General features: G+C 45.7%; 1 protein-coding gene across 1 annotated transcript; it reads right to left on the bottom strand.

The window, feature by feature from the left end:
* Positions 1–19,590: 19,590 nt before the first annotated feature.
* Positions 19,591–65,283, bottom strand: det1 (DET1 partner of COP1 E3 ubiquitin ligase). Its single transcript, XM_084317765.1, has 9 exons — positions 65,032–65,283; positions 62,977–63,389; positions 62,052–62,318; positions 40,859–41,071; positions 29,374–29,597; positions 23,718–23,847; positions 22,988–23,178; positions 21,216–21,407; positions 19,591–20,347 (listed from the first exon to the last, which is right to left on the bottom strand). The coding sequence occupies exons 2-9, from the start codon at positions 63,298–63,300 to the stop codon at positions 20,158–20,160; spliced, it is 1,731 nt and encodes a 576-aa protein (XP_084173891.1). The 5' UTR covers positions 63,301–63,389; positions 65,032–65,283; the 3' UTR covers positions 19,591–20,157.
* Between the last annotated feature and the right edge of the window lie 6,806 nt (positions 65,284–72,089).

The raw sequence follows: 72,089 nt of genomic DNA, 5'->3' as shown, positions 1-72,089 counted from the left end.
CCCTTTGCGAGCTCAGACCCATTCCCAATGATAACATCAGGCTGGATGGATGAAAAATGAATGGATACAGGCGGCTAGGTGGTGCAGTAGGCAAGGCGCTCACCACCAATGCAGGAGACGCTGGGTTCGAGCCCAGGTGCATTGCTATCAGCTTGGCTGGTCATTCATACTAATACAATTGGCAGTATTAGGGGGTGGGAAGCTGATGGGTGGGGATCGGACGTTGTGGACAGCGACTCCTACAGGTCGGTTGGTGCGCCTGCGCAGCAGAATCAGGAAGCGACGGGGGCAGCGTGCCCTCCAAACGCAGACCCCCGATTGCTGATGACACAGTAGTGGTGGGCCTGATCTCTGCCAACGACGAAAGGGCCTACCTGGAAGAGGTAGAGAACCTGTCACAGTGGTGTCAGGAGAACTGCCTCTCCCTGAACGTCAGCAAAACAAAAGAGATGATTGTGGACTTCAGGAGGTCGGGGGTCAAGGACTACAGCCCCCTCAGCATCGACGGGGCACCAGTTGAGAGAGTGAACAGTTTCAAGTACCTCGGAGCCCACATATCCGAGGACTTGACATGGACCACACACATTGACAGTGTTGTGAAGAAGGCACGACAACGCCTCTACTTCCTCAGGCGCCTAAGGAAGTTCCAAGTCAGTCAGAAGATCCTTAGGAACTTCTACTCATGTACAATAGAGAGCATCCTGACCGGCAACATCACCTCCTGGTTTGGGAATAGCACTGCACAAGACCGTAGCAGACTACAAAGAGTGACACGTTCAGCCGAACGCACAATTAGAGGGGGGCTTCCCACCCTCCAGAACATTTACAACAAGCGGTGCAAGGGGAAGGCTAAGAGAATTATTAAGGACTCGAGCCACCCGAACAACTGCCTCTTTGAACTGCTGCCGTCAGGCAAGCGATACCGGAGTCTTATGGCGAGCACAGAAAGACTCAGAAGGAGCTTCTATCCCCAGGCCATCAGGCTGCTAAACGAACAATAATCGCTAAACGAACAATAATCACTATGCAACAACCATCAAATGCACACAGCACACACACCCACACGCACACACTCACTCAAACAAACAACACACTGCAGCACCCACTCTCCACACTTTAGATCACACAAACACACTTACACTTTATATTTATTGATAAAGGATTTGCACTACAACTCGTACACCTACTGTGAATTGTACCTAAACTGCACCTCGTCCATTTATGCCTTGCACTATATAGTATAGTATTGTATATTAGTACACTGCACAATATTGTATATTGTATGGTAACTACGTCTACGAACATTGTACATATGTCTAAACTGAACACTGTGACCTCTTTTTTTACTTCTAATTTTTACTATGTTTTTATTTCATACTTATCTTGTCATGCACAGTCTCTGGAGCGCAACAGTAAGAAGCATTTTGTACAAAAGTATTCTGTACTTCTGTATGACAACTATTAAAGAAACTTGAACTTGAAACTTGAGAGATCGCGCTGTGCAGGTGAAAAGATGCGACTGCTGCTTCCTTGAGTACCGGAGGGGACACGTGATGTAAGGCTTAGTCCACATTGCAGCCGGCTTGTGGGAGGCATGGCCTAACAGCGTTCGAGACAGGGGAGGGTAGAATTGGACGATACAAAATTGGGATGGGAGAAAAATGGGAGAAAAAGTAGATAAAAAGAATTAAAATGAATGGATATCGCTAATAAAAGAAATAACGATTAAAACCTGACTATTACTCGTGATTGGCACTCAAGCGATGGCGAGTTAACCCGACTATACTCGTGGTTGGCACTGAATGGGTTAAGACTTGTCATCATCATACATGATGATACATACATCATGATACAGAATAAGTTGTCTGTTAATAAAGCCAATTAGTGATGTTAAAATGAAACCCTTAATAAAATAAGTAAATTATTATTATTTTTGTATATACTTTCTCTTTTTCCCCCTTTCTTTTTTCCGTTTTTCTCCCATCCCAATGTTAGTCGTTATGCCAATTCCCAATCCCCTACCTGGTCGTTTTGTGCTCTGCCCCCTACCGTCGGTCTGGGAGGGCGGAGACTATCACATGCTTCCTCCGACACATGTGTAGCCAATCCCCATTTATTTTCAACTGGCAGCGCGGACTCTCACTGGGGGAGTGTAACGTGTGGACACTACCTCCCCCAGGATCCGACCTCGCTGTGCAGGCGCCCCGACCGATCTGTAGGAGTCGCTGTTTTCCCACCCTCTAACACTGCCAATTGTGTTAGTATGGACGGTCGGCCAACCCGGAAGCACCACAGCTGGATTCGATCCCACTGTCTCTGTGGTGGTGGGCAGACGCTTAGACCGCTGCGCCACCCGGCCGCCAAGTACACTTTATATATTGTATTGTATATTATTAAGATAACGGCAATGAAAGTAAAAATCTGTATTTTTCCATTTATACTTTTTTTTTTCATAACAAAAACGTCTTGACCACCATCCTGAAAACTGTCCCAAAACTAATTTTCTGACTCGACTAAGTAACGCTTCAATCTGCACAGCACCAAGAGTAGAACGAAAGCTGTCTGAAAGGCAATCACAGCTATAATCAAAGAAACGGCATCTTCTTCATCACAAAAGGAAACAGCTGGTAATCAACCGACATCGTTGTCATTGTCCAAATGAAACAATGCCTGCATTTGAGTCACTCTGTTTTTCTACTTCAAAGCTTTCACACACAAACACACTTATTTAGACAAAGGGCTATTCTCATCAGTAGACAGATTACAATGTTCTGCTTCTGGCTGACAACCGATGTACGAGATTGCAGTATCCAAAAGAGACTGGAGACAAAACTATGTCTACTTATGCTGTTATGTCGTACCAAAGTATTTCCTGTGTAGCCTCATGCTGTTATGTCGTACCAAAGTATTTCCTGTGTAACCTCATGCTATTATGTCGTACCAAAGTATTTCCTGTGTAACCTCATGCTATTATGTCATACCAAAGTATTTTTTGTGTAACCTCATGCTATTATGTCGTACCAAAGTATTTCCTGTGTAGCCTCATGCTAAACTCTAGTGCAGTGCTAACAACAGTATGGGACAGTCCCTACATGACTGAGTACTTATAGAAGAGTACTGTATATGACCTTCCCTACATGACTGAGTACATATAGCAGATTATATTACCTTCCTACATGACTGGGTACTTATAGCAGAGTATAATGACCTTCCCTACATGACTGAGTGTAGGAGCTGCATTTAAGTTTATTTTGTTTTGATTCATTCGGAACCTTTATTAATACATGTTTCTGTTTCAGTGAGTAGGGCGCGTTGCTCAGGTGAAGGGGGCGGGGCTAACGCTATAAGTGACAGGTGCGGCGTGTGACGGCAGGGCAGCAGGCAGCAGCAATACCGTCAGACGCAAGACCGTCAGACGCAGACGCAACCTTATGTTCACCAGATTATTAGGATCTCCTGTTTATTTCTATGTTTAATATTGTTGTCATATTTTGTTCTTTCTGGACATTAAACAAGCAAAAAGAGCAACAAAAACATCCAGTGGTTTTCTGTTCTGCGACTGCGAGTCTGACACTGCTTCCCAGCCCTACAAGTGGCCAAGAAAGGAACATTGAAATATAGTTATAGGACAGACTTGTTTGGATTTTGGCCACTACACTGAGTACATATAGCAGAGTATATGACCTTCCCTACACAAGTAAGTACATACTGTATAGCAGAGTATATGACCTTCCCTACATGACTGAGTACTTATGAGTATATTACTTTCCCTACATGATGAGTACATACTGTATCAGAATATGACTTATTTACATGACTGAGTACATATAGCAGAGTATATTACCTTCCCTACATGACTCACTGAGTACATATAGCAGAGTATATGACCTTCCCTACATGACTCACTGAGTACATATAGCAGAGTATATGACCTTCTCTACATGACTGAGTACATATAGCAGAGTATATGACCTCCCCTGTATGACTGAGTACATATAGCAGACTATACATTCCCTGTATCACTGAATACATATCAGAGTATGACCTTCCCTACATGACTGAGTACATATAGCAGAGTGTATGAATGTCCCTGTATGACTTAGTACATATAGCAGAGTGTATGACCTTCCATACATGACTGAGTACTTATAGCAGAGTATATGACCTTCCCTGTATCATATACTTCCCCATATACGAACCGTTTGTATTTGTATTGTATTTGGATCGGTCAGATTATCTTCTCTTTGTCAAAATGCATAAAAAAAAGTGTATCTCTCTGGCACATAAAGGCTGGCTGGCAGTGTGCATAGAATAAGGCATAGATTATTGAAATTAGTTTTCTCTAACGAATGCATCTATTTATTTTCTTATCGTTTCTCGATCTACTCCAGTGCGCTCCGCAGATTCGGCCGTCAGACACGCGCTGCTCGCGCATAGAGGACAGACGTATAATGAGTCCTTTTCGAAGGGTTGCATGCCCCCCACTATGTCTGAGGCCTCGATCTCTCTCCTGCTCAAGAAAGACAAGGACCCTCTTCTATGTGGCAGCTATAGACCCATTCACTTTTAAATGTAGACTTAAAAATTCTATCCAAAATCCTAGCCCAACGTTTACAACAGGTTTGACCAAGTTTAATTTCAATCGACCAAACAGGATTCATGCTGGGTAGACACTCCTTTCATAACACTAGAAGGCTCCCTAATATTCTCAATTCCCCTAATTCTTTTTTTTTTATCCACTTTTTCTCCTCTTTTTCTATTTTTCTCCCATCCCAATTCGACTGTGCCAATTCTTCTCTCCCCTGTCTTGAACGTTGCTTGCATATGCCTCCCACTGGCCGGTTGTAGGGAGGATAGAAGCCTTGCATCACGTGTCCCCTCCGATACACGAGGAGGCAGCCTGTCACATCTTTTCACCTGCCAGCGCGGACTCTCATTGGCGAGGTGTAACGTGTGGGAGGCTCACACTACTCCCGCCATTTCCTGTCTCTGCTGTGCAGGCGTCCCCAACCGACCTGTAGGAGTCGCTGTCCACAACGTCCAGATTACCACCCATCGACTTCCACCCGCTAACTCTGCTAATTGAGTTAGTATGACGACTGGCCCAAGCCGGAGGCAACGCCGACAGCCGGAGTCGAACCCGGTGTCTCTTGCGTTGGTGATGAGCGTAATGTCCGCTGCGCCACCCAGCCGCCCTCAATTCCCCCATCGAGGCACCAGACAGGGCTTCCCCCTTTCCCCCCTTCTGTTTGCCATAGCCATCGAACCACTGGCCATCTGGTTAAGACAGGAAGAGAGGTTTGAAGGCATCACACGGGTCGGAAAAATTCATAAACTGTCCCTATATGCAGACAACCACCTTCTGTATATGTCTAACCCGACCGCCTCTCTCCCTATAATTCTTAATATACTGGACAAGTTCGGGTCCTACTCTGGCTATAAGTTAAACCTTCATAAAAGCGAACTCTTTCCAATCAACACCTCAGCCAAAAAAATACCCCGGACTTTCTTCCCCTTTAAGTATACAACAGATGGATTTAGATATCTAGGGGTTAACATCACCAACTCAATCCAAACAATGTTCTCGAAAAACTTCTCACCTCTTCTTGAAAAGTGCAAACTAGACTTCAACAGGTGGACATGTCTTCCACTGTCTCTAGTGGGCAGAGTCAATTTAATCAAAATGGTAGTGCTACCAAAGTTTTTATATCTCTTCACCCATATCCCAGTCCTCATTAAGAAGTCGTTCTTTAAGACACTCGATCGATTAATAAGCTCCTTCCTCTGGGGCAATAAGATCCCACAGATGAGGAGATCAATACTTCAACTCCCCAAAGAGCTAGGGGGACTGGCACTGCCTAATTTCCAGCACTACTACTGGTCATGTAACATACACAAACTTTTATATTGGATGAGGGGCACGACACACAACTTATGCCCGGTGTGGGTCGACATGGAACTCTCTTCCTCTAGATACTCTCTTCGCTCTCTGCTGTGATCCCAACTCCCTATCTCGATTACTGGACTTTCTGCAAACCCAATGGTGGTCGACTCCACTAAAATTTGGATTCAAATCAGGAAAAGCCTCGGCCTCCATAGGGCCTCTGACCTCTCCCCCACTTTTAACAATAATTTATTCCTGCCCTCTTGCACTGATTCTTCCTTTCAAATCTGGTTTGACAAAGCGATAACCACTTTTAACGATCTCTACCACCAAGGGACTTTCATGTCTTTTGCAGACCTCGTAAAGAAATTCGACCTTCCCAAACCCCACCTGTTTCGTTTCTTCCAAATTAGGCACTTCACACAGAACCAGAACCCCAAATTCCCTAGTCGGCCCCCTGAAACCCTTATAGACTCACTAATGGTTCTCAACGCGGAAAAAAAACTGCTAATCTCCAACATCTACAATCTTATTAACTCCGCTACGGATACCCCAGGACTCTGTCCACTCATCTTCCATCTGTGCGAGACACAGCCTAACACAGTGCTGTACACAAAGTCCACTATACAAACTCGAGACTCTCTCGAATGTACCCCAACATCTCTGACGCATGTAATAGATGCAAACAATCCCCTGCCGATCACACCCACATGTTCTGGTCCTGCCCCAGCCTTGCCACATTCTGGTCTGAAATTTTGGAAACTATCGGCACAGCCTACAACCTTACTATCACCCCTGATCCTCTCGTGGCCTTGTTCGGTGTTCCTCTGCAGCCTCTTCCCTCTGAAATATCACATCCTGTTCTTGCCTTCTCCACTTTATTGGCCAGGCAACTTATTCTCTTCAAATGGAAACACAAACAACCTCCATCTCACAATAGGTGGGTTAAAGAATTACTTTTATCCATAAACCTTGAAAAACTCAGATTCTCACCCAAAGGCCCTAATGGCTAATTTGGCTAATTGAGAAAAACTGGAGACCCCCTTTTTTGTATTATTATTATTTTTTACTTTCTCTTTTTCCCCCTTTCTTTTTCCGTTTTTCTCCCATCCCAATGTTAGTCGTTATGCCAATTCCCAATCCCCTACCTGGTCGTTGCGTGCTCTGCCCCCTACCGTCGGTCTGGGAGGGCGGAGACTATCACATGCTTCCTCCGACACATGTGTAGCCAATCCCCACTTCTTTTCACCTGGCAGCGCGGACTCTCACTGGGGGAGTGTAACGTATGGAGGACACTACCTCCCCCAGGATCCGACCTCGCTGTGCAGGCGCCCCGACCGATCTGTAGGAGTCACTGTTTTACAACGACCAGGACCCTCCCTCGCCGGGTTTTTTCCCACCCTCTAACACTGCCAATTGTTTTAGTATGGACGGTCGGACAACCCGGAAGCACCACAGCTGGATTTGATCCAACTGTCTCTGTGGTGGTGGGCAGACGCTTAGACCGCTGCACCACCCGGCCGCCGGAGACCCCTTTTAAAGCACATAGAATCCTTGACTACCCTGCCAGACTGTGATGACTGAGCCTCCATCCCCTCCCCTCTGTTTTAATTTATTTATTTTTTTGTATTATATATATGTCTGTTATCACTCTCCGTAGATGGGATGGGGAGGGGCTAGGCAGTGATTCCCAACCTGGGGTCCGCGGACCCCCTGGGGGCCCGCCAGGGGGCGCAGGGGGTCCGCAGCGTCCGCCAGACCACAGATGATTTGAGGTCATTTTTTTTCTTTTTTTCTTTTCAGATAAATATTTAATTAGCATATTTTTATCATCAGAAGCATGAATAGTCTCTCCACTACAATACAAAATTAAGATAAATAAATAAACATCTAGACATGATTTTTGAACGTTAACAGTAGGCTACCGGGTAGCCGCTAAAACGCGAATCAGTTGACTGTATCACTTTCAGTAGCTAGCCTAGCATGATAGTTAACTTTCTCGGCTCGTCTGCAGTCAGCCGCCAGAGGCGAAAATGTGTGACAAACGAAAAGGAGATGACGGCAGCTCATCTGCAAAAAAAGTTAGGACCTACAGCAATCGCGAAAATTACATCACCATGGGCTTCACTGAGGGACCAGACAAACGACCTGAGTGTGTGATTTGTGGAGAAAAGTTGGCAAACTCGAGCCTGAAGCCCAGCAAGCTGAAGAGACATCAGGCGTCTAAGCACCCAGAAACCGTTGGGAAGGATCCGGACTTTTTTCGGAGGAAAGAACAGTCTCTCAAGGCGAACAAGCCCGTTGATGTTAGAGTAGCGTGGAGCAGAGGTGGCAGTGATTTACAGAAGGCTACCGAAGCCTCCTTTGAGTGTTCGCTTTTAATTGCAAAAGCAAAGAAACCGCACAATATTGGCGAGCAGCTCATCAAACCAGCCTGCATCAAAATGGTTTAGAAACTGTGCGGCCCACAGGTGGCGGATAAACTAAAATCAGTACCACTCTCGAACAATGTAGTGAAAGACCGAATTGATAAGATGTCAAGTGATTGTGAGCAGCAGCTGTCAGAAAAGCTTAGAAAGGGTCCATTTGCCATACAACTTGATGAAACTACAACTGTCGCAGACGAGGCTGTGCTCATCGTTTATGTGCAGTATATCGAAAATGAGGATCTGAAGCAGGACATTCTCATGTCAGTCAACCTTACTACCACCACTTGAGGTGAGGATATTTTTACTGCAGTGGATTCTTACTTCATTCAACATAAATGCAAACCGTTCACCATTAGGGCCTGATTTGAGAGGATGAATACAGGATTTGAATATTGGCCAACATTTTGAAATACATATGGTGCAAGATGAGATTTGTTGATTGAAGGCACAAGTCAAAGAAGCATAGTGGGTCTAATTATGATGCATATGCCTGTGTATAAGGAGTTTGTTATTAAAATGACAAAAAAAGTATTAAAATGACAAAAAAAATGATTAAAAAGTATTTTATGGTATTTTATTAGGAGGGGGGTCCAGGAATTTCATCAGAGATGTTTGGGGGTCCCTGGGGGAAAAAAGTTGGGAACCCCTGGGCTAGGGGATAGGAACGGGAAATGGGGAAAAAAACAAAGGAAGATGTATAATTTGTATAATTATTGTATAAAAAAAACACCCGGTGGGCGTGGGCCTGAATGCACTGCATGGCGGATAGGAGACACTGTCATTGAGCTGAAGAACGTGCCTGTAGTAACAAATGGACAACAATAACAACAACTGTGACAACATCAGTCACAAAGACTGAAGTGATTTGCACTGAGCAATACTTCAGCAGTAGACAATATAAATACTTCAGATCGCTATTTTGGGAGTTTTAGCGTCAACTAGCCTACTTTTCCGTTTTTAGCACTTAGCACTTTATTGTAAATCATCCATCAGGGTAAAACTTTATTGAATAGAGAAAGAAGTGTCATGAAGGTCCCTAATTGGTTTGATTATTATTTCCCGTTTCATGCCAAGGAAAAACGATATTGTTTCATGTTTATCACCTTGTGCGGAGGTGCGTTGCTGTGTATGAATGTCCGCTCTATATGCCGTAAACTTTCATTCATTTGATCTCTGAGATTCAGCCCCTTTGCGTTCACCATACTATGAGGCTATGCTAAATTACAGGTAATCTCTCAGTGGTGTGCGTGGGCTGAACGTACAACATCTGGCCCTTTGCGCAAGTAATATTTTGGGATGGAGGTGAACTTGGAGTTTGTAATTAAGTTCTGCATGCAAAAAAAGGTTCCGCACATGCGTTCCGCTAGTGGTTAAAGTAATGTTGCATTTGTTCAGTACACAGCGCTGAACTGAAGGTCCCGTAACAAAATGGTTTGTACCGTTACACCCCTACGGAGTACATAATAGCAGTGTATGAACGTCCCTGTATGACTTTTCTGTCAAAAATACTTGAAAAGGTTGTTCTGTGCCAATTGTCTCCCTACCTGCACCAGAACAGCATCCTGGAGACATTTCAGTCAGGGTTCAGGACTGGCCATAGCACAGAATCAGCCCTCCTTAAAGTGTCAAATGACCTACTCCTCGCCGCTGACAACCGTGACTGCTCTATTTTAATGCTGCTTGACCTCAGTGCAGCCTTCGACACTGTTGATCACACCATTTTATTAGATCGTCTCCAACATGGGGTTGGTGTCAGTGACACTGCATTAGCATGGTTTTCCTCCTATCTCACAAATAGAAGCTTTGCTGTCAACATCGCCAACTGCTCCTCCCCCTCAACATCCCTCTCCTGTGGGGTCCCACAAGGGTCCATCCTGGGCCCGATCCTGTTCTCCCTTTACATGCTACCCCTTGGTCCAATCATTCAGAAGCACAACATCTCTTTTCACTGTTATGCTGACGACACACAGCTTTATGTTTCCCTGAAACCCAACAACCAGTCTCTACTTAACAGTCTCATATCCTGCCTGGATGATGTTAAATGTTGGATGGCACAAAACTCTCTACAACTAAATCAAAACAAATCCGAAATAATCCTCTTCGGTCCCCCAGACGCTGTCACCACCCTTACCAACAGCCTTGGCAACCTGTCCTCCTTGGTCAAACCGTATGTCAAGAACCTAGGTGTCATTTTTGATCCACAATTTAAATTTGACAGACAAGTAAACTCAGTGGTAAAGGCATGTTTTTTCCAACTACGCACCATTGCCAAACTCAAAGCCCTTCTCTCCCCTGCAGACCTTCAGAGAGTCATCCACGCCTTCATTTCATCTAGATTAGACTACTGCAACTCCCTCTATATAGGCATTAACCAGTCTTCCCTGTCCCGCTTACAACTGGTACAAAACGCTGCTGCCAGACTGTTGACCGGAACCCGCAAGAGAGACCACATCACCCCTGTCCTTGCCTCCCTTCATTGGCTCCCAGTACGCTACAGGATAGATTTTAAGGTTCTCCTATTTGTTTTTAAAGCCCTTAATGGTCACACACCCTCCTACATCTCAGACCTCCTATCCCCCTATTCCAACACCAGGTCCCTCAGGTCAGCCGATCAGAGGCTCCTGACAGTCCGGAGGTCTAACCTCAAGCTCAGGGGGGGCCGTGCCTTTGCTATCGCAGCCCCTGAACTGTGGAACAGCATCCCCACCTCCATTAGGCTCGCCCCCTCGATAGATGCCTTCAAATCGAGGCTCAAAACCCACTTCTACCTACTAGCCTTTCCCGTTCACTGACTCATGCCCTGTTTTTCTATGTGTTTGCCTGTGTGTCCTCCCATAAAACGGAGTGTGATTGTTGTCTCTATGTATCTTGTGTATTTACCCTCTGTACAGCACTTTGGTTGACACGCGTCATGTGAAATGTGCTTTATAAATAAATTTGATTGATTGATTGATTGAGTACATATACAGTAGCAGGGTGTATGAACGTCCCTGTATGACTGAGTACATATAGCAGGGTGTATGAACGTCCCTGTATGACTGAGTACATAGATATAGCAGTGTATAATAATAATAATAATAATAATAATAATAATAATAATAATAATAATAATAATGCATTTGATTTGAAGGTGCCTTTCAAAGCACCCAAGGTTGCCGTACAGGGTTAAAATAAAAACAAATACAATTACACAGTAAAAACACAATATTACAGAGTTACACATAGGGGAGCAGTTATAATAAACTTAAAATGAAAGTGAATATGCCAGAATGAACAGATGTGTTTTGAGACGGGAAACAAAGGTGGGGAGGTTGTCTATTGCACGGATGTCTTGTGGTAGGGAATTCCAGAGGTGGGGGGCACAGCGGGAGAAGGCTCTGGATCCCATGGTAGTCAGACGGGAAGGGGGAGTGACAAGTTGGAAGGAAGAGGAGGATCTGAGTGACCGAGAGTGAGCGTAAGACTGGATAAGTTCTGTAAGATAAGAAGGGGCTAAGATATGGAGGGCCTTGACAGTGAGTAGTAATACCTTGTATTCAGTGCATGACTTAATAGAATAGAATAGAATAGAATAGAATAGAATAGAAATACTTTAATCATCCCAATTTAGCACTACAGATCGCTCACAGTAAATATTTAGGTAGACAAAACAAATCACGAATAAGAATAACAAAAGAAATTGCCTAAGAATAAGGAATAAAATAAGTCTAAGAATAACATAATAATGATAAACTACAGTCCGTGATTCACATTTCACATTTCCTCTGTTATGTATGTACAATCTAATATAAAATATACAGTAAAAATACAGAGATCTACAATAAGTGTACACTACTACAGTAAGTGTAATAATATTACAATATTATTGACAATGTTGTTTTAAAAGTAAAAGTCCAGGAAGATGGTACTGTCACCCTGTGCTCAGTGGTGCAGTGAGGCAGAGATGCATTGTAAAGTCTGATGTCGGAATGAAGGACTTCCTGTGCCGTTCAGTGCTACATTTTGGGAGTGTTAGTCTAGCACTGAACATGCTCCTCCTGGCAGCCAAGTCTGTGTATAGTGGGTGGGAGGGGTTTTACCTGATGGCATGGAGCTTAGCAAGGCACCTCCTCTCCGCCACCACCGCTAGAGAGTCCAGCTCCACCCCAACCACACTACTGGCCTTCCTGACCAGCTTATCCAGCCCGTTTGTGTCCCCTGCTCTCAGTCCGCTGCCCCAGAAGGTCACAGCGTACAAGAAGGTGCCCGCCACCACCGACTCATAGAACATCCTCAACATCCTTGTACAGACGTTGAAGGATCCGTTCTCTGGCCCTTCTTGTGATGTGGTTGAACAGGAGTGATGTGGTTGATGGAGGGAGTTCTAGTAATAATGCGAGCGGCTGAGTTCTGGACCAGTTGGAGTTTATAGAGATACTTATATGGGAGACCAATGAGGACAGAGTTACAGTAATCTAGGCGGGATGTGACCAGGGCGTGAACAAGAGTATCTGTGCCGGTAGGTATAAGTGAGGGGCGGAGACGATTGATGTTGCGTAGGTGGAAGTAAGCAGACCGTGTGATGTTATTAATGTGATTTGAATGACAGTGTGCTATCGAGGATGACACCGACTCTTAACCTGAGGGGAAGGGTAAAGTTGTCAATGGTAAAGGGGAAACTGTGGGATTTGGCTATGGTAGATTTGGAACCAATGAGGTGTAGGGATGCACCGATCCGACTTTTTCAGTCCCGATACCGATACCTGGGCTTTGGGTATTGGCCGATACCGAGTACCGATCCGATACCCATTGTTCAATTAATAAACTGCATGTCTGTGTGGAAGAGACTGGGATCATTATTTTGTGGAAGGCAACATCAGGCTTGACTTAAAACATTACTTTCCTAACTTAGTGAAACAAAATTTAACAAATTACCACAGATATAAATGTACTGAATTATTATTTATAATTGTATTTATTATTATATTATATTATTATTAAACATATATATATATTTTGATACCCGATCCAGCTATTTTAGTGGGGCCGATATCAATATCAGATCTGTGCATCCCTAATGAGGAGTACCTCGGTTTTATCACTGTTTAGTTTTAGGTAGTTGACTGTGAACCATAAATTGATTTCATGTAAACATTCAGTAAGATCCAGAGAGATCCAGAAATACAAGTATAGTGAGGAGACCAGAATCGGTGATTTTGACTAGGGCTGTTTCAGTGCTATAGAGAGATTGAAAACCAGATTGAAATTGCTCGAACACATTGTTGCTGAAGAGGCGAGAGCGTGAGATTAGAGATTGTCCGGAAATTATTCAGAATATTGGGGTCTGCACCAGGTTTCTTTAATATGGGAGTAATAGAGGCTGTTTTGAGGGCAGATGGAAAAAGACCAGAGGTAATGGAGGAGTGTATGATGGCAGTTATTAGACAAGGATGGTAGGCAGGCTTCAACTAGGTGGGTGGGAAGGGGGTCTAACTGACATGTAGAGCATTTAGCTTTACGGATGAGGTCTGATATGTCACTAACAGATGGGAGTAGAACGCTAGAGAGACAATAAAGAATGGGAGCATCCGGAAAGGAACACGGTGAACTGTAGGTGACATTAGTTGAAGAAGCCAGCTGCTGATGTATATTTGCGATTTTAGCATTGAAAAAGTCCATAAACGAATTACATGAATGTTATACAGGAATGAACTGACTGATGTATGACTGAGTACATATAGCAGAGATTATGAACTGTATGACTGAGTACATATAGCAGAGTTTATGAACTGTATGACTGAGTCTGAGTACATATAGCAGAGTTGATGAACGTCCCTGTATGACCGAGTACATAATTCTTAAAATTTGTTTAACCTTTTTTATTTTTTTATTATCTCCCCCCCCCCCCTCCTTTTTCCGATTTTTCTCCCATCCCACTGTTTAGTCGTTATGCCAATTCCCAACCCCCTTCCTGGTTGTTGCGCACTCCCCCCTACTGTTGGTCCGGGAGGCCGGAGACTGTCACATGCTTTCCTCCGACACATGTGCAGCCAGCCGGCAGCCAGCCTGGCAGCGCATTCTCACCGGGAGAGTGTAACGTGTGGAAGGTCACACTACCTGCCTCCAGATCCTACCCTCGCTGTGCAGGCGCCCCGACCGAACTGTAGGGGTCGCTGTCCACAACGCCCAGGACCCACCCATCAGCTTTCCCACCCCTAACACTGCCAATTGTGTTAGTATGAACGACCAGCCAAGCTGATAGCAACGCCGAGAGCTGGATTCGAACCCAGCGTCTCCAGCGTTGATGGCGAGCGCCTTGCCCACTACACCACCTAGCCGCCCTTTAACCTTTATTTAACCAGGAAGTCCCATTGAGATACAAGATATCTTTTGCAAGGGAGACCTGGCCAAGATGACAGCAATAACATTTGCAATATATCAGACAGCAATAAAATGTGCGATACATCACACAAGAACATAATAAAAGTGCATGTATACAATATACAATACATTACATGTAAACACAAAAACACAAAACACAATAGTCTACATAATAGTAGAAGTGTACGACAGTAAAATACAGGGTAATACAGTAATTTTTCAGTTTTTCAGTTGGGAGTCAGACTACAGAAAGCAGCGACATTCTTCTTGTAGGAAGTTATGTAATACAGATTTAAATTCGCAGAGAGAGACCAGGGTATCTAAGTGGATATGGTCCTGTAGCCTATTCCATGCCCAAGGTGCGAAGCTTGAAAAAGCTGTTCTTCCTAGTTCAGTGTTTACCTAATAGCAGACTGTATGACTCTACCTGACTAAGAATGTACAGTGCATGACCATCCCTAGCCGACCGAGTACATTTGTACATTACAAAACTCTACTGGTTCAAGAAAAATCATACAGTAACATAATAGTTTTGAAACAATCTGCACTAAGTATAATTATCCCCGGAACAATCTATTCCGTTACTTTCAGATTAGACATTATATACAAGCCCCGCTATCCCTCTTACCCAGATCTGCTGTGTGGTCAGCCCTGGGAAGGTCTCTTGACATTCAAACCGGCCTGATCTCTGATATCTACAGCTTTATCTCCGATCTTGACACAATCTCTCTTGTCAAAAACAAAGAACAAATGGGAAGCTGAGCTCGGGGAGGACTTTTCGGATGAATGGTGGGATGGAGCTATAGGCCGCATTAACACCTCGACCACCTGCGCTAGATTAGGCCTCATCCAACTCAAAATCTTCCATAGACTCCACTACTGCAAATCCAAACGGGCGGCGATATACCCTGATGTGACCGATGCGCTTTCTCCAGACAATCTCACTGCATATTTTTTGGACTACTCTTTTTAAGATATCATCTGAAGTCCTCTCAATCCACCTTGAACCCTCACCCCAGACAGCTATTTTTGGAGTTCCACAAAATATTGGACAATTAAACTCAAGTTTCTTTATTAGTTGACATGCAAAGATACAGAATACCTTCACATGGAATGCTTTTTTCTGTTATGCTCCTATGAGGATCATAGGACGCTTGGATCATACACATACAGCTCATTACAGTAATATTCCACAATTATTACATTTTAGATAGTAATAATGGTACAGAGCCTTGAGACAAACATAATTATGCATATTCACCACCGCAAACAGACTGGCAGCCGTCATAGGCAGCGCCATGTACGGAAGGAGGGGGGAGTGGGTTGGGGTTGTTACAGGGCTGTAGGGGGGGGGGGGAGTGGGAGGGGGGGGAAGGTGGGGGGGAGTGCACAAGCCAAGTCCTGGGTGGGGGAGGTCTCCCTCACACGAGGCAGCCAACAGTGCAGCGCCAATGCAGAGGAAGGGGGGGGGGGGGGGGGTGGGACTAGGGATTGGGGGTGTGGGACGCCGCTCGCCACTCTTATCTCCCAGAGGACCTTCGACTCCAGAGCTCTCGGTTCGACCTTGGACCAAGAATTTGTTTTGGCTGACTGACTGGCACAATTTATCCCAGCCACGTCCCTTTAAATTTGATTTGAATAGAGTGGAATATAACTCTATTGATTTGAGTGGAGTGAGTTTTAACAACTCCGTCCAAATGACTGAATGCATTATTAGTCCAAGTGTCCAAGTGTCTTATCAGTTCATTTTGGTAGATCCTGTGCGCGGTAAACAGATCCAAAATCTTCTTATTGCAGTCCAAAAGCTTCGATAATCCAAAAATGACCACGTCTTCAAGTTGGTAATCCGATTATGATGTCCCAATAGGCAGAGAGGGTTAGCCTTATTCTGCTTCTTGAAGAAAATATGCAATCCACTGATTAGATCCATTTAGAGTTGATTTGAGTATAGTCCGGCCACCGGCACGTAGCACAGAGCATAGCAGCGTCGGGCTCCATGGAGTAGTAGAGGCGGCGGTAGGAACGGCCTTGAAGGCCTAGGGAGAGAGGAAAGAAATGCGACTTGTCTCTGCAAGAGGTGGGAGGTAACTCCTAGTTCTGTCACAATAGCGTTTACCACACTGCTAGCAAGGCGTAGGATTTTGCTGGGATGCAAATCTCCTGCCCCTCCTAAAATAGCTATGTGGCTTACAGATATTATACTCTTTTTAAAGTTGGAAAAGATTAAGTTTACACTTAGAGGATCTACAAAAAAGTGTATCCAATACTGGCAGCCGTTTATTACTTACTTTGAAAGCCTTACAACACTTCCCACTAATTATTAATACCTTTAGTCGAATGCTCATGTAAGACTGTGAGACTATCAATGTAGCCCTAAGACTAGAGTAAGGATCTGCCGAGACGACTATACGCCCTGAATAGCTGAAAATAGAATCTGCATCTGACGAACCTGATAGCTGCACACAACAACCATAGCCTACTATGTTTACTTGTGAGTGACTCCCTCGAACACCATATTAATTGTCATTTTTAGGGTTTAACCCTAACCCTAACCCTCGAACACCATCTTAACACATCCACCGCCGGAAACGCTTTCAGCGTTATTGCCTGCCATGCGTTGACCGTCAGACCTCGCTGTACAGCGTTATTGAGATCAATATTTCATTTTTTCGCCATGGCATTCATAATTCATATATACAGCCGCTCCAGCTGGACCCTATAGGTGACGGCAACGACGGCTCAATACCGCCGCCTGGTGGATGGTCGGGCGAGTTACACTCAACTACAGGATATGGCTGATGTGCGTCGATTAAATTCATCCGGCCGTCAGATATCGTTGCATGACTCCCGACAGACACAATGTACATAATGGAACGCTTTCTAAACTTAATAATCGATATGATTTCGGCGTTTATTGCAACATACAAACCGGAAATGGACCTAGGCGATCGACGTCGTATACCTGGGATCTTTCACCGCCAGTCTCTTTGACCCACGGTAAGAGGACACTAACGTTATTTTCAACCCAATTGTGAGTTTCCTTGTTTGCAAACCATCTGATCAATATATCCACCCATACTACATAAAGCATTTACTGATGATCGGGGAATTATAAATGACCCCCCCCCCCCCCCCCCCTTTCCTCCACGCATGATGAAGCATAACGTATACCGATCATATACAGTTTAATTTTTTAATATAGCGTGTATAGGGGGGAAACGGCAATCAATAATCTATATATGCGTTTAGGCCTATAACTCACGTTCTAGGAATTACTGCAGAAAACGATAAAAACATACTTATATTCTAGAAGGTATTTTTGTATGAATGTATGGATGAAAAAGTATAACGTTCCTACATCCTGAACGATAGATAATCGATGTTGAATGGGCCATAGTAATGTCAATATAGCAATACAATTTTAAAAGTTATAGCCCTGCAAAGAAGGTGAGCCACTCTAGGGCTGGGCGATAAAACGATAACTATCGCGATAAATTATTTCCTCGAAATAAACATGAAACGTGGTCGCAAAGTTTCGATATCGATTTTCCAAGCTTGGATATGAGCACACGCACTAACAACCAATCAGTGAAGGAGATGGCCGAGAGCGAAGGAGACCCGCGGTGCACCTCTGGGTAGTAAACATGGCTGGCTAGGATAATTAGCTTGCACGGAGCAATTGTATAGTTCGGCTGGCTAGGATAATTAGCTTGCACGGAGCAATTGTATAGTTCGGCTGGCTAGGATAATTAGCTTGCACGGCGCAATTTTATATATTTACGTGCCGAGTATGTATGTGGCGTGAATTCTGATGCCACGGTTATAGTAGTGTGTGGTATACGGTGGACGTCGTTGCAATGTATTGGGGCGGAACAAGAGTATTTTAGGGATATTTAGTACATTTGGAAACATGGCTGGCTAGGATAATTAGCTTGCACGGCGCAATTGTATAGTTCGGCTGGCTAGGATAATTAGCTTGCACGGCGCTATTTTATATATTTACGTGCCGAGTATGTATGTGGCGTGAATTCTGATGCCACGGTTATAGTAGTGTGTGGTATACGGTGGACGTCGTTGCAATGTATTGGGGCGGAACAAGAGTATTTTAGGGATATTTAGTACATTGTCATGGGATACACTGCTCGCTCTGGCTAACTGCTAACGTGCGCGGACTGATGACGACATCAACTCGAGACATTCGCAGCAGAAAAACAAGTCTATTAATAGCCCGTCCATCGGCGCCGGGCATAGAAGTTAATTAAACTTGACAGACACTATATCGACGATAATTATCGATATCGAGTTACTGTATATGAAAATAATTTTATAATTTTATCGCGATAAAAATTTTGGCCATATCGCCCAGCCCTGAGCCACTCCATAGACTTATAGCGCTGGCAGACTGGGTACAATGATGGGTACAATGCCCGGCGGGCAATGTGTTAATTGTCATTTTTATTTTCAAAATGTTATATTATTCTATTCTTTATACTTTAACTTCTGAGTGATGTCACAGATATATGTATGATATATATGTGCATATGATGTGTTGATGTACTTCGTGTTATGACTCACCTCGCTCTGATAATGGCAGAAATGGGGAGGGATACAAGGGGGGGGGGGGTCTATCATTTTGGGGGGGGGTCTGTTACATTTTGTAATGTTTGACTCACTGTATATTGTGCAACTTGAATATGTGAATACAAATATATTGGAAAAATTAAAAACTCAACACAATGAGTTGGGTTTAGATTATTTTATTGAGATAAAATATATACATCTAAAAAATATATACATCTAGTAACATATAAAAAAAAGAAAAAAATCAATGTGTACAAAGAATAAGATATTCAAATTGCCCCCCCCCCCCCCCCCCCACACTTAAAAATGTACACAGAGGACCAGGTCTTCATTACATAGTGTTCCGATACGAATAGTAAAGCACTTTCGGAGAACACCTTTGGTTGCTGCCAAGACGTCCCGCTGCCCAAATACCCAGCGCTGCCACCAACCTCCCACATCAATGGCTTCCTCCACCTCTCCATTTACACCCGTGCAAGCGCTCCTCTCCCCTACGGCTCCCTCTTTGTTCCGAGGAGGAGAGAAAAGCGGAGGCGGCTGTGGAGGAGGCGTGAGGGGAGGGAGGGAGGGAGGCAGAATTACAGCCTTCTGGCTGTGGGAGGAGGAGGAGGAGTAGTGGAGAGAGAGAGAGAGAGAGAGAGAGAGAGAGAGAGAGAGAGAGAGAGAGAGAGAGAGAGAGAGAGAGAGAGAGACCGCTGTTCGTCGGTAAGAGAGGCCTGAGGAGCGGCGTGTTTCCTCCTGAAGTGGCGCGGAGGAGGAGAGCTCGGGAGCCTCGCTGCTTCTCGGGGGAAGGAGGAGAGGAAGGGGGGCTCGGTCCTTGGCCGCGGGGGCCACGTCTGCTCAATGGCTGGTCGCTGTGGTCCGCACATCACCGCCGGCGGGCATCCAGAGGTCTGCAGAGTCTCACACATAGATGTGCCGCATGTGAAAGTTGACCACGTACTCGGCGTTGGTGCGCTGGACGGAGATGGCGAAGGGCTCGAACGGGTGGAAGGTGAACGCTACCAGACGCCGCACGGCATGGTTCACCGGTCGACTCAATAGGCCAGCCTGGATTTTAAACTTCAATAGACCAGAGTCCCGCGCATAGAACCTGGAAAGAGAAAGAGTTTTTAATTGTAACCCTGCTGGGGGGAGGGGGAGGGGGGGGGTCCATACACCACAGAAAAGCTAGGAAACTGGGAATCATGTGAGATGCAGCTCAGCACAGTACATCTATTAATTAATCAACTATTAATATGCAATAAACATGCTTTGCCATTCCCATGCTTTATGATAAGCTGCTGCAGCAATTTTCAGGTTGATATCATTACTGACACTGATTTGGAGCAAAATCAAATCATTTTTGTCCACTGCTGTGGTGTCAATACCTAATAGGCTGACCCCTTCGCCATGCTCATTTATATTGGTCGATGTGTACAGTATGACCAGTTATTAAAATATTTGAAATGACGTGTAGGTATTGAAACATCAACAGTCTTATTATTCCACATCAAGCCAGGGTGTGAAGAAGCGGTGAATCTTGTACCTCTCTTATTTTCTGCATTGCTTTTATTATGTCTATTTTATGCTCCTTGTATTTCTAATTTATCGTCATTGTATGTTTATTTTATTGCTGTGAAGCAATTGGGTTGCAATTCTTGTATGAAAGGTGCTATACAAATAAAGTTTATTTTTATTATTATTATTATTATTATTATTATTATTATTATTATTATTATTATTATTATTATTATTATTATTATTATTATTATTATAGCTGATCGCACTGATTCAGCCAACTGGTTGAGGTTTCTTTTCCTTCCACGTTCAATAAATTTAACAAATTAGATTTGATTTCCTTGTTTATTTGACTAACAAATTGTTTAGTTTTTTCACACAAATCGAATATTTTAATATTGATATGGCTTCAAATGCCCATCCCTTGGTACGGATATGAATCAGTATAGTTCTAGCAGTACCTAATAGGGTGGTCACCACAGGTTTTTGGCCTTTCCATGACCGAGACCCACTTGTCGTCGTAGCTGAAGAGAGAGAGGTCCAGGTAGGGGCTGCTGCTGTAGGACTGGGCGCTGATGGGCAATTGGCCCAGCAGACGACGCACTGCCTCCGTGTGCCCGCCGTACTTAGCATTCACTATGGTGTCCTTGAATCTGGGACACACACAGACGAGACAGGAGTGCTCAGTAAATCAGGGATACAAGCTGGACAAGGCAAAAAAAAGGGGAGAAAAAGGAAATTAATGTGTGCCTTAAAAGCCTAAATCGTGACGGTTTATACAGGGGTATACCGTGATCGAGCATATAAGTACACATGTGTGCAAGGACACACAAACACACGCGTGTGGATATTATGCAGACCCATGCACACACACAAACAGAATTCAGAACAAGACCATTCAAAATATACATATTTCTAGAACTTGTGTATTTAAAAAACTGTTTTCTCTAAGCCAAAAAAGGGAAAATCAAAACGCTTTTAAAGTTCTTAAAAACAATTTTTTTTTAAGAAAAGACGAAAAAAATACACATTTTCAATGAAACATCAAAAGGTCTTAGGGCGTTTTCACACCTGTAGTTCGTTTGCTTTGTTCCGATTCAGTAAGACACAGGGACTATAATGATACAATGTTGCACTTGTCCCTTAGTTCGTTTGTGTTCACATGGCTGTGTCAACAGCGGACCAAAACAAATACACGCGCGAGCAAACTGTCACTCATTGGTAAGATTTGGTAAGATTTTCACACCTAGCTAGGTGTGAAAACGCCCTTAGTCTAGTCTAGTTATATTCCCTCTCTCTTTCCCATTGGTATTCATTCTTCCTCCCTCGCTCTCATTTAGACCAGGGTTGAATAGTACCTGCAAATAGTTCCTAATGTCTGTTATAACCCGTTTTGAATACCAGATAGGTGGGAGTTACTGCAGATAGTTATGTAGGGAGTTTAATTCAAATAATGTCAAGGGACCATGCACAATTTAAAATAGTTTACTTTCTGTTTAGTTCATTTGACAGGGACCATGCACAATTTAAAATAGTTTACTTTCTGTTTAGTTCTTTGACAGGGACCATGCATAATTTTAAATAGTTTACTTTCTGTTTAGTTCATTTGACAGGGACCATGCATAATTTAAAATAGTTTACTTTCTGTTTAGTTCATTTGACAGGGACCATGCACTTTAAAACTGTAGAGTTGTCTGTAGTCCCTGGCCAGGGGGTACAGTCAGATCAAATACAATATAGTACAAAAATACAAAACAACAATGTGACAGTGATAGTAATTTCATGAACATTCTGGCAATCATCGTTGTCTCGTACTCCAAGCACATTCAAATGAAATGACATGACATTGTGTCGGTCTGAGAGAAAGATCAAGCATATACACAAGGACTTCTGTTGTGAATGGTTAAAACATGCGTTTGTATGTTGTGGTGTGAATTAAAAATTCTTTCTTACTAGACCCTGTGTGCTGCCTGTCTGAAGCTGCCCAACTAGATTGGAACACAACCATGGGTTTCGGTAAGTCAGCTAACGGCTATGCATCAATTACTCACATTTAAGTAGTATGAAATACTTGCCAGTTATGTAATTATTACATAACTGGCAAGTATTTCATACTACTTAAATGAATAAAAAAATTAAATAAACAAGCTATCCATCTGATCCAGTCTGACAAGCTTCCGTCAATCATAACCCCTCCCGCCCAACCATCTACCCATCTCCCCTCCCTCCATACCGCCTCTGGACCTGGCGTGCGTAGTTGTTGGAGGAGGCCGAGCAGGGGAACTGGACGGCCTGGCTGTGCAGCGTGGCGTTCCTGAACAGGTCACAGAAGTTCTCGAACAGCTCCAGCAGCTGGTCCGAGGTGTTCTCGAAGACGGCCAGCACCTCGGTGGACACCATGTTGTACACCACAAAGAACGAGGGCTATATGACGAGACGAGAGAGAGAGAAGGAGAGAGTATGGAAAATATATGGAGGAACGTAAATATTATATTAAGAAGGACTCTTCAACGACACATATCACACAATATCTGTTTATGTATGGGAAATCACATGTCAAACCAGCACTCTGGAACTTTATCATGAAAAAATATCCATTCTTTAGTAGGCTCTGGAATCTGAGTCTACAGTCTACTGCGTCTTTCCTCTGCATCGTATTGCACTGTTACGGGGTGGGGGGGGGGGGGGGAAATCGATACGTAGTAGTATCGCGATACTTTGCGTGGCGATACTGTATCGATACAAGGACGCCAAGTATCGATATTTAATTATTCATAAAAAAAAGAGAGAGAGAGAGAGAACAATAGCAGGGCAAGGTGATTACGTGAAGAAAAACTAGACTAAGCAATTCAAACAAATGGTACCTCCTGGAAAGGTCAGGATCAGTGTGTGTGTGTGTGTGTGTGTGTGTGTGTGTGTGAGTGTGAGTGTGAGTGTGTGTGTGTGTGTGTGTATATTCCTACCTGTGAGGGGTCAGTAACCCTGAGTGTGACCACGTCCTCGCTGGTGTATTTAATGAACAGATGATGCTCATCCAGCAGCTGCATCTTCCACATCCTTAACCTCCTCAACTGGTCAAAGAACTGGAAAAACCTGGGAGGCACACGGGCACACACACACAGACACACAGACACACACACAGACGGACACACACAGACACACACACACAGACGGACACACACACACACACACACAGACACGGACACACACAGACACACACAGACACACACAGACACACACACAGACACGGACACACACGGACACACACAGACACACACAGACACACACACACACACGGACACACACACACAGCATAAAGCTTCCATCACATAAAAACGTTGTCTCTTAAAAGTCTAAAGGCTAGTTACACTCCACGCGAAACCAGAAGTGGCGCTCAGTGCATCAGGGAAATTCCTCCGGCAGAGATATATTGTAACGTGGGTCTAGATAAACACTCGAGTGCATTGGGATCGCTTTCGAAACGCAAGAATCAATATGATTTCTGCGTTTATTGTGTCATACAAACGGAAAATGGATCTAGCAGATCGACGTCAAATAATTGGAATATTTTTCCTCCAGTCTCATCGCCGAACGGTAAGAGGAATCTAACGTTATTTTCAGCTCGATTGTTTATTTATTTCACTGCAATCCATCTGATCAACGTATCAACCCATACTAAGAAAAGCCGTTACTGACAATCAAGGAATTATAAACGACCCCCCCCCCTTTCCTTCACGCATGATGAAGCATAATGTATACCGATCATATACATTTGAATTTTTTTATATAGCGTGTATAGGAACAAAACGGCAATCGATAATGTATCATATGCGTCGGGGCCTATAACTCGTGTTTTAGGAATTACTGCTATACAGTCTAAAAACATACTTATATACATGAGGGTACTAACACGACAATGTATGAATGGAAAAATATAACGTTCCCACTTCCGGAACGATAGATACCCGATGTTGAATGGGCCATAGTAATGTCGATATAGAAAAAGTTATAGCCCTGCAAAGAAGGTGAGCGACTCCATAGGCTTACAGCGCTGGCAGAGAGGGCACAAAGATGGGCACAATGCCTGGCAGACAATGTGTTAAAGACAAAAGGTTTTGTGTTTTGTTTTAAGACTGCCCAATGACATTTTCTTTTTCCAAAGGATACAATGGGAGTCCTAGAAGTCACACAATTGATATAGTATGTATATAATGTTTCATAAACTCTGGGTCAGAACTCAAAATAGTTATGCGTTATGTGCGACAGACTAAACTTTACATCCCAGACTCAAAACAGTAGAGCTTTTTCACACCTGAATACAAGGTAACAAGCGGTCACATCTTCTTTAACACTTTGGCGACCACAGTCTTGCGGCGATTTATGCCTCAGAGGACAGAGGTTTGTTTACAAACCGATGTACTTTCTAAGAGCTATATATATAATTTATAGTATTGCTATCTGTCCATTCTCATTGTCACTTAGAGTGCATAAACTGTGCCTTCATAATGGCTTAAAGAAAATAAAAATCCATCGGGTGGTTGTCATTTTATAGCGTCATGAATATAAGGTTTATCGCGCTTTTCGTCTCGTCTTTTTTCCAGGAAGCTAGATAATAGGCTAAACGTTGGCGCCGTTATATCAAACGCCATTTCTGCTGTATATATACACGAATGAAATAAAACAAACTGCGTAGCATCCGGACTATTACAGAGCATCTATGGATGAAATGGGGGCGGTTAGTATTATTGATTAGCAATATAGTGTGCGTTCAGGTAGCCAATGTCAGTGATTACGTTAGGTTTTAAAACAATGTCCAATCCAGCTGTAATTTGGGGGAATAGTATCCTACCGTCAGGCCATGTGATCGCCGGCAGCATTTCTTCATTAGTCATCGGATTCTGGTAGATCGATATGTCCATTGGCTAATCATAAATCCCATTATTCCAGGCTGAAATATGCGTTCGGTAACGGGATCAAAGATGGAGGGTCTTCGTTTGGAATCGAGGCTCATATGATCCGCCCACAGACTGTAAAAGAATTTTTTTTACAATCGCCCTCAATGATACTGCAGTGGAGCGATGGCGCCCCTAAGCGGATCTGGCCGGTATTGCATGTTTCGAAAATCAAATATGTGGGTAGGTCATGCATCTCGATCGCGGACGTTAATAGTGTTATAAATATGGAATAAAACAATAACAACTTGCCACGGCTATATACGTGGCTCTGGTCCACAACGCATCGCACTGAAACACGTCTATATACGTGGACGGTCCTTAAAGTGTTAAACAAGTCAAGAAGAAACATCACAATAAGTCAAAAAACAAAACAAGAACACCATAAGGTCCAACCAATTTAAAATAAATGCAAAATAAATGAATGTATCACCCCCCCTACCTGTGTCACCCCCCCACCTGTCACCCCCCCCCACCTGTGTCACCCCCCCACCTGTGTCACCCCCCCCCCCCACCTGTGTCACCCCCCCCACCTGTGTCACCCCCCCCTACCTGTGTCACCCCCCCTACTTGTGTCACCCCCCCACCTGTTTCACCCCCCCCCACCTGTGTCACCCCCCCTACCTTTATATACATTTATTATTTGAACGGCTTAAGCCAAGGCTATATCTGTACTTGATGTTTGTTTGTTGTTGTTGCATATTTGAAATAAACTTCAATCAAATCAAATCAAATCCGCTGCTGCCCGCGACTGGAGTGCTCTGTAGAAAATCTTAAAACTGGATATAAACGTATTCCCATCTCTGCTTCAAATATGTCATCTCAGACAATCTCATTCACCAAGGACTTACGACAAAAAGGGCTTTCTCTTAGGGCCATTTGAGACCTTTTCGGGACAATTTTGGGATTCACCAACCGTCCCAATAAAACATATATAATTAATATTATATTATAATATAGTCTATATTCATGTCTTGCCCGAAAAGGTCTCAAATGGCCCTAAGAGAAACCCCTTTTTGTTGTAAGTCCGTTGGAGAATGAGACCCATTCTCATTGATTCCTGCAACTGTTTTTCTGCCATGTAATATTCCCATTACATTCCTACAGGTGTTTCTTCATATCTCATTTGTTGACTGTGTTTGCTTGCCTGTGTTTTCCTGTGCTTATATTTAGTTGTTATTATTGATGTATTCTGCGCTTTTAACACAACCGCGGCCATCCACGTATATATACGTGTTTAACTCGTTATTTCTTTTATTCGCTACTGCCATTCATAATTCATCGAGGCACCTTGTGCATATTGTTCCGAGTGTGTCTGCGATTGCAGATGGTCAATACCGCCCCCTAACGCATTGTGGCAGCAACTGCACTACATTATAAACGCTGTGGTTTGTTATCTGAGCCGAGCTGAGCCGTGCGGGCAGGGTTTAAATACTCCAGCGAGGTAACCTGTTTCAACAATACATCTGCGAGGCTGCCCCCCCCCCCCCCATATGCAATGCTGGAGAACGTGGCACGGACCTCCACGCCCAGTACATCAAATGGTGATCAGATAATTGGATACTTTTTTTGCATTACATCAGAGACCAGGTAAGGACTCTGTATATCCAATCTTGCGTTGATCTGATATTTCTTTCTACCGCGATTGAAGCCGTCTGTGTGGACTGTGTGTGGCCGTTTACCGTTGGCTGTGGTGGGGGGGGGGGTGCCCTTTTCCAGTGCCCTTTTCATTCTTGCATGAGGAAGGATAATAACGATAATCTAGCGTTGATTTCAGGATGATTAGATAATCAGGCGAAAAATTACAACGTGTTTAGTGGATTCCACTAAAGGGCTATTATCGCGTCTTTTCCTGGGATTACTAAGAATCACCAAAACTATACTCATATTCAAAACGGTATAAAACGGAAATGTACGGATGAAAAAACAATCTGTTTTGTGCATGTTGACTGGAAGCAACTCACTGACAATCGACGGTTCCCCACCTAGGTTATCTAACTATTGCGCTGGTGCAACTAGAAACACTGGCCTGGCCTGCTTCTAAGTTCAGTGGCCTGAATGCATAAAAAATGCCTGAATGCATCTGGCGACCCCCCCGCGGCGGCTCGCGACCCCAACTTTGGGAACCCCTGTTCAAGCCCACCTCCCTAGTGTCTCTTGCCAGGCTGCCATTGTAATTAAGAATTTGTTCTTAATGACTTGCCTTGTGAAATAGCTTCTGTGCCCCAGAAACATGGAATCTTTTGCAAATCACTTTAAAACTCATGTCATTCACCCTTAGCGCAGGGCCCCCCCCTAATGAGGGGCTCTCTCTCGCACACCAACGGGGTTTATGCCAAGAGGAGCGAGTGTTTCCCCCCTCGCTTGGAGGTCAAATTCAATGTTAAATGTTGGGAAGAATGGGAGGCAGCTAACACATGCAATAACTGAGAAATGAATGTCAGGACCATAAACGGACCAGACCAAACAAGAACAAAAACGGCTATCCCTCATATACCAATGCCCTGTCCTGTCTTGTTTGTCTTGTGGTGGTGGTTGTCTTATTCTAGAAAAATGTGTAGATTGGCTATGCAAAAACGGAACATCATACTGTAAAGAAAAGAAAAGGTTGGCGGCCGGGTAGCACAGCGGACTAAGCGTCTGTCTACCACTGCAGAGACACTGGTATCGAATCCGGCTGTCAGCGGTGCCTCCGGCTTGGCCGGTCGTCATACTGGCTCAATTGGCAGAGTCAGCGGGAGGGAAGCCGGTGGGTGGTAATCTGGTCGTTGTAAACAGCGACTCCTACAGGTCGGTCAGGGCGCCTGCACAGCGAGGGAGGGAAATGGTGAAGGTAGTGTGACCTCGCACGCGTTACACTTCACCAATGAGAGTCCTCGCTGCCAGGTGAAAAGAGGCTGCTGGCTGTCTCCTATGTATCTGATAAGACTTCAGGGCTCCCTAGACCGACCAGTGGGGGGCACATGCGCGCAACGACCAGGAAGGGGAGGGGGGAATTGGCATAATGACTAAATTGGGATGGGAGGAAAATACAGAAAAATAGGAGGAGAAAAAGTGGATACAAAAAAAAGAAAAGAAAAGGTTGATGTAAAATGTGAAAAGGTGATTTTGGAAAATAAAAGGAAAAAGTAAAAAATGTTTATGCACATTTTCGTAACCACTGAACTTTTTTGTAAATTGTCTATGAAAAAGCGGAATTCATACTGTAAAGAAAAACTGTATTAAAAAATGAGAAAAGGTGACTTTGGAAAAGAAACGGAAAATTACTTTGGAAAAGTGAAGAATTAACCAAAATCAAGAGTTATATAAAAAAAAACTCAATTCATTAGTATATATTGGTCAGTTTAAATCTGTAATAGCCAACCACTTCACCACAGTCTGCAGTTGCTTTTAATTATTTTAAATGTTTAATTGATTTGACTTTCTGTTTCTATATTGTTCTCTTGTTTGTATTTATTGTGCTTTGTACGATTTGTATGTCATTGTAAATGAGGACTTGCTCTCAATGATCCTTGGAGATGAAATAAAGATGGAAAGGAACCATCCTTGTACTAAAACGTTGTTCCAGATGAGGATGCTCAAGAGGTTAGCATGCAGGGCACACTTCTGGTTCTCATATCCCAGACGGAGGTGGAAGTATAACGTGGATCTATGAGCACATAGAGACCTTCTCTTGGCCGTGGCGCTGCCGTCCTGCTCGGCCCTCCTCCACAGATAGACCAGCAGGCGGTGTTTGAGTGAGTTGATGGTCTTGTCTGTGTACAGGCGGGGGAAGCCGGGCTGGCCCTCCGCCTGGGCTTCTGTGTAAACAGCCGACAGCGTCAGGAGGTCGTCCTCGTAACAGAAGCGCCCGATGGTCCGCACGTCCAGGAACGTCCCCTCCGGAGTGACCTAGAGGGAATCAATGGGTTTTTATTAGGGCCGTCAATCTATTCAAATATTTAAAATCGTAATCAATCGCACGGTTGTCCATCGTTAACTGTGATTAATCGAAAATTAAAAAAATTAATACTCTTGTCAACATGGGAGTGGACAGATATGGTTGCTTTATGCAAACGTATGTTTATTAAATTAAATACACCAAAATGACAAATATTGTCCAGTAAAACAAGGTACTACATTTAACATAAAATAAATATGCTGAAAATAGTCATAACATGGCAAAGCCCAATAGTCAACAACAGATGGCCATGTTGACCTGCTAAATATAACATGCAACTTTACAAGCTTCACTAAAACAAGTAGGTAAGCTAAATTCTTCTCGCACTTCTAAAGCAAATCACACAATGGGGATAAATAAAGGGTCACAAAAACATCCCCTTCTATTATGTGGAATCAAAACAATGTGGAATCTCTTGCCAACCTTTTACAGACTAATATACTTTTGTACAGTAAAACTGAAGTTATCTCTCTCCCCCTCTCACACAGCACCATGTGAGAGGTTATTTTCATTGTCTGGGCATATTGTCCAGAAGAAGTGAGCTGCCCTGTCGTCTGACAATGTAAACAAGCTTGTCTGTTTAAGCAATTGGCTCTGGGCAAAGAAATAGAGGTATAGGAAGAGGGAGACACAGAGAGATGGGAAGCACAGAGAGAGGGGAGGCACAGAGAGAGGGGAGGCACAGAGAGAGGGGAGACACAGAGAGAGGGGAGACACAGAGAGAGGGGAGGCACAGAGAGAGGGGAGGCACAGAGAGAGGGGAGACACAGAGAGAGGGGAGACACAGAGAGAGGGGAGACACAGAGAAAGGGGAGACAGAGAGTGGAGGCACAGAGAGAGGGGAGAGGCACCGAGAGAGGGGAGACAGAGAGAGGGGAGGCACAGAGAGAGGGGGGAGGCATGCGCTTGGTCATCCTTCTCACGATACCAGACATATGCCTAGAATGAATGAGACGCCATAAGAATCTTCGTGCACATAATGCAGCCTATTTTCTGCAACAATGGAAAACGAATATGCAGCCACCTAGACCACCAAGAGACCAGAAAGTCTGCATGCAAAAGAAGAAAGCACACAGTTAAGACGGAGCAAAAAGGTTGATGTGAAATGTTTTGAACAGGGATGCAAACTGGTCAGGGGTGAAAAAGGTAACATGTGTTTTACGTGTGTGATGCAACATTTCTGGTTGGTTATTTCCAAGATTTTATTAAATAAAAATTACCATATGTAAAATGATGAGATTTCAGCACCATACCACACAGAACCATTGCTACTGTTCTCTAATGCAGCCATCAAGTTTCGATACTCTAGACCAGTGGTTCTATGTCGTTATGGCTTGCTCAGCACCTGTCTGCATATATCTCGCTTCAGCGTATATACACTGAATAAAAACTTCCACCATGTACCTTTACATGCCAGCATTCATCTGACCACACCCCCATCCGCTTACCTACATAAGCAGGGGTGGGGCCACACACTCATCTCCTTCGCAAATTTCATCCACAAGCGAGTGCCTGCTATATGCCCACTTGACGTGGAGAAAAATATTTAGTCTGAGGAAAGTAACAAGGAGATACGTTGACATCATATCTTTATTTTCTCTCTCACTATTTGAGAAAATACGGCGATATTGTCTTCGTTACTGGAGTGTCTGGATCATTCCGACCTTCAACGGCTTTTTCGTATTAGGAGCTCACGCCGCTGACATGCTTCCCAGCTACAGTTCTCCTTGCTGCGGCTGGATGGGATTACCCTCCGGCAACACAGCTGGACTGTAGGACTGTTGTGAGAAGCGGTTGTTTCCAGGTTGGGTACATACTGTTTTGCTTGCGAGCTCTGGTTGTTGTTGATGATGTGGGGGTTAACTGACAATTTATGAAACGCCGACTCCAGGCTAGGGTCCTCTGCTCGGCTTAAACGGCGGTCAAAGGATCTTGGTCTGACGCCCATGATGGTTAATCTAGTGGGCCGCGACTAGATCCTGGTGATCCCAGGATTCTCGAGCGGATGCTTCTCTGTCCCGTGCAGGCCCCATCTTTCATATACAAATGAAAGTATACCCTAACGAGGAAATGTGGGCATAGGATCTTCTTTATCGGGAGTTCCATGCTCAAAGGGCCCCGCTGTATGTCTGGATCACCGTTGACAACTGTGTTCTGACACTCTTTTTCTTTTCCCTGTTAGGGGAGGGATTGGGACAGCGGCCTGTCTGAAGTGTGGCTTGTTATGTCATTGTGTACAGTTCAGGTGATAGCTGCTTAGCTTGCGTGCTAGTTTGTGGACTACTGTGTTAGCCAGTCAGCTGTTAGCTGCGCAGCTGTTAGCTGCGGCGTTAGCTCGCTGTGTTTACCAGGCTAGTAATCGTTAGCTTGTTGCTATCAGCCGAACGGCTGTTAGCTTAATGCTACACTGTTGAACGTTTTCTGTGACTATAACATGCCTTAAACACTCTGACTACGACGTCATCTTTGACAGAGGATGTTAGTCGAACCTACCGGGAGCCCGGCCGGCGAGGACTGCGTCAACATGGAGAACCGTAGCGGCTGGGTGGCGCAGCGACCCTGCCCTTGTCGTCAACACAGGAATGCTATGTTCAACGTCGGTGCCCCGTTAGCCAGATTGCAGTTCGCTTGGCCTGCGCTCAGAGTAGGAAGGTCCCGACCGGACCTTAAACACTTCTTCTTTCCTTCCCTTCTAAATGTTTTGTAATAACGATGTTTTCCAAAACGGGTGTTGCTGCAATACATTGAGGATACGACGCGTGTTGTGTGTGAATTGTCTTGTCACTGGTATGGCTTCTCTCTCCATAGAAATCGGGTTGTTGTTTTACATGTGTAAAAATGATCTGGTTAGTTGTGTTGAGAACATGTGTGTTCATGTACCGTGAACTCACAACTAAGGGGGTTAATTAACCTATAAAGCTATGCTTAGTGACATATGAGTGAAGAATGAATTCTTTTCTCAGCCTGTAATGACAATGAACAGTGTGTTCACATATTAACAGGGTTACCTGTTCAACTTGGCCGTATCTAGGGTAAGGTAGGAGGGGTGATCCCCCCGGTTTCCCTGGGGCTTCCCCACCCTCCTCTCAGACATGTTGTTTACAATATATTGTGTCACTGTGTTTGTGGGGATACGATGTAACCCTTAGCTTAATTGCTGGGGTTGTGCTAATCGCTTAAGAAACTATATTTTCCTAAAGAAAAGATTGTTTGGTCGCTTATCGTGTGTGCTTAGCAAGGCCTGTGGCCAATACATAATCGAGGATTCTGTATTCTCTCGTTATGAAAAACGGCGTTCCTCTGTAGCAAGTGTACTTGCCATTTTTTGTTGTGATAAAGGGTTGTGTGTGTCTTGTGATCTACAACTGGGTTAGGTTTGGCCACAGAAGCACATGTGTAAGTCTGGTACCGGGGCTCTTAAGGGGGCCCTCTCTATTCTGTGTTTTTTCCTTAGTAAAAATCAGAGAGCAGGTTAGCACATGAGCTGTGTGAAGCTGTTAGACACTTCATGTAGCTGACTATGACTGTGTCATGCTCTTTTTTGTCATTACATCGTATCATGGGTGTGGGGTCGTAAAGGGGTGAACTGGTAATCCTTTCCTCCCCTTTTTGATTGGTCAGGGGTTAAAACCTCCTGTCCTTCAAGGTTCCTGTCACGTTGCTGTTCGGCACGTTACAGGGTAAGAGGGGGGGGGGGGGGGGGGGGAGTTTCCTGGTCCCACGCCCTGGAAGATTGGGCGTGTGCACCGCAGAAATTCCCCCGCCATAGAGTACGTCACTGTGCGCGTCTCTGTTGGTAAGACTTCAGTGAGTTGTTCAGGTCCATGTAATGGATCTGTTTCAAGGAGTTGTCAGAGCTCCTCCTCACGAAGCTCCTCCTCGGGCCTTCTGTGAGTTAGGACTCTCCCTCCCTGTGAGGGAGCCTCCTCAGAGTTCAGAGCCTCCTCCTCAGATTGTCAAGGTGGGTAGAACTTCAAAAAGGAGTTCTGCTCTATTGTGTGTGTATTCGATTCAATTCGATTATTGAGTGTGTATTGGTTCAGTGCCTCCTCCTCGGAGAGCCCTAACCCAAATATTACATAGCTCAATGTTGCAATATATTCTTTTCAATCTATACAGCTCGCGTGGGATGTCTCTCTGGGGATTTCCGTCTCCTCCCTATGGCGAGGATGGTGGGATGTCCTCAGCTGCGTCGCGTGGGATTCATGTCAGTCTGTGTTCTTTCTTTTTTGAATATAAAGAGGAAGGTACATGAAGCACGACGGCTCCGTGTCGTTCTCCCAGGCGACTTGGAGGAACAATGTTTGGTGTCTTGCTAGACTATCCATTGATGTGTTTGGGTCTCGACGCATACATAGTGCTGGCTCGGCGTATTTCTGTTAAAGAATCACACAGGGGCTAAGTGCGCCTTGGTTGCTTGTTAAAACAGCGTTTTTATAGGGCAACTGGGATGGAGTTGTCTCTTCCGAGCGCCAGTTTACTAGGTTGTCTCGATGAATTCTCGTTCATATTTGGGGGATGTTAACGGAATAGATCAGAACATAGGTAGAGGGGTCTCACGCCCTTGGGGTGGGCCACTGAGCACGGTCCAGATAGGACCGTCTGGGTGGCGCCCTCTTTTCATGTTTTAGATCGACACGCATACCTACCCCCTCTTCTGGAGTGGGCATGTCGGCGTGGTTAGGACACAGGACTGGTCTGGTCGCGCTGGTCCAGGTCAGTTAACCCGTTGTCCGCCGGGGATGCAGATCTGCTGTTCTGGTACCCTGAGGGACTTGTGCTTTTTTCGGGGGGAAAAATGCCGGGTCGGTCCGGGTGTCACAGGGTTAGGCGCTATGGAGACCCTTTGTTGGGTACATGTTGTACTCTGCACTATCGTAATGGCTTACGGCCATACCAACCTATACACGCCCGATCTCGTCCGATCTCGGACGCTACGCAGGTTCGGTCCTGGTTAGTACTTGGTTGGGAGACCGCCTGGGAATACCAAGTGCGGTGTGCTTAGGGCTGGTTCTCCATTATTTTCGCTCCTCTCTCATGCGTGGCGAAGAGGGGGCTGTTGGGGTGGTCTTGGACCTCCTCTGGTAACCCTATGCTTCCCGTGCCGCCGGGCCCGGTCCGAAGTAAAGTTTCGTTGATACCGTAGGCCTGGGATAACCCTTTTTTGAAAACTGAAACACTTGTACTGCGGTATAGCCAGTGTATACCCGCAGGTGTGTTTGAGTTTTTTCTTGAGGGGTTATAGGAACAACCACCGTCTGTATAGAGAGGGTGGTTGATTCCCTGGTGTGTTGGAGCAGAGTCAACTCCCGGGTTACACGGTTGAGTGTGCCTCTGCACATTCATGACGTCTGCCAATCATGTCAGCCTTCTCTGCCTCGACCCCTCTGGGTGGGTTTTTTTTAATGGAGGCTTCGTCATGGTGATCAACAACGCCAGCATACGCCCCTTCTGCCGGGGGGGCTGTTTTCAGCTGACTCCTTTGGCGCCCGTCTCGTCCGCAGTGCTCCAGGCTCGGGTTACAGCCTGTTGCCTGGTTTCCCCGGTGCGCTGCCTGCTTCCGTTGGTTAACCTTTTGAGTGCTTACGGCCATGCTGACTGCCTGTTCTGCAGGGTCAGTGTGCCAGGCGGTGTGCTATTGGGGGGAAAGGGCCCGCTCTTGGAGGGGCCTTATCCGAATACGCTGGCGATGTGGGGGGCGGTGTCACTAAGTGGCCACCTGGTGGGGTCTTGATGCCTGGCGTCATTGACCTCTCCGGGCCCCCGTTTTCCAGGGGATCCAGTCCCTTCAGTGGGTCTGGGTCTTCCTTCGCGCTCCGCTGCTACGGCCTTGCCACGGGGTTGGGTTTGCTCTTGACCCCATGATTTTGGGGGCAGAAACGAGGTTGTTCCTTCCGTTCGTTCCCGGGTGGCATGCGGGTTGTGCGTGTGTGTAGTCGTGGGGTCAAGCCACGGTCTGCTCACCCTGTGCGTTGAGTTGCTTGAGTGCCTCTTCGCACGGTCGGATCCGTCGCCCTCCCGTGAACCTCCAATAGGGGGGGTATCCTCCATTAGGGAGGGTCGGGGGGGCTCGGTCCTCCCCGGTCTGATGGTTGTGGGGGGCCTCAGCGGGGTACATTTGTCGGGCTATGGCTCCCGCTCAGCCCCTGTCATGCAGACAGGTGCTGAGCAAGCCATAACGACATAGAACGAAGGGTTATGTATATAACCCAGTTCTATGAGTTATGGTGCGCTCAGCACCTGGACGCCGCTGCGGCCCTTGATTTTTCATTGTGGTGAAATTTGTTGGGAAGGAGATGAGTGTGTGGCCCCAACCCTGCTTATGTAGGTAAGCGGATGGGGGTGTGGTCAGATGAATGCTGGCATGTAAAGGTACATGGTGGAAGTTTTTATTCAGTGTATATACACTGAAGCGAGATATATGCAGACAGGTGCTGAGCGCACCATAACTCATAGAACTGGGTTATATACATAACCCTTCGTTCTCAGACTTGGCCAACTCAGGAGCCAGGTTGACAAGAAATATCTTTTGAAAGTTCCACATTAGAAAAACACCACGTTCCTAATCCAAACCAACATCAGGCTATGACTAGGCGATTTACAAGCTATGAAAAAGCATGATCACGTACTGCATGCTATACCAGTAGGCTACTGAAATGTATTGCTGTTAGTTACCATGGCAACCATAACTATTGAATATTGAAAATTGCGAGAGTGACCCCTCTACACAAAAAGGGCAGCAAATTAGACCCAGGCAACTACCGCCCTGTTTCTATTCTTACCTCCATCTCGAAAGTCATGGAGAAAATAGTCTACGAACAGGTCGAAAAGTACTTGGCGGAAAAAAATCTAATCTACGAATTCCAATCTGGCTTCAGAACGTCCCACTCCACTGACACATGCCTCCTCTATTTGAACGACCACATCAAACAAGAGGTGGACGCGGGCAAATACTGCGGCATGGTCATGCTGGACCTACAAAAGGCCTTCGACACTGTCAATCACTCCATTCTAATGGACAAGCTAAAAGCAATTGGTTTTGATAGCTTATCAGTGAGCTGGATGCAATCCTACCTGGAGGGGAGAGAACAGATGGTAGAGGTAAACGGTACTCTATCCCCCCCCCCTCACAGTGAGCTGTGGTGTTCCACAAGGAAGCATACTAGGACCGCTACTCTTCCTAATTTATGCAAATGACATGTTGTCAGCCTGTGACTGCAACTTGTTCCTGTTTGCGGACGACTCAGCCCTGCTGGTCTCTGACAAGAACAAATTGCAGGTTGAAAAAACCCTCAGCACGGAACTAGGCAAAATCTGCATATGGCTCGCTGATAACAAACTATCATTACACATGGGCAAAACAGAGTCCATTCTCTTCGGTTCAAATAACAAACTCAGCAAGACCGACGGATTCTCAGTTACAGTGGGTGACAATATTGTCACAAGGAAAGACGAAATTACCTACCTGGGTTCCATCCTAGAGGCAAATCTTTCCTGTGACAAAATGGCATCCAATGTAATAAAAAAAGTCAACCAACGAACTAGATTCTTGTACCGGATCTCCTCTCTGGTAAACAAGAATACCCTGAAGACTCTGGCAGGAGCACTCATTCAAGGGTACTATGACTATGCGTGCACCTCATGGTACCAAAGCACCTCAAAGGCGCTTAAAACAAAATTACAAACATCACAAAACAAACTGGTCAGACTACTACTTGACCTGAACCCCAGAACCCACCTCACCCCTGCCCACTTTGCCAACCTAGGATGGCTTAGAGTAGACGACAGAGTACAGCAACTTGCAATGGGCCTGGTCTACAAGATACACTATACGACCGGGGTGCCCATGTACATGTCAAAATACTTCCCAAAGGTCAGTGAATACCACAACCACTACACCAGAGGAAGCTCAACAAATCATGTTAAACCCAGATTCGGCTCAAACAAGGGACTAAACACGTTTCGCAATTATGCCACAACAATGTGGAACGCTCTACCCAAAGCTGTAAAGGAATGTGAATCCCTGCCCACATTCAAAACCGCTCTTAAAGAGCACCTACGGGAGGCTGCAATTCGAAACTGGCCACCGTAAATGCCCAAAACCCCCACCACCTCCTAATAGACAGTCTCCTCCCCACCGCATGTATATATTCCCTCCCCGCCGTATGTATATTTCCCTCCCACCCACCCACACCCTCCTAATGTACAGTCCCCTCCCCATCATATGTATATACTCTGTCAGGATCTAGGGGTAACAGTACTGTATATTTGAATACCGTTATGTCACAAATGTATCAGTACTAAATACCTATATGTCCCTATGCCATAAATGTCATGTATGTTGTGTATGTCATAAATGTCTATATGAATTGAAAATGGGGGACCCTGATGGAAACAATTGTATGTATTGAGCCGTACTGTATTGTACCCATTCTGCAATCTGTTAAATAAAGTTTTCATTCATTCATTCATTCAATCATATGGCAAAAAGTACATTATATTATTGTATAATTATTGCCATTAGCGGTTTCCCCTGGCAAATGCCTCAAGTGTCCCTGTAGTAGAGTACAGTACGTGTTTTCACAAACCAGACAAACGCAACTCATCTTTGAATGTCCTGTAGCTTAGTCTTCTGGGTTTTCATCCATTTCAGCTTCATATTAGCTTCCCGAATCCCGACACGAGTGTACGAGTGTTCACAGGTACAGAGTGTGCCACCCGAGATAAATGTTGGTTGTTTGTTCAGAAGAGAGGCTGCGCTAGATACTAGAGTCACCATATTGTAATATATTGTTCAGAAGAGAGGGAGCACTAGATACTAGAGTCACCATATTGTAATATATTGTTCAGAAGAGAGGGAGCACTAGATACTAGAGTCACCATATTGTAATATATTGTTCAGAAGAGAGGGAGCACTAGATACTAGAGTCACCATATTGTGGGGCTGTCCCCGACTAAGGATTTGGATGGTCAACTATGATTGGCCAAAATTTGCCGTTAGTCGACTATTGGTCGACCAAAAAAAAAATATGTATCATTCCATTTGGGCTGTGGGGGGTGCTTAATGTCTGAAGGAGTCGACTGAAGGCTTCTTGTCCTCTGCAAAAGCATGCAATTGGTCCACTGATGGATACATCTTGATATTTGTCTAGTCTAGTGTGTTCATTAGATGGGTGAAATCCTCTTTCAGTGCCTCTGTGCCTGTTTTCGTAGGCAGTTACAGTAGCCTCTGGTATGCGTGCCATTAGCGTTAGCCACGCTTCTAGGCCTCTTTTCTTTTGGAAAGAATGATAAAAAATTTAAATTAAAAATATTATAAAAAAAAATTATTTTATTTTTTATATATTCGACTAAGAGGTTGGCCAGTCGACTACGGCTCCTTTCGACCGATTAGTCGACTAATCGACTAATAGGGGTCAGCCCTACCATATTGTAATATATTGTTCAGAAGAGAGGCTGCGCTAGATACTAGTCACCATATTGTAAATGTAATATAGTCATATATTGCGATTTATTACTTTCTTTCAACTGCACATTATGTACCCAACGGAAACGTTGTTAACATCTGTAGTAAAAATATATATACATAATCTGTTTTATCTAATAAGATACTGGTCCTCCGCGAAACGCTTGTTGTACAAGTATCGCAGAGAAATTTCAAAGGTACTCACAGTTGCACAAGGGTTTTGGACAGAGAAACGCAATGGTTTGAAAGCTCTGCGTTGCTAATGAACATTTTAAATAATTTTTATAAACTGGTCAACACTGCTCAAAACGGCTTTAGCTGCCTGATGCGTGTGCGCTGTGATCACAGTGCATGCGCATCAGGCACCCAATGCCGGAAATAAAGCGGTGTTGACCAGTGTTGACCAGTTTATAAAATTTAAAATGTTTATTAGCAACGCCAAGCTTTCAAACCATTGCGTTTATCTGTCCAAAACCCTTGTCCAACTGTGAGTACCTTTGACATTTCTCTGCGATACTTGTACAACGAGCGTTTCGCAGAGGACCAGTTCTTCAGAGTTAATTATGGGATTTTCCTATGGAGGAATAAGAGACTGTGGTTTCACTCGTCCAACCCTGTTGCCGTGCATCACAGTCATGAAAGGGGCTACACTGCATGATTATTTGTGTTTCGTTCTGCATTTACTTTCAATATACCTCTAACAGGACAGGTGACATGTTTTCGGGTAGCTCTCATGTCTCCAGTCTTTGTTGCAGACTTGCAGCTATAGGAAAATGAACAATTAAAAGATCTCTCATAGCTTCGTCTGTGGTTCATGCAGCTGTGATATACATTTCTAGGCCGGGGGTTTAGAATTTTAAGAGGCAGTTTAAAAAAAGGAAAAATCACTAGCCAAAACTAGCTTAGCATTGCAGATCAGGTCACCCTGAAAGTCAGCAGTGTCAGTGGATCTCTGCAACATCCACTCATTTAGGGTTAGAAATTTGGCTTTTAGAAATTGGAAAGTTATCAAAACACAAGATCCTTTGGTGAAACGTAATCTTCTCCCATTAGCCCCCCAAATGCAGCATCAAGGACAAAATCACAGATAAATGAGAACGGAAAAATACGTTCATTTCTGTCATAGGTGGCTGAAAATGAACCGGGGCTTAATTAATCACAATGACGTGACCGCGTGAGAGCGCAAGGCTAACGTTACCACTGGCCAGCCATTGGCTAGTGACAGTAGTGAGTGTGGCAATTTGCAAAGAACAACATCTGGTTGGATGCAGCTCCATGTGCAGCTCTCACCAAATGACGGAAATCCCCTGTGACAAAGAAGCAGACCCTGCCCCCAAAACATATTTCTAAAACTCATGGAATCGACGCAAATCACACAAAGGACCTATTTTCAATAAAAAAAACCTGGAATTTCACAGAAAAGGTGACAAGTCTGCATCCCTGATTGAAAACACTGCTCCCAGCCAGCAGGCACCACAATTACACATCATCACTTTAAAAAGAAATTCTGAGAAAACATCATGATTCTGCTAATCTTCTCAGAAGTTCACCACTAGGACCAACTTCAAGTGTTGGGACGGCTTTGTGAATGAATATGGGCCCCGGTCCCAGAACTTCCTGGTTGTAGTCAAAGAAAAGGTTCATTGTCCAAACCTGATTGGTTAAATTAGGCCTCAAGCATCATTGTTGAAGGTACAGCCTACAACGACCACGACAACAACAACACAGACACAAAAGTAAATTCACCTGGAACACATGGATGGTCTGCTGTTGGACTGACAACACCGCCAGGATGTTCCTGTACAGGTAGAGACCCTGGTTGTGGGACAGGATGATCTTGTCACACTTGAAGGACCTGGTGTCACAGAGCCGGCCCGTGTGCAGGTCGATGATGTGCAGGGAGTAATCCTCCAGAGGAGACCGGGGGTTGGGGGTCACCGACTCGTTGTTACGGTACACCTGGCAGGGGTAGAAAGATGAACTGGTTATATAGGCTAAGTTGGCTACATTACACACACACTATAAGGTTATGACTATAACCAAGTTCTGTCAATAGTGGTGACGCTCGGCATCACTCTAGCACTGTCCTCGCACACGTGCACGCGCACTGAATAAAGACCACAATGTACCTTTAATCCCAATATTTGTCTGACCACACCCCTATCAGCTCACCTACATAATCAGGTGTGTGGTCACCTGCTCTCCTCCTTCCCAAGCTTTCACCACAAGGTGAGATCAAGGGCTGCAGCGGCGTCGGATGCCGAGCGTCACCACTATTGACAGAACTTGGTTATAGTCATAACCTAACGTTCTGTTTTATAGTGGATCCGCTCGGCATCACTCTAGCACAAAGGGAGGCCGAGCGGAGCCACCGGCCGACAAATACACCCCGCTGAAAGCCCCCCACAACCATCAGAACAGGGAGGGCCGAGCCCCCCCGACCCCCCCTAATGGAGGGAACCCCCCCTATTAGAAGTTTCCCGGGAGGGCGACGGCCCTGACCGTGCGAAGAGGCACCCAAGCAACTCAACGCACAGGGTGAGCAGACCGTGGCCTGACCCCATGACTACACACACGCACAACCCACATGCCACCCGGGAACAAACGGAGGGAACAACCTCGTTACTGCCCCCAGAAACACGGGGTCAAGGGCAAACCCAACCCTGTGGCAAGGCCGTAGCAGCGGAGCGCGAAGGAAGGCCCAGACCCACCAAAGGGACTGGACCCCCTGGAACGGGGGCCCGGAGAAGTCCATGATGCCAGCATCAAGACCCCACCAGGTGGGCACTTAGTGGCCCCGCCCCCCACATCGCCAGCGTATTCGGACAAAGGCCCCTCAGCCGAGCGGGCCCTGTCCCCCCAATAGTACACCGCCTGGCACACTGACCCTGTAGAACAGGCAGTCAGCATGGCCGTAAGCACACAAAAAAGGTTAACCAACGGAAGCAGGCAGCGCACCGGGGAAAAACCAGGCAACAGGCTGTTAACCCGAGCCTGGAGACTGCGGACGAGACAGGCGCCAGAGGGGACAGCTGAACACAGCCGCCCCGGCGGAAGGGGCGCATGCTGGCGTTTGTTGCATGACCAAGCCTCCATTTAAAAAAAAAAAACCCACCCAGAGGGATTGAGGCAGAGAAGGCTGACACGATTGGCAGACGTCATGAACGTGCAGGGGCACCCTCAACCGGTGAACCCGGGAGTTGACACTGCTCCAACACACCAGGGAATCAACCACCTTAGTGTTACCCAATGCGGTGGTTGTTCCTATAACCCCTCAAGAAAAAACTCCAAAACACACCTGCGGGTATACACCGGCTATACCGCAGTACAAGTGTTTCAGTTTCCAAAAAAAGGGTTAACCCAGGCCTACGTGTCAACGAAACATTACTTCAGACCGGGCCCGGCGATACGGGAAGCACAGGGTCACAAGAGGAGGTCAAAGACCACCCAAACAGGCCCCTCTTCGCCATGCGTGAGAGAGGAGCGAAAAGAATGGAGAACCAGCCCCAAGCACACCGTACTTGGTATTCCCAGGCGGTCTCCCAACCAAGTACTAACCAGGACAAACCTGCGTAGCGGCCGAGATCTGACGAGATCGAGCGTGTACAGGTTGGCAAGGCCGTAAGCCATTACGACAGTGCTGAGTAAAAAATGTACCCAACCAGGGTCTCCATAGCGCTTAACCCTGTGACACCCGGACCGACCTGGCATTTTTCCCCTGAAAAAAGCCCAAGTCCCTCAGGGTACCAGAACAGCAGATCTGCATCCCCGGCGGACAACGGGTTCAACTGATCCGGACCAGCGTGACCAGAACCAGTCCCGTGCCCTAAGGGGCAGATATGCGTGTTGATCTTAAACATGAAAAGAAGGCGCCACCCAGACGTTCGGGGCGAACCGCGCCCGGTGGCCCACCCCCAGGGCGTGAGACCCCTGTACATATGTTCAGATCCATTCCGTCATCATCCCCCAGATATGAACGAGAATCCGTCGACAACCAAAACAGGTAGTCGGAAGAGGAAAAACCTCCATCCCAGTTGCTTTATAAAAACGCCGTTTTAACCCCAAGCAACCAAGGCGTGCCAGTCAGTCGCCTGATTACAGAACACCCCGAGCTAGCACTATGCGTGCGTCGGGACACAACCACATCAATGAACAGGCTATTTAGACCTGTCATTGAATCCCCAAGGCGCCCAGGGGAACGACAAGAGGGGTGTGATACTTCCTAACTCCAACTCTTTTTAAAAGAAAAGAAGGAAGCACCAACAGTATGTATCCCAGTCTACACAGCCGGGGGTAAATTTTTTTCACATTTTTACATTCCACCACCCTCCCATAGAGAGGAGACGGAAATCCCCAGAGAGACTTCCCACGCAAGCTGTACAGATTGAAAAGAATATATTGCACCTTGAGCCATGTAAAAGTTTGGTTTTAGGGCTCTCCGGGGAGGAGGCACTGAACCCATACACACTCAATGTTACGAAGGATCAGATTAAACCGAATATATATATTTATTTATTGATATATATTGCATAGTATTTGTATATCGTTTGATATCCCTTGTATATTCCTTGTACATATACACGGAATATCCCTTTAGTCCAGCCCATAATAGTTCATTCTCCTATTGGACAGCGGTCCACCGGCGCCAGGGACTGGCCCCCGGAGCCAAGTTCAAAGTCACCGACACGACATGTCTGTACTTGCCCCGGCCCTGCCCAGGGATACGGCGACAGAAATGAGAGTGGCACTATTTGTGCACCGTGCGTATAAATACGGCGCAGGTGAATGTAGAAGCCCCTTAGCCCCTTACCTCCGTACCCTTCGTCCTTTTAGTATGTTACTCACTAAGTGAAGCCTCACCCACGATACAACGTGCGGTGAAGTATGGCCCGTTTGGCCTCAGAATAGAGCATCGAGACCGCGTGCGAATTAGTAACTGAATTGTCAGAGTTTGGCGCTATACCGTCGAGTGCGACATATTTCTATTGAGTCTTTAATAGTCTATTTGTGTATAGTGTATCGTGCGGTTAGAATTCTATAGTGACCAGCATCTCCAACGCTTTCTCGTATTAGCTAGAGTTCTTATCCAGGCTGGACCGACCGCATGGCGCTTTCACCCGAGGAGACCTAGGAGAGAACCGTATGGACATGTACACTGGATTAATCTACCCGACGACTACATAGCCCTTTGCGGCTGGAATATATTTGCTTTGGTCCTATGATTTATGGAGCGGATAATCGCCGACGCCTGCACGTGTTGGATTTACCCCGAGAGGAGTCAAGTCGAGTCGGCGCTCAGAGAGCCTGAGGCCGCCTAGCTTTCTTCACTGTAGAGCTACAGTCTACAAGAGAACCAAGCTGTATTCGTCTGTGGATCAAGAGACTACTGCACCGACTTCTGTACCTGAAGTCTCCCTAGTCATCGTTGACCAGACGTCCTACTACCGACAGATCTTCTACTCCCTTGCTGGCTTACAACCAGTGGGAACCCTTTCCAGTATCGCCCGCTATTACTAGTGTACCATAGATATAATTCCCTAAGATTCAGGTTGTATAATTACCTCCTGCGTAACCAGAGAATGGACATTCGTTATTGATTTGCCTACGCATACTCCTTTGCCTTACAAGTGCATTCAAAGAATAATGTAAAGTATCCTATGTACCTTTTGCTCCATTAAATACTTGATTAATACCTTTGACTGGAACCGATTTCATTGTGGGAAGTGTTCATCATATTCATATATCGTGTACTGTATGGCCAGTAATTAAAGTACATAAAGCGGTAGTGGTTTAATGATACCATACTTATCAATACAGTCAGGGAATTGTACCCCTCAGTTACAATTGGTCCTTCGAGCCGGATGGTAACTAGTGTAATATTAATATAGTGGTATTAATATTGAAATGGCCTATGATGAACACTCCACAAAACGGTCCTCCTAAAGTAGATCGCCCGCAGCGTAGACGGCAGCCACCTCAGTACTTAGAGGATTACGTTGCCAGTATACTACCTAGCCTTCTACAGACGGTAAACGCGGAAAAAGTAGAAAGTAAAATTATGTCCGACCCTATCAACCAGGCTACCCCGCCAACAGAGGCCCTAGTGGGTTCTAATGTAACTGACCAAGCTCACGGTAGGGACCAGGAGGGAACTGACACGACTTTACCCCCCGCCAAGACCGAAGAAGTAGTCCCCGGAGAGCTCCAGGAGAAAGATAACCCTCCAGAAATGGAACTCTACCCGCAAGAAGAGGAGAGCACCCAGGAGATGGATCTCCAAGACTCGCCACAGGAGAGCAGATCTCCAACGAGTACTGCCAGGAGCGGATCACCTCAACCAGCGTCTTCCCCCAGCGGGGCGGACAAGATGCTGGCACAGGCATTCCTCGCCAGCCTAGCAGCCTCTACAGAGCGCGAACGACTCCAAGCACAGATGCTTAGCGAGCGCGAACAACTCCAAGCACAGATGCTTAGCGAGCGCAAACATTCTTCCATGGAAAGAGAACGCATTCAAGCGCAGCAACGGAGCGACGAAGATCGTATACGTCTAGAGATTAGACGCCTTCAGACGGAAGAGAATATGGTAAGAGACCGGGCCGAAGCAGAGCGCGCCGCCGCCGAAGCAGAGCGCGCCGCCGCCGAAGCCCAGCGCGCCGCTGCCGGTGCCCAAAGAGAAGCAGAGCGCGACATCGCTCTCACCAAGCGCGAACGATTACAAGCGCAGATAATGGAGCAGCTGATCGCCAGGGCGACACCCCCTCCCTCCGCACGGGGTTCCAGGGCCTCGTCAAGACACGGGTCAAGGGCACCCTCCCCTAACCGATTAAGCGACCCTGAGCCCGACCACCAGAGAGAGCCTATACCCCCCTCCGAACTCCTTCCCCGACCGGTCCCAGTGAGACCCAGCTACAAGGAAGGAACGGTATACACCGCGGAGAGGCTAAATAGACGACTACAGGATCTAGAGGACCTGACAGAGGAAGAAGAAGAGGGAGAGGAGGAGAGTCAAGCCCGACAGCAGCACAGTACTCCACAGGACCAGGAGGTCCAGTACAGCCCAGGTTCTACCCCCGCGGCTCTGCGCTACAGACCCCCGACTCAATTCACGGGTGAGATTGACGCACGACCAGTCCCGAGGAATAGCACCTGGATACGCGGGCCATGGTACCCTGCCGGTACCAGCCCACCGAGAGGCGTAAGAGGAGACTCGCCTAGGAGGCCTCTCTTCCAACGCTCACCGATGTGCCAGCCATCTACGGCATCATACATTGGCACACCAACGTTTCCAGACTTCACCCATGAGAACAGAGCACAGTACACGGAGCTACGGATGTGCTTAGAGACAATGATGGCTGATGTAGCTGATGAACGCCACAAGTATGCTATCCTATTGAAGCACCTCAAGGTGCCCCGAGCGCACAATATAGCGCTGGCCTATGCCACCTCTACTACCCCATACACAGCGGCTCTAGCAGCACTCGACCAAAGATATGGACGCATATGGGACTACGTAATACAAGAGATAAGGCATATTGACCGCCTACCCCCAGCAACAGACAATCGCTCACTAGACGACCTGTCTATCAAGGTACAATCCCTGGTAGGGATGCTGGGGGCGCAACGAGAAAAGGGTATGCATGAACTATACGCAAACTCTAATGTCTGTGCGCTCCGTCGAGACTGTGCTTACTTTTGTTAATATTTATAGTTTTTAGAGTTTTGTTTGTACCAACTGTTGGTGCATTTAATGTATATGACCGTCAGTCACTCATAGACATTGGATTACGGGAAACTTACCAACTGGATTACTCACTGGACCAGCTTTCCGAACCGCAACAATGGCCTGAAGAAATTCTCCGTAGATTAGGACCAGATCCTTTGGTCCTTGATCCCAGGAAAAGAGGACCCAGACGACGAGGAAAGAGAGCTGGAGTCCGTAACAGGCTGAGAACCAGGCGGCACAGGACACCACTACCCAGTATATTGCTAGCCAATGTACAATCAATTGACAATAAACTGGATGACATCCGAGCAAGGATTCAATATCAAAGAGACGTTAGGGACTGCAACGTTCTCTGCTTCACTGAAACGTGGCTCACGCCGGAGGTCCCAGACCACGCAATTCAACCGGCTGATCACTTCTTTATCCATCGCAAGGATCGGACATCAGAGTCCGGTAAACAACGTGGAGGAGGTATTGCCTTCATGTTTAACAAAAATTGGAGCGATCCAACTAACGTGAAGGAATTATCCAACCACTGCTCCCCAGACCTGGAATATATAACCATCAAGTGTCGTCCTTTCTTCCTCCCGAGGGAGTTAACGGCGATCATCCTGATCGGAGTGTATATTCCACCGCAAGCCAGCAACAACGCCGCGCTCTCCAGACTCCACGACGAGGTAAATAGAATACAAGTGGCGAATGTTAACGCCGCCATTCTGGTGCTGGGCGATTTCAACAGCGCCAATCTGAGAAAGGTATTACCTGACTTCTATCAGCATGTGACTTGCAACACCAGAGGCGGTAACATCCTAGATCACTGTTACACGCAATTTAAAGGTGGCTACAAGGCTCATTCTGATAGTGGCTTTGGTAAATCAGATCACGCGTCAATCTTTCTTTCACCAAAGTACAAACAGAGAATTAAAAGTACTCCCGTAGTCTCGCGAGAGGTGCAGAAATGGGATTTGACGTCAGAGGAGACGCTCCGGTCTGTGTTTCACTGCACAGACTGGAATGTGTTCCGCGACACAGATAACATTAATGTCTACACGGAGACAGTGCTGGACTATGTTTGTACTAGGGTGGAAGAAACAATCCCCACTACCACAATGAGAGTTTACCCAAATCAAAAACCCTGGGTAGACAAATCCGTCCGTGAAGCTCTGAGAGAGCGCACCAAAGCATACAACGAAGGCAACATGAATGACCACAAGGTGGCGCGATACAACGTAAGGAGGACAGTGTCAGAGGCCAAACGGCGCTACAGGGATAAAATTGAACTCCAGTTTGAACAAGCTGACTCTAGAGCTATGTGGCAGGGGCTCAAAACGATGACAGACTACAAAGGCGCCTCCCTCAAACTGAACAGTGACATCTCCTTAGCAAATGACCTCAATACCTTCTATGCGAGGTTTGATGCTGGTAATAACAACACCAGCTCACAAGCCACGGCAATGGGGGGGGGGGGGGTCGGCTGCTGATGGAGGCGCAGTGTTCAGGGTAACAGAGCATGAGGTGAGGCGGACCTTTAAAAAAGTGAATATCAGGAAGGCAGCAGGTCCGGACGGCATCCCCGGCCGCGTCCTAAAAGTCTGTGCCGACCAACTGGCCCCAGTATTCACTGACATATTTAACCTGTCCTTAGAACAGGCTGTCATCCCCACCTGCCTGAAGAAGTCCACTATTATCCCTGTACCCAAAAAATCCAAGCCTGCTTGCCTCAACGACTACCGCCCTGTAGCTCTCACCTCCATAGCCATGAAGTGCTTTGAGAAGCTAGTAAAGGGCTACATCTGCTCCTCCCTCCCCATCAACATGGACCCCCTGCAATTTGCATACCGCCCCAACAGGTCCACGGAGGACGCCATAGCCCATGTGCTGCACACAGCAGCATCACACCTGGACAAGAGGCAGGGGAACTATGTGAGAATGCTATTCATCGACTACAGCTCGGCATTCAATACCATAGTCCCCTCCATACTCATAGCCAAGCTCAGGGACCTGGGCTTGGGCTATGACCTCTGCCAGTGGGTCTTGGACTTCCTGACTGGCAGACCCCAGGTGGTGAGAGCAGGCAACTGCACCTCCTCATCCATCACCCTCAACATAGGGGCCCCCCAGGGCTGTGTTCTGAGTCCCCTCCTCTACTCCCTGTACACACACGACTGTGTGGCTCAGCGGAGTAGCAATACAATCATCAAATTTGCTGACGACACAGTGGTGGTGGGCCTGATCTCTGCCAACGACGAGAGGGCCTACCTGGAAGAGGTCAAGGTCCTGGCGGGATGGTGCCAGGAAAACAGCCTCTCCCTGAACGTCAGCAAAACAAAGGAGATGATTGTGGACTTCAGGAGGTCGGGGGTCAAGGACTACAGCCCCCTCAGCATCGACGGGGCACCGGTTGAGAGAGTCAACAGCTTTAAGTACCTCGGAGCCTACATATCCGAGGACTTGACATGGACCACACACATTGACAGTGTTGTGAAGAAGGCACGACAACGCCTCTACTTCCTCAGGCGCCTAAGGAAGTTCCAAGTCAGTCAGAAGATCCTTAAGAACTTCTACTCATGTACAATTGAGAGCATCTTGACCGGCAACATCACCTCCTGGTTTGGGAATAGCACTGCACAAGACCGAAGCAGACTACAAAGAGTGACACGTTCAGCCGAACGCACAATTGGAGGGGGGCTCCCCACCCTCCAGAACATTTACAACAAGCGTTGCACGGGCAAGGCTAAGAGAATCATTAAAGACTCCAGTCACCCGAACAACTGCCTCTTTGAACTGCTGCGGTCAGGCAAGCGATACCGGAGTCTCAAGGCGAGCACAGAAAGACTCAGAAGAAGCTTCTATCCCCAGGCCATCAGGCTGCTAAACGAACAATGAACGAACACTACACAACAACAACCACCAAACGCACATAGCACACACATCCACACGCACACACTCACTTTAAACAAACACACTGTAGCACCCACTCCACACACTTTATAGCACACACCCACTTTAAACAAACACACTGTAGCACCCACTCCCCACACTTTATATTTATTGATGAAGGATTGCACTACAACTCGTACACCTTACTGTAAATTGTACCTAAAATTGTACCTCATCCCATTTCTGCTTTGCACTAGATAGTACTGTACATTAGTACACTGCATAGTATTGTATATTATATGGTAACTCAGAACATTGTACATATGTCTATACCGAACACTGTGACCTCATTTTTCTTCTTCTAAATTACATGCTATATTATGTTATTGATACTATCTTGTCTAGCACAGTCTCTGGAGCGTAACAGTAAGAAGCATTTTGTATGAAAGTATTCTGTACTTCTGTATGACAACTATTAAAGAACTTGAACTTGAGAGGATTTTAGAGAAGCTTCCGCCCGCCCGACAAGAGCGCTTCAGGCGGCAAAGAGACCACCGTGATCCTAACGGTCCCGAGCCATCCCTCCTAGACCTAGCCGACTTCCTGGCGAGAGAAGTCAGCAGCCTGCGATTGGATACGTTCGTGCGGAGCACACCAAGCTCCAGAGAGGGACCTAGGAGAGCAAACGATGGCCGAAGATTGGTGACTGTCATGCACCAATCAGAACCAGTACCGAGCAGCAAGAACCACAGTACCCCCTCGATGAAAGAGAAGTGGAAGATGGTGTGCCCGTACTGCGAGAAAGAACACTGGTTGTCACAATGTGACACATTCAAGAAGATGACCGCCGACGAAGTGGGTCAATGGATAAAGTCCAACCGACGCTGTTACCGATGTGCGAGCAGTCACATGGCAGCCGAGTGCCGCTTAAAGAAGAGGTGTAGTCGGTGTGACGGAGCCCACCTAGATGTCCTACACGACAGTAACAGAAGAAAGACCGCACCCTCAAACAGCACAAAGGCAAGTGTTATGTACATTGACCCCGCCAGCAGCGGGGGCGCCCGAGTGCTCTTAAAGGTGGTCCGCGTAACACTGAGTTACCAAGACAAGGTCATGGACACTTACGCCGTCCTTGACGACGGGTCAGAGAAGACCCTTCTCCTCGCATCCGCTGCGGCCCAGCTGGGGCTGCGGGGGAGCGAAAACCAGATGACAATTCGGACAATAAGAAGAGATCTAAAGACGATAAAGGGCGAGAATGTCTCCTTCACTATCGCAGCAAGCGGGCAGCCAGAGAGACGGTATAGGATTACTAATGCTTTCACCAACCAAGAAATAGGCCTGTCGCAGTACACCTACCCCATCGCCAAGCTGATGGATAAATATGTGCACCTGCGTCAACTACCTATCCCGCTCATAGACGGTGCCACCCCGACCCTGCTGATAGGCTCCGACCATGCAGACCTCATCGTCCCGATTGACCGGGTCCACACAGGGCCCAGAGGCTGTCCTGCAGCAGTCGAGACCCGCCTAGGATGGACATTACAAGGCCCCCTCGCTAAGTCTCTTAACCGAACAGCAGCCACTAGCTGCCTCCACTCCAGAGTGACAGAAGAAGACACCACCCTCCTACAGCACGTCGAGAGGCTATGGACACTAGAGACAATGCCCTTTAAGAACGAAAAGAAAGACATTCGTTCCAAGGAAGACATTTACGCCATAGCACTCCTCGAGCAAGGGACAAAGAGAGTCAAAGTCAACGGAGTGATGAGATACGCAACTCCACTCTTGAGGCGAGAGGGTATGCCCACCTTCCACGCCCCAAAAGAAGCGACGGAGCGGTATCTATTGAACACAGAGCGGCGCCTAGCCAGAGACCCCGCTCAAGAGACTGTGTACCGCGCTGAGATTAACAAGTGAATCACAGCGGGACACATAAAGAAAATTGACTGGCGACGTCGTGCGCTGCTCCGCGCCTCCCTGATCAAAGACGGCTTTGATCTCCGGCAGCGGGCCAGCAGCGACCCCCCAGTATTGCGCAGCCTCTCCCCAGAGGACAAGCCCCTGCTGCGGTTCCTATGGAGAGAGAGGATCGGGGATGAGCAACCAGCCATCTATCAATGGGAAGTCCTCCCTTTCGGAACCACATGCAGCCCATGCTGTGCTACGTTTGCACTGCAAAAACACGTCGCAGAGGACCGAGCAGCTGATGAAGAGGTCCGAAAAAGTGTAGAAAATAGTTTCTACGTGGACAACTGTCTGCAAAGCGTCTCGACGCCAGAAGAAGCCGAGGCCCTTCTACTCAAGCTCCGCGCCTCCCTGATCAAAGGCGGCTTTGATCTCAGGCAGTGGGCCAGCAGCGACCCGCAAGTATTGCGCAGCCTCTCCCCCGAGGACAAGGCAGCAAGCAGCGAGACCTGGATGGCGACCATCCCAGGAGAAGCCCAAGAAATGACATTAGGACTAGTCTGGCGCTTCAAAACAGACTCGCTCCATTATAAACACACACCCCTGACCAAGGAGCAGGGAAGGTCGACTGCACTACCGACCACCAGACGGAGTGTATACAGAACACTCGCCAGACAATATGACCCGTTGGGATGTATTCTACCTTACACCACCAGGGCAAAGATGATTGTAAGAGCGTTATGGGACAAGGACCAGGGCTGGGACGACCCCATACCCGAACACCTTGCATCCACATGGAGAGAGTGGGAGACGGAACTCAGCTCACTCCCAGGTGTTAACATACGCCGCAGCTACTTCCCACCCACAGTGAGGCCAGAGACGTGCCAGATGGACCTGCACGTTTTCAGCGACGCCTCCGAAGTAGCCTACGGTTCGGTGGCCTACTTGCGTGCCCGAGAGGAGGGAGGAGAAATACATACTGCTTTCATCCTGGCTCGCTCAAGAATAGCCCCACGAAAGCAACAATCTATCCCGCGTCTAGAGCTCTGCGCAGCCCTAGCAGGAGCGCACCTCGCCACGTTAATCCAACGTGAACTCACCATTCCGGTGCAAAGAACAATCTTGTGGTCAGACTCCACGACAGTACTCACATGGATCCGGTCTGATTCGTGCAGATACAAGGTCTTCGTGGGAGTCAGAGTCACAGAGATTCAAGATTTAACAGAAGTAGCAAGCTGGAGGTATGTGGACACTAGAGCTGCCGCGATTACCGCATTACCGCGGTATCGCTGTTACATCACGGCCACCGCAGAGTAGGCTGAATACCGCGTCACCGCTGTTTTTTATAATAATAATAATAAATTATCCTCCTCTCGTTGGGCTTGCGGCTCTGCAGATATACCCTACTCCTCTCTCGAGGTTCCAAGCGACCCTATTGGGTACCAGAAAAGTCATGTGAAACATTGCAGACCACTGATTGGTCAGAAGAGAGTCGCGTCACACGTTGTAGCGTCATGCAGTGTGTTACCACCAATCGGCAAGCGAGTATTAGGTTTTTACTTCCTGAATGTCAGATCATCACAACACGGCTAATAACGTTAGCTTTAACTCTCCGCCGGAGTGGACTACGATCGCTCCTAAGGAGTACTAAACGAGACATAATGATTTTACTGTCTGCAACGAATGTTATAATAAAAGCCCTTCGTTCTATACACTTGTCTGATTGAAAACTTTATTAACAGACCGCAGAATGGGACAACTCGGCACGCTCTGAGCAAAGAAAGGAACTGAGATATGAATAGAGTATTGCTTGCCTTGCTATTGTCCGGTAAATACGCTGATGTTATTGAACGTATAACTATATAATGTTAATGCCACAAAACGAATGCCTTTATTATAAAGTAGTAACTTTATAGTAATAATAATAAGAAAGGGTCGGGGGGGTTAGGGGTAACCACCCCTGCCCGCGACACCGAGTGAACGGCGCACGACCAGAGGGTAAACTTCGAATCCGTGTTTCACTTTCAATAACTAATGCGTGCTTGCCGAATCCCAAACAATATTCATGCTGCAAAGTCATCCTCTAAAAATAGACATTTAGACTAGAGGCAGGCTATATGCTATAAAGAGTAGACTACTACTAAAAAAAAAAATGCATTCAAACTTTTTTTTTTAATTTTTTGTGTGCATAACCGCGGCGGTAGGAAATATTTTGCAAATTTGTGCGGTAAGGAAATAATCAATACCGCGGCAGCTCTAGTGGACACAAAACACAACCCAGCTGACGTCATCACCCGGGGAATGTCCCTGGATGACCTCACCCGTCACAACCCATACAGTGACGGACCAGAGTTTCTCAAGCTCCCGGAAGAAGAGTGGCCTACACCCACCCCACGGGAGGCGAGTAAAGAGGAGGCAGAAAACAAGAAATCTATGTTCTGTGGATTGAACACACTCGTCTCCACAAACCCCGACATAGACGATTGCCTCACCCTAGAGAGTGCGCAGCTAAAGACATTTCTGTGGCACCACCCAGAGGTTCAGCCCACTACTGACATTTCAGCAGCTGACTACGAAGAAGCAGAACTTCTTCTACTACAACGAGCCCAGAGAGACTCGTTCCCCGATGAGCTAGACTGTCTACAGGGAGCAAAGCCCGTCCCATCAGACAGCAGACTGCTCCACCTAGCACCCGAGAGCGACGCCCATAGTCTCATCAGAGTGGGTGGTCGTCTGCGGAGAGCCCCAGACTTACCGGATGACGTCAAGTACCCGATAGTCTTGAACAGCCGACACAAGGTCACAGAGCTGATCATAAAGAAATACGACGAGGATGTGCACCACGCAGGGGCAGAGAGAGTCTTCGCGGAGATCAGACGTCGTTATTGGATACTGCAAGGGAGAGAAGCAGTGCGGCGCTTCCAGCGAACCTGTCTAGACTGTCGTAAGTGGCGAGCGCAGCCCAGTATACCCCGGATGGCTGACCTACCTCCCTGTCGCCTCCGACTCGGCGACAAGCCTTTTCACTCCACCGGTATGGACTGTTTCGGCCCGCTGTATATAAAGAAAGGAAGAAGAACCGAGAAGCGGTGGGGTATTGTATTCAAATGCATGACCACCCGAGCGATACATATAGAACTCCTTCCAACCATGAGCACAGACTCATTCCTTATGGCCTTCCGAAGATTCACATCGCGGAAAGGCAAACCGTCTATATTGTTGTCTGATCACGGGACAAACTTCAAAGGCGGAGAAAGAGAGCTGAGAGAGAGCTTCCAAGCTATGGGCCCAGAACTTAAGACCCACCTCGCTCCATCCCAGATTGACTTCCAGTTTAATCCCCCGAACGCACCTCACTTCGGTGGAACTTGGGAACGAGAAGTACGTTCAATGAAGACAGCCCTGTACGCCGTGCTTGGGGCCCAGACCGTGGCGGAAGAAGTCCTAATGACAGTCCTCACGGAGATCGAGGGAGTATTGAACTCAAAGCCCCTCGGTTACGTCTCAAGTGATGTAGCAGATGTCGACCCAGTCACCCCCAACACACTCTTGATGGGGCGGCTAGACCCCGTGCTACCCCAGACAATGTACAGGCCTGAAGAAGCGAACGGCCGAAGAATGTGGAGGTACAGTCAAGTATTGGCTGACAAGTTTTGGAACAGCTTCCTACTCCACTACCTACCGTCTCTACAGACCCGCCAGAAATGGGTAAAAGAGAGAGACAATTTGACAGAAGGAACAGTCGTCATGATTATCGACCAGTCACTACCCCGAGCTATGTGGCCGGCTGGCCGCGTAAGCAAAGTGATCACCGGTGCCGACGGAAAGGTCCGAGCAGCTGAAGTGCTCGTCCAAGGGCGGACCTACACCCGACCCGTGGCGAGGCTAATAGAACTGCCAAGGCTCCCCGATACTATCGATGACGACCATGACCCCATGACTTTGTGAACTGACTGACCCTCACAGCAGACATTGAGTAGTGGACAGTGCGGTTAATCTGTCTCTGCTTAGCTAATTAGGTGGGACTAATTAGGGGGCGGCTGTTTACGAAGGATCAGATTAAACCGAATATATATATTTATTTATTGATATATATTGCATAGTATTTGTATATCGTTTGATATCCCTTGTATATTCCTTGTACATATACACGGAATATCCCTTTAGTCCAGCCCATAATAGTTCATTCTCCTATTGGACAGCGGTCCACCGGCGCCAGGGACCGGCCCCCGGAGCCAAGTTCAAAGTCACCGACACGACATGTCTGTACTTGCCCCGGCCCTGCCCAGGGATACGGCGACAGAAATGAGAGTGGCACTATTTGTGCACCGTGCGTATAAATACGGCGCAGGTGAATGTAGAAGCCCCTTAGCCCCTTACCTCCGTACCCTTCGTCCTTTTAGTATGTTACTCACTAAGTGAAGCCTCACCCACGATACAACGTGCGGTGAAGTATGGCCTGTTTGGCCTCAGAATAGAGCATCGAGACCGCGTGCGAATTAGTAACTGAATTGTCAGAGTTTGGCGCTATACCGTCGAGTGCGACATATTTCTATTGAGTCTTTAATAGTCTATTTGTGTATAGTGTATCGTGCGGTTAGAATTCTATAGTGACGAGCATCTCCAACGCTTTCTCGTATTAGCTAGAGTTCTTATCCAGGCTGGACCGACCGCATGGCGCTTTCACCCGAGGAGACCTAGGAGAGAACCGTATGGACATGTACACTGGATTAATCTACCCGACGACTACATAGCCCTTTGCGGCTGGAATATATTTGCTTTGGTCCTATGATTTATGGAGCGGATAATCGCCGACGCCTGCACGTGTTGGATTTACCCCGAGAGGAGTCAAGTCGAGTCGGCGCTCAGAGAGCCTGAGGCCGCCTAGCTTTCTTCACTGTAGAGCTACAGTCTACAAGAGAACCAAGCTGTATTCGTCTGTGGATCAAGAGACTACTGCACCGGCTTCTCTACCTGAAGTCTCCCTAGTCATCGTTGACCAGACGTCCTACTACCGACAGATCTTCTACTCCCTTGCTGGCTTACAACCAGTGGGAACCCTTTCCAGTATCGCCCGCTATTACTAGTGTACGATAGATATAATTCCCTAAGATTCAGGTTGTATAATTACCTCCTGCGTAACCAGAGAATGGACATTCGTTATTGATTTACCTACGCATACTCCTTTGCCTTACAAGTGCATTCAAAGAATAATGTAAAGTATCCTATGTACCTTTTGCTCCATTAAATACTTGATTAATACCTTTGACTGGAACCGATTTCATTGTGGGAAGTGTTCATCATATTCATATATCGTGTACTGTATGGCCAGTAATTAAAGTACATAAAGCGGTAGTGGTTTAATGATACCATACTTATCAATACAGTCAGGGAATTGTACCCCTCAGTTACACTCAATAATCGAATTGAATCGAATACACACACAATAGAGTAGGACTCCTTCTTGAGGTTCCATTCACCTTATCAATCTGAGGAGGAGGCTCTGTACTCTGAGGAGGCTCCCTCACATGGAAGGAGAGTCCCAACTCACAGAAGGCCCGAATAGGAGCTTCGTGAGGAGGAGCCCTGACCACCCCCCGAAACAGATCCATCATATGGACCTGAACAGCACACGGAAGTCCTACCAACAGAGACGCGCACAGTGACGTACTCTATGGCGGGGGAATTTCTGCGGTGCACACGCCCAATATTCCAGGGCGTGGGACCAGGAACCCCCCCCCCTCACCCTGTAACGTGCCGAACCGCAACGTGACAGGAACCTTGAAGGACAGGTGGGTTTACCCCTGACCAACAGAAAAAAGGGGGAGGAAAGGTTACCAGTTCACCCCTTTATGACCCCACACCCATGATACGATGTAATGACAAAAAGAGTATGACGCAGTCATAGTCAGCTCCATGAAGCGTCTAACAGCTTCACACAGCGCATGTGCTAACCTGCTATCTGATTTTTACTAAGGAAAAAACACAGAATAGAGAGGGCTCTCCAAGAGCCCCGGTACCAAACTTACACATGTGCTTCTGTGGCCAGCCCAACCCAGTTGTAGGTCACATGACACACACAACCCATCATCACCTACAAAAGAATGGCAAAAACACTCTACAGAGGAACGCCGTTTTTCATAATGAGAGAATACATAATTCTCGATTAGTATCGGCCACATGCCTTGCTAAGCACACACGAAAAGCGACCAAACAATCTTTTCCTTTAGGAAAATAAAGTTCCTCAAGCAGTTTTAGCACAACCTCAGCAATCAAGCTAAGGGTTACATCATATCCCTACCACACAGTGACACAATATAGTGTAACAACATGTCTGAGAGGAGGATGAAGAAGTCCCCAGGGAACCGGGGGGAAACACAACCCTCCTACTTTACTCTTAATACGGCCAGTTGAACAGGTAAACCTGTTAATATGTGAACACACTGTTCATTGTCATTACAGGTTGAGAAAAGAATCATTCTTTACTCATATGTCACTAAGTATAGCTTTATAGGTTAGTTTAACCCCCTTAGTTGTGAGTACACAGTACATAAACACACATGATGTTTCTCAACACAACAAACCAGATCATTTTCACATCTGTAACAATCAACCCGATTTGCATGGAGAAGCTAAATACCAGTGACAAGACAATTCACACATAACTTGCATCGTATCCTAAATGTAGTGCAGCAACACTCGTTTTGGAAAACATCGTTATTTACAAAACATTTAGAAGGGAAAGCAAGAAGAAGTGCTCAAGGTCTGGTCAGACCTTGCCTACCTTGAGCGCAGATCAAGCGAAACTGCAGTCTCTAACAAGGCACCGTAGTAAACACAGCCGTTCTGTGTTGTCGACCTGGGCAGCGTCGCCGCTCCATCCCGCCGCTACGGTCCCCCTTGTTGACGCAGTCCTTGCCGTCCTGGCTCAGGGCAGGTTCGACGAACATCCTCTGTCAAAGATGACGTCGTAGTCAAGAGTGTTTAAAACATGTTATAATCAAAGCACGTTCAACAGTGTAGCATTAAGCTAACGGCCGCCCTCGGCCGATAGCAGCAAGCTAACGTTTCCTAGCCTAGCCTAGGTAGGCCACAACTAGCACGCAAGCTAACGTTTCCTAGCCTAGTGATCACAACAGGCTAGCGCCGCAGCTAACAGCTGACTGGCTAACAGTAGGCCACCACTAGCACGTAAGCTAAGCAGCTATCACCTGAACTTGTACACAATGATATAACAATCACTCAGACAGGCCGCCGTTCTGAAACCCTCCTCACTGTTTAAGAGAGAAGAGAAACGAAATGTTAACACAGTTTTACAACGGTGATTTTACCAACACCCGGCGGGGCCAGCACAATTCCCATGGGCTGTAGCTGACTTGAACACAGATCTTCCACTAACGAACATCCATGCCCATATTTCCTCGTGAGGGAATACTCTCATTTGTATATGAAAGACGGGGCCTCACGGTGACAGAGAAACATCCACTCGTCCAGAAAACACAGGGATCACCAGTGTTATTGGTCGTGGCCCACTAGTTAATTATAATGGGCTTCAGACCAAGGTCTTCCGCCGTCGCCTAAGAGGCTGAACAAAAGACCCTAGTCTGGGGCCGGTTTTCATAAACATTGTCAGCTAGCCCCCATAGCACTAACAGACAAGCAGAGCTCGCAAGCAAAACATCACTCACCAAACCTGGAACCCACCGCTTCTCACAACAGCGGCGCGTCCTACAGTCCAGCTGTGCCTTTACCGCAACCAGCACACAGCAAGGACTGCAGTTGGAAGGCATGTAGCGGCGCGAACTCCCAATACGAAAACCGGTGGAGGATTTTTAGAATGATCATCATCTTCCAGACACTACAGTACGAAGACAATATCGCCATATTTTCTCGAATATAGTGAGAGAGAAAATAAAGATATGATGTCAATGTATCTCTTGTTTTCCAACTCTTCTCCTACTATCACATTCACGTCAAGTGGGGATCTACCGAGGCACTTCCTTGTGGTGAAAGCGAGAAAGGAGGAGAGCAGGTGACCACACACCTGCTTATGTAGGTGAGCTGATAGGGGTGTGGTCAGACAAATATTGGGATTAAAGGTACATTGTGGTCTTTATTCAGTGCGCGTGCACGTGTGCGAGGGCAGTGCTAGAGTGACGCCGAGCGGATCCACTATGAAACAGAACTTAAATATACTGTTGCGTAAAACATTTGCAAAAACACTGATATAAACCATGTTTACTGGGGATTTATTCTGATCTTATTGTAAAAGAGAGTGGGCAGTTAACCAGATGCTCACACTTTCTTTGTTGACACCATAGAAATGTGGGGTGTATTCATATTAGAGCTGGGCCGTTAACGGCGTTAACGTGCTGTGTTAACGCCCTGCTTCACATTCACACAGTTCCATTCACACCTGGGAGCTGCCCAGTACAACCACAGTTGACACCATTGGCCACTGAGCAATTCCACTGGAGCAGTTGATTCAAGCCATGTCACATAGTTCAAGTTTGAAATGATTCTTTCTGTTTTGCTCCTGAGAGTGCTAGATACTGTACTGGTAATATTATTTATTTGTGTTAACTTCTGAATAAAACAACTTATTAAACACAAGTACATCTTATTGAACATTATTTTGATATTTCATTACCAATTATCATAGCAAAACAGCTTTTTCAAACAGTCTGTAATGCATTTTGGAAACGGGAGATGGGCTCATGGTGTAATGGGCCACCTGGCCTGAGAAACATAAGGAGGAAAGAAAAAGTAAGGACTTACTTCTGGTCATTATTTGGGTAGAACACACATATTTTGAATGCCTTCGGCAGTTTTTTTTTTTTTTTTAGCCATTTTAATCTAGATTAATCTAGATTAAATCCAGGGTTGCAGATAGATTAATCTAGATTAAAAACATTAATCTATGCCCACCTCTAATTCATATATACATAAAAAAATTGTTTGTTCTGTAAATACAAAACAAGCTCTTTAGAATCATCATAACCTTATTGTAAATCGCAACGTAGGTAAAACCTAAAAGCCACAAAATACAGCAAATGTGGACCTATTTTCTAGTAACGAGAGTTCAGTCGACCAACTAGAGAAGGAAGACATGCCTCCATTCGTTTTTTCTTTAAATTAAGGATTGGGGCTTTAGCCGTTTCACTATCACACTACAAAGGGTTAACCGTCTGTAGTGTGGTTGTGAAAGGTTAACCTTCTGTAGTGTGGTAGTGAAAGTGTTAACCCTTTGTAGTGTGGTAGTGAAAGGGTTAACCTTCTGTAGTGTGGTGGTGAAAGCGTTAACCCTTTGTAGTGTGGTAGTGAAAGGGTTAACCTTATGTAGTGTGGTAGTGAAAGTATTAACCTTCTGTAGTGTGGTAGTGAAAGGGTTAACCTTCTGTAGCATGGTAGTGAAAGGGTTAACATTATGTAGTGTGGTAGTGAAAGGGTTAACATTATGTAGTGTGGTAGTGAAAGTATTAACCTTCTGTAGTGTGGTAGTGAAAGGGTTAACCTTCTGTAGTGTGGTAGTGAAAGATTAACCTTCTGTAGTGTGGTAGTGAAAGGTTAACCGTCTGTAGTGTGGTAGTGAAAGGGTTAACCTTATGTAGTGTGGTAGTGAAAGTATTAACCTTCTGTAGTGTGGTAGTGAAAGGGTTAACCTTCTGTAGCATGGTAGTGAAAGGGTTAACATTATGTAGTGTGGTAGTGAAAGGGTTAACATTATGTAGTGTGGTAGTGAAAGTATTAACCTTCTGTAGTGTGGTAGTGAAAGGGTTAACCTTCTGTAGTGTGGTAGTGAAAGGTTAACCTTCTGTAGTGTGGTAGTGAAAGGTTAACCGTCTGTAGTGTGGTAGTGAAAGGGTTAACATTATGTAGTGTGGTAGTGAAAGTATTAACCTTCTGTAGTGTGGTAGTGAAAGGGTTAACCTTCTGTAGTGTGGTAGTGAAAGGTTAACCTTCTGTAGTGTGGTAGTGAAAGGTTAACCGTCTGTAGTGTGGTAGTGAAAGGGTTAACCTTCTGTAGTGTGATAGTGAAAGTATTAACCTTCTGTAGTGTGGTAGTGAAAGGGTTAACCTTCTGTAGTGTGGTAGTGAAAGGTTAACCTTCTGTAGTGTGGTAGTGAAAGGTTAACCTTCTGTAGTGTGGTAGTGAAAGGGTTAACCTTCTGTAGTGTGGTAGTGAAAGGTTAACCTTCTGTAGTGTGGTAGTGAAAGGGTTAACCGTCTGTAGTATGGTAGTGAAAGGGTTAACCGTCTGTAGTGTGGTAGTGAAAGGGTTAACCGTCTGTAGTGGTAGTGAAAGGGTTAACCGTCTGTAGTGTGGTAGTGAAAGGGTTAACCGTCTGTAGTGGTAGTGAAAGGGTTAACCGTCTGTAGTGTGGTAGTGAAAGGGTTAAAGTGATGTTGAGGACTGCTTCTCGTTACCTCAAAGAAATAGGGTGGGGGCTCCTCTGGAACGTACACCGCCGAGCCCACGATGACATAGCGACAGTCATCTGTGAACAGACTACACTCCCGGTTCAGGTGCTCTCCATTAGATGCCACGTTTGTGACGTGAAGTAAGGAGAAGAAGCGCTCGAACAGGCGGCCTCGGATGTTGAGGGAGCGCTGGTCGTTGGCGGTGGAGAGGGTCTCTCCCTCCTGTCCTCTGAGCAGGTCCTGAGCCGCTTGGCAGCCCTGGTACTCATAGACCTGGAACGAATGTATCTAGGTTATGTCATTATACACGTACCTAGAATAAATGTATCCAAGTTAGGTGGGTCATTATATTCATACCTGTAATAAACATAACTATGTTAAACCCTGATACTAATACTCCTGTAATAAACATAACTATGTTAACCCCTGATACCAATACACCTGTAACTAATAAACATAACTAACTACCGGTATGTTAAACCCTGATACAAAACACATGTAATAAACATAACTAGGTTAAACCCTGATACTAATACACATGTAATAAACATAACTAGGTTAAACCATGATACTCATACACATGTAATAAACATAACTAGGTTAAACCATGATACTCATACCTGGAATGAATGTATCCAAGTTCAACTCTGATACGCCCAGACTTTGAATAAACATATTTATGTTAAGCCCTGACACTCGCACTCCTGGAAAGAATGTATCCAAGTTAAATCCGGATACAATAAAAATGGCATGGTAGGGCTAGACCATTTTGTAATTTCTGTCTTGAGATTTTTCTCACATTCACACAGAAGTGTATGTTCAGAAGATTGTGTTTTTTATCCTGGTATATACAGTAGACAGCACTGAGAAAGTCAATGAAAATGGAGATTAGATGCATTTCAACGTTTCCTTACCCCCTTCCTGTTCTTACCTCCAGAGAGGTCTGGTCAGAGGAGAAGGCGATGAAGCAGCGTCCGTCCGGCGAGAACTTCCTGAGGAAGCAGGGTGGTTTCTCCACGTTGACCACCGTGAAGTTGGGGAACAGGTTCTGGTGGAAGCAGCGGACTCTGTACCAGTGTGCCCCGGGCCGGCCCGAGCAGATCCTCCGCCTCTCCAACCGATGGACCACGTTCTGGTTCTGGATGCGTCTGGGCTTCAGGGTCGGGGAGTCGTCCTCCATAGCTGTGATAGACGTGGGGACCGGACTGTGTCTCGCATTGGCTGGTTTCCTCTCACACCATTTTGTCTCTTCCATCGGACTTTGCCAGCTGTGCTCGTTCAGCAGGAGGGACACTATCGCTGCTTTTCTTTTGTAGAATGGCTGCCGATCGGATCTGTGTGTGACTGATTGATTGATTGAAAACGTTATTAACAGATTGCAGAATGGGTACAGTACACTTGCAGTGGTTCCCAAAGTCGGGGTCGCGACCCAAAGGTGGGCCGCGAGCAGCCACGGATGGGCCGCGAGATGATTAAAAAAAAAAAAAAAAAAAAAAAAAAAAAAAAAAATTGTCAGGCCACTGAACTTAGAAGCAGGCCAGGACAGTGTTTCTAGTTGTATTCTAAAATTCTATTCTATTGTATTCTAAAATGTGACTATATGGTTTTATATTAACTTAATAAATAAACAAAAACGAAAAATCTACTTATTTCAACGAACATTTCAAACTAAATAACAGATTATGCACATAAAACGCTGAAAACAACCGAAGCAACAATAGTATTTTAATGAGGCTATTATTATTATCATTATTATTTTGCAACAAGTTAGCCCTCTCATAAATAGCACATATAAATGAATAACTAACTTGAACTAACTTAATAGGATTGAAGTGATATTTGGCTTAAAAAATCGGTCGCCTGGCAAAAAAAAAAAAAAAAAAAACAGACGATGTGCATTGGGCCGCGGCTCTATGACGCCTTATTTTCTGGGCCCCGGCCTTAAAAGTTTGGGAACCCCTGCAGTACAGTACAGCTCAATACATACAATTGTTAAGGGGATGCAGACCAGAGAAAGACTTTCGTCTTGTTTACATCAGGGTCCCCCATTTTCAATTCATCAGGACATATATGACATACAGATAGACAGTACTGCTACATCTATACATTTATGACATACCAGATTTGCAAATACAGTACTGTTTGTGATACAAAAAGAGTCCAGAAAAGAGTGTATATACATTTGATGTAGAAACTGTACATTGGAGGAGGTTGGGTAGGTGGGGTGGGGGGGGGACACTGTACAACTGTACAAGCAAAACTGTACATTGGAATATTGACAAAACCATACTTCGTCATTTACTGTACATTGGAGGGGGTTGGGTTGGGACATTTACAGGGGCCAGTTTTTCGAATTGACGACAAGTGAAAGCATTGATTGATTGAAAATTGTATTAACAGATTGCAGAATGGGTACAATACAGTACGGCTCAATACACACAATTGTTAAGGGGATGCAGACCAGAGAAAGACTTTTGTCTTGTTTACATCAGGGTCCCCCATTTTCAATTCATCATAGCAAAGCATTCATAGTTAAATGAGTAGCCTGCCCTACACGATAAGAGACTACCGTGCAGACAGGTAGTCTCGGATTGTGCTCTGGAATTATCCATGTATGTAGTTATGATTCATTCACAGTTGTAGCCTATTGTTGAGGCTGGGTTATTTAAAAATGATTAGCTGTATGGTAACAGAGGACACCTACAGTATGTATAATAAGGTTAGTGGAGAGATTGATTGATTGATTGATTGAAAACTTTATTAACAGATTGCAGAATGGGTACAATACAGTAGTACAGCTCAATACACACAATTGTTAAGGGGATGCAGACCAGAGAAAGACTTTCGTCTTGTTTACATCAGGGTCCCCCATTTTCAATTCATCAGAATGGGACGAGGAAACGTAGGCAGGTAAAGTACATTAATACCTAATTATATTAACATATAGTCAGCAATATATATTTGATGCGATGAGCTAGTAACTTACTTGTTGCTTTAGAAAGTCAACTGTGCCGCTCATCAGGTGGTGTTGTTGTTACTTGATTTACAAAGTTCACACTGCTGCTAGTTAGCTTACTTACTGGTGCAGAGATGCAGACGAGCTGACGTTAGCTGCTTGTGTGCAACGGGTCGCGGAGAAACTCTCTTTCTCTTTAAACTAAAAATGTATTATCTGGCATATTTGTGGAAGCAGCTGCGTTTTTTTTGCAGAGATAGTTAGACAGCTAAATAGTGACAGTTTGTCTACTGTAGCAACACTAGATGACTGAACTGTAGAAGAAGAGACTGCTGATCTCTGTGGTTTTCATTGTTTATCTGCAGCTCAGCAGCGGTGGATTCTGACAGCGCCTCCACAATCTATTCAGGTTTCAAATAGTATTGCTCTTGGTACTAATGAAGATTCAAGATTCAGCTCTTTATTTGTCACACGTCTTCATGCATGAAGCATGATACAATACAGTATACTTCTTTGGTTTCTCAACCTTACAGCGGTGATGGTAATAGAATACAATAAAGCTATAGCAGTAGCATAAAATAGATGCATCAAAATAATTGTATGATATCATATAGCATTAAAATATAATACAGTTTATAATATTGTAGAAATATGGTGGATAGTGTGGGTAAAGTGCAGAGTGGAGTGGCAGTGTGTGTGCAGTGGATGTGTGTGTGTGTGTGTGTGTGTGTGTGTGTGTGTGTGTGTGTGTGTGTGTGTGTGTGTGTGTGTGTGTGTGTGTGTGTGTGTGTGTGTGTGTGTGTGTGTGTGTGTGTGTGTGTGTGTGTGTGTGTGTGTGTGTGTGCGTGCGTGCGTGCGTGCGTGCGTGCGTGCGTGTGTGTGTGTGTGCGTTAGAGTTATTTGTTCATGAGTCTGGCTGCCTGGGGGAAATAACATAACCTCTGTCAGTTGTGCCTCTGTAGAAGGCCCTTAGGACATTGTAGCCCGCAGTGGAGGAGAAGGTGGAGGATGCAACTGAAGCCAACGTCGTCGTCGCAGGAGGGAGTAGGTGCCCACACAATCGGAGACCTCTGCCAGGAAAGGTCTGACATATTGGCTGTGGGCTTCCATTATATAGGGGCGACAGTCAGAGCCGTCTGGGAGAAATGCGAGGCCCTGTGCGGATTTTTTTTTTTTATTAATCAATTAATGAATTAATACTTATTTTTGCCTTCAATTTCCTAAGAATATTAAATCAGGTTGTCGTCTCCAATCAGTAAGAAATTGTACTATATATATAAACACACATTTTACACACAACACATTTGATTATTATAATGAAGCCTTGACATAATATGAGTTTTTATAGTAATGCTTGTTTATTACAACATCACACAAAACAAAATCCCCCCATAACGTATCTCACAACACATTCCCAAAATCCAAATATAGGCTAAATAATAACAGCCATGGGGGGGGGGGGGGGGGGTTGATATGTGCCTCGGGGAAACCCCAGTGACTACTACTTGACTAAAGAATTGACAACAATAACATTAAGCACTCATATGTTACTCACAAACAGCAGATAATTATGTGAGGATTTTCCTCCTGGCTTTCCTTGCAGCAAATTCTGAAATAATGTCTTGATAATCCAGAGTAGATACAACGTCCTTTTCTATCGTATTGCTTGTACAACTGTACAAGCAAAACTGTACATTGGAATATTGACAAAACCATACTTGGTCATTTACTGTACATTGGAGGGGGTTGGGTTGGGACATTTACTGGGGCCAGTTTCAAATTGCAGTCTCCCGTAGGTGTTCTTTGAGAGTGGTTTTGAAGGTGGGTAGGGATTACATTTTTTTTTACGGCTGTGGGTAGGGCTTTCCACATTGATGTGGCATAATTGCGAAACGTGTTTAGTCCCTTGCTTGAGCCGAATCTGGGTTTAACATGATTTGTGGAGCTCCCTCTGGTGTTGTGATCGTGGTATTCACTGACCTTTGGGAAGTATTTTGACATGTACATGGGTACCTTGGTCGTGTAGTGTATCTTGTAGACCAGGCCCATTGCAAGTTGCTGTACTCTGTTGTCTACTCTAAGCCATCCTAGGTTGTCAAAGTGGGCAGGGGTGAGGTGGGTTCTAGGAGTCAGGTCAAGCAGTAGGTATGATTGCATCCAGCTCACTGATAAACTATCAAAACCTATTGCTTTTAGCTTGTCAATCAAAATGGAGTGTCAAATGCCTTTTGTAGGTCCAGCATGACCATGCCGCAGTATTTGCCCTCTTGTTTGATGTGGTTGTTCAAATAGAGAAGGCATGTGTCAGTGGAGTGGGATGTTCTGAAGCCAGATTGGAATTCGTAGATTTGGATTTTTTTCCGCGAGGTACTTTTCGACCTGTTCGTAGAATTTTTTTTCCATGACTTTCGAGATGGAGGTAAGAATAGAAACAGGGCGGTAGTTGCCTGGGTCTAATTTGCTACCTTTTTTTTTAGCAGAGGGGTCACTCTCGCAATTTTGAAGTCCTTGGGGACGTGTCCCTGTTTTATGGAGAGGTTTATGTGTGTGATGACTGGGGTGATGGCGGCTGCTGAGTCTCTGAGGAATTTGGATGGGATGTTGTCATGGCCAGTGGCCTTGTTCGGTTGAAGGAAGGGCGCTCAGTTTTCTGAGTACCTCAGCTGTTGGTACCATTTCACGTTTGAAGTCGTCTTTGCGGACTGGGAGGGTAGTTTATTAACCAGTGTTGTGGCTATGTTTGTGAAGAAAATGTTTAAGTATTTGGCCACATCCAGATTGTCTGTGATGAGGATGTTTTATGTCTTCATGTTTATGTTTAAGAATCTGGTTTTTAGTTTATTTGCTGCAGCCTAGTTGGTTGTTGAGTAATTTCCAAAGTTCACAGGGTTTGTTTTTGTTTTCCTCAGTTTGAATAGCACCTTCCTCCTGAATAGGGGCCTCGCGCTCCTCATCCTCTTCTTCACTGGTCGCCATGACCGTCAACTTGGGCTGGCTGCTGCTGCTGCTGCTATGAATTGCATCTTCCTCCTGAGGGGTCGCGGCAGCCTCGCCCTCCTCCTCATCTTCACTGCTGATTAATTTATCAAATGAACCTCTCAGCGAGGTCTTGAACACTTCTTTTTTTCTTTGCTTTTTTTCTTTGTTCATTCCCTGAGGAACTTTTTTCTCGTTCTCTCGACATTGTGTTTCAAAATTCAAATTACCACCACTCTGCCACACACACCATCCACCTTACACCTGACCACCACGTGCCAATGCGCTTGATAGATGACACAGTCGCGCTGTCCCATAGTGAGGCAGTTTATATGCATATTACTATTCTACAAACGTGTCTAATGTGAAATATATAATTATGTAAGCAAAACTAGATATTAGGTCTGTGATGGAAAGTGATTCTGTTAACATTCTATTTATTTAGATAAAAAAAAAAATAAAAAATTAATCCTGCCCCTACCGCTAGGCCTCCTATAGGTGCGAGGCCCTGTGCGACTGCACCGCTCGCACGCCCCTAGCGACAGTGGCTCAGGAGGTAGAGCAGTCGTCTGGTAATTGGAAGGTTCCCGGTTCAATTCCCGCTCCTCCTGGGCAGCGTGTCGAAGAGTGCTTGAGCAAGACACGTTCGGTGTGTGAATGTGTGAGTGAATGGGTGAATGTGAGGAACAAATTGTAAAGCACTTTGGATAATAGCTGTTATACAGTAAATGCACCATTTACCCTTTATAAAGCCCAGGTGTGTCTCCATGACCTCATCACGCACCTATGGGAAACTAGCATAGAGCTGGGGGAGGTGCCTGGGGGGTTGGTCATTTGTCCACAACTGCGCCCAATCACGTGTCCAAATGTCCTGCTGTGGGAGGGACATCCTGCAACACATACTGTAGGTCATAATTGCATCTCAGTTATTCAGTAAATCCAAGGCATATATTTAAGTTACTCCAACATCGGTACTTGTAATCTGTCTGTTTTTTGTTTTTTGGTGGAGTGAGTGAGTGAGTGAGTGAGTGAGTGAGTGAGTGAGTGAGTGAGTGAGTGAGTGAGTGAGTGAGTGAGTGAGTGAGTGAGTGAGTGAGTGAGTGAGTGAGTGAGTGAGTGAGTGAGTGAGTGAGTGAGTGAGTGAGTGAGTGAGTGAGTGAGTGAGTGAGTGAAATGCACTCGTACATACAGGCCAGGTCGTGGCAATATTTGCATAACAAATATGTCCCCATGGAGATGTTGCTGTTGATTCTGTCTTACCATTGTGGCTTTATTAACCTTGATACATACATCTGTATACAAACACACTGGAAAGTGCACAGTTCTTTAACCCTTTCACTACCACACTACGGAAGGTTAACCCCTTCACTACCACACTACAGACGGTTAACCGTCTGGTGTGTGGTAGTGAAAGGGTTAACCCTTTGGTAGTGTGGCAGTGAAAGGGTTCAAAAGGGGGGGGACCAAGTCCATATTCAGCCCATCTGCACTTGCATGGTTGGGAAAAATGAAAAGAAAGGAAAAAATCGTGCAAATAAAAGGTTGCTTAATTAAGATCTTGTCACTACAATTTTTTTTTTTTAAATCAAATGCATAGCTATCCTTAGAAATGACTTAGATTGTAAATGAAGGTCATCTTGGGCCAAGTACCTCAAAGCGAGCTGTCAACCGGCCATCAGCCGGTTTTGCAGAGATAAGTGGGAATGCTGCACAGCCCTCTTTGTGTTTAGTTTGTTTAAAATGGCAGAAAATGAAACAGCAAAACAACACATCACTGTTGTCTTTTATGCACTGGACTATATTGTTTGTTTACTTCACATATAGATGATTTGTTTATAACTGTATTCCGCGTGACATAACCTCTCATGGCCCATTGGTTGCTTCCCATAATGACACTTAATTATGACATTATTATTTCCTTTTCTTTCTTGCCTGTAGAACCAAAAATTATCCTTCATGAATAGAGAAGGAGAAATGCTCATGGAAAATGACTCAGTCTTATGAGCTTTCTAATGGTTCTTGGTGCAATTATCCTTGACCTAAGAGTGTACCGGTAGTTTAAATGTTGTAATTTTCTATAAAAGCGCACGGAGGGAGCATTAAAGAGCCGCACCAAAAAGAAAAAAGAAGAGAGGGAAGAGTGAAGGGAAGGATGTGAAATTAACTCCACTTCAAAATGTAATGGTATTTTTCCCTTTCAACTATGCCTGATTAAACCTGGACTTGTGTGCGTGTGCGTGTGTGTGTGTGTGTGTGTGTGTGTGTGTGTGTGTGTGTGTGTGTGTGTGTGTGTGTGTGTGTGTGTGTGTGTGTGTGTGTGTGTGTGTGTGTGTGTGCACATGTGCGCACCATACATGCGTGCAACAACAAACATGATTCTACAGTAACTAAAGGATGCATCATATTTTTGGTCTTGTGTGTTTATCCCATGGTTTGGCCTCTCTCTCTCTCTCTCTCTCTCTCTCTCTCTCTCTCTCTCTCTCTCTCTCTCTCGCTCTCACTCTAATAAACCTCGTACTCAAGCCAACCCTCGCCTAAGCTTTTAGCGACAGACCGGCAAAGTACAGTAGAGATGGAAGATGTAGCAGGGGGTCCTTATACACTTTTGAGCCACTCTGCCAGAAGAAAAGGTACCCATTTAAAGTCCATTTAGTCATACAAGATGTATTTTGCAGACCAAAGTGAATGGTTATTTTGCTTCCTGCTCTTATTCAAAGCATTTTGGGGGCAAAAGTTTAGTTTCCATCTCAGGAATCTGGTGAACCGGTAGTCCCGAACCACAATGCATGTCCCCGTAGAACCCAGGAGCTTTCTCTAATGCTCTTGTTGTGCTCCATGTTTGTTCATTGACCTTTTCAGACGGTAGACGTCACAAAGAGGTAGACACAGTGGCAGAGTCTATGACTGGTGTTGTTATTATCATCATTACAACGGAGAGATTTCTAAAATAACATTCCAATCAAAGCAAGAGTTTGATGAAAACATTGAGCAATTAATTCAATGACTTTGTGAAATTCCAATTTTCGACAAATGCACTTGGAAAAGGTTATCCGAAGCACAGACGGCAAATAGAGGAGCATTTTATCTTTTTTTTGGTGTGTCGCTAAAAAGGTTGCATTTGACATTTGAAAAAAGCTTTTAGCTTTTCGATCCAACCTGATTTTTCCGAACACAAGAGCCGCTCTGAGTCTCTAACTCTCCTTTCTCTGTACAACTGAACTTTTCATTTCTTAGTGAAAGGGGGAGAAATTACAATGATCACAGGTCCATTATGGTGTAACGCCTGCTTCTCAGTGAGTTGAATTGTGTGCCACTATAATACATTAGCCCTCAGATTCTGCTCAAGTGAGTAAGCGGCACTGATCAAGGATGGAGAGAGAATGCATTGTTTCCTGGTGGCATGGAAATTTGCCTTTTGCACATAGCGTCCCCCCACCCACACACACATCACTTTAGATTCAGAAAGACAAGGTTACACACACACACACACACACACACACACACACACACACACACACACACACACACACACACACACACACACACACACACACACACACACACACACACACACACACACACACACACACACACACAAACACACACACACACACACACACACACACACAAACACACACACACTCATACACACACACACATGCACACACACATATACACATGCACACACCCCTACACATATACACACACACATATACAGACAGTGTGTTTGTTGTAGCGTTTGTCCTTGTCATTTCAACATGAGCTTCCCCACTCCAGAATTTTGTTGGACCCTATAAATGAATGGTGTGTTCACTCGCTATATGTATAGTTTGAGTTATAAATGAATAACGTCATTCAGCTAGAGAATAAGAACAAGTCTCCATTCCTATTCCAGTTATTTATTTATGAATTCATGTTTGGTAGTAGGGATAGGGACCGTTTTGCTTACATTTGAATCCAGGATTGGGCCTTTTGAATTCCAATCCAAATGATCAGCGAACCAAACAGACATAATTACATCTTGTTTCTTGGATACAAGATTCCAACCCTAATTGGTTGCAAGATGCATAACAACCTGCTCCTGATTTTGGTTAAAGACCCACTATGCTATC

The sequence above is a fragment of the Notolepis coatsorum genome (genome assembly GCF_963971535.1).
Source record: "Notolepis coatsorum genome assembly, chromosome: 6".
Lineage (NCBI taxonomy): Eukaryota > Metazoa > Chordata > Actinopteri > Aulopiformes > Paralepididae > Notolepis > Notolepis coatsorum.
The sequence above is the reverse complement of the archived record's forward strand: the minus strand, read 5'-3'. Positions and strand labels throughout refer to the sequence as shown.

Bases quoted from the DNA above. Each gene is read 5' to 3' on its own strand.
- det1 (XM_084317765.1), bottom strand. From the start codon at position 63,300: ATGGAAGAGACAAAATGGTGTGAGAGGAAACCAGCCAATGCGAGACAC. The intron at 41,072-62,051 runs GTAACGAGAAGC...TACCCCTGCCAG, and splicing joins CCCCACCCTATTTCTTTGAG to GTGTACCGTAACAACGAGTC. The intron at 23,179-23,717 runs GTAGGAATATAC...CTCGTCATATAG, and splicing joins GGGTTACTGACCCCTCACAG to CCCTCGTTCTTTGTGGTGTA.